Source organism: Adiantum capillus-veneris, chromosome 6, assembly GCF_014529385.1.
Source record: "Adiantum capillus-veneris isolate H3 chromosome 6, ASM1452938v2, whole genome shotgun sequence".
Taxonomy (NCBI): Eukaryota; Viridiplantae; Streptophyta; class Polypodiopsida; order Polypodiales; family Pteridaceae; genus Adiantum; species Adiantum capillus-veneris.
In genome coordinates this window covers 62,851,977-62,912,924 of record NC_140936.1, presented here as the reverse complement: position 1 = coordinate 62,912,924, position 60,948 = coordinate 62,851,977, and the positions used below count along the sequence as shown (strand labels likewise).

The window sequence follows — 60,948 nt, the reverse complement described above, 5'->3', positions numbered from 1 at the left end:
CAATAATTACTGGCACACTTCCCATACAAAGTCCATTTTTTTTTCATGTGAGAAGTGTAAATTTCAGCCAAATGCTTGAATATATCCTCTCTCAGGCCTGTTCAATAAGAAAGAGATTTTCGAGTAGCCCACATGGTGGTTGAAAAATTTGGAACTTCAAGATTCAAGGAAAGAAAATTATGCAACCGAGTACCTCCCCAAATCTTTATAGCCTCAAAGAGATTCTTTGTTGTTTCTGAGTACCGCTTTCTTGCATTTTCTCTTGCCATGTTTTGAGAAATATCCACAAGAAAGTTCCATAAGGCCTCTTTCCCTTCAAAAAGGCCATACTTATGAGCATTGACTATGTCATGGCAAAACTTCTTCACATCTCCTCTTTTCATTGCTTCAAATGTGCTTTCTTGAAGACTTCGAACCTTGACACTTAAGGCTGAAACTCTTGTTTTGGTGAACCAAACCTTCCTTTTAAGTTTCCTAACCATATTTCCCTTAGCTCTTGCAATCTGTAAAATTTTTGAGTGGGTCATGAAATCCAATCTTCTTCCATCGCCAGTCCCACGAGAGCCTCTATTTTGCATTGATTTGTCTTCTCGGTACAAACGCATGCGAAAGTCTTCTTTTGGGGATTGTAGTGCACTTTGTACATTGAAAATTTTCAAAGGGAAACCCATGAGGATTTACTCGTTTGCAATCTTTATGACGAAATGTCCCTCGGATACACACAAGCACCTCTTTAAACAAAAATGTGGCCATCGTAGTTGGCTCACAATCCCAACAACCACCTCCTTTGTAGTCATCCAAGAAAGGTTTCAAATCAAACATCTTGTCTTCAACCTTATAAGTGTCTTGCCAAAATCCCCAACAAAGAGTGGGTAGCAAATAATTTTCTGCATATTGTGCATAGACACATTAAGTATACAATCTTCCTCCTTTATTCAAACATGAAAATGATTATATAAAGATAGATACCTATGCATTTTGTGACGCATTTGTGTTACTGTCATTGCAAGGCTCTACAATAAGATTAAAAAATACACTTGAAATGTTAAACATACTAATCATTTTTCATGTAAAAAGAAAAAAGATTTTCTACTCACCTAGATTAGTGTTGCATTTGAAGAAACCATGTAAGTTCCTTTGTCTCTTATCTTCAATCGGCACTTTCCTTGGACGGCCCACCTTTGCTATCTTTTCATCAATATCTCCAGTAGCCGCTTTGATATGAAGCTTGGACTTCACATGTTCAATCATGCATTGGCCAATCGATCCCGTTTTTGGAAGCAAAGGAATCCATTTCTTGTCCAAACTACATTCCACAAATATTATTGACAAATTCTCATACTCTCCAAGAGTGTCAAGAACAACACTAAAGATGGGAGGATTGTCCCTTTCAAAGGCGGAAACTTCAAGCAAGGCTTCATCCACCTTCTCCTTATTTTTGGACTTCATGTCCACTTTTGAGAGCTTTGCCATTTCATTGTCGTGCTTCTGCTTTCTTCTTTTGCCCACTCCAAGGTGGCGCCGATGAGCCATTGTGTTGATGTGTGAGTGTAGAAAGTTAGAAATTGTATCATGCCCTCCTTGCCCATATGGATTTTCACATTCAACACACCAAAGTTGGAACATAGCTTTCCCATCCTTATCTTTTGACATCAACTCAAACCTATCATGACGCTCCATGGCTTTAAGTTTCTCTTTAGCAACCTTGATATCTCCTTCCCACTTTCTAACATCCTTTGCAGAGGCTAAAGTGCTCTTTAGCATCTTGTGTGAGGTGATAGCCACATTTTCACACATAGGAATGTCATCATTACCAACACTAGGTATTTGGTAATGTATATGAGGATCATTGCTAGAGCTCAAGGTCGGTGGATCATTGCTTAAACCCATGGAATCCACTTGTGGACGCTTGCATGCATTACTTTTTGCTTTTTCCTGAATTGTCACCTCCTCCACTTCAACTTCCCACCTCTCCTCTTGTGATGGTGCTAAAGGAAGCATTTTGGACCCTCCCAAAAACACAAAGTCATCACAAAATATCTTGTCACAAGCAATTTCTTCTCTCAAGTCTTTGTAAGTACCTCCGAACTTTAGAAGAACAAAGCCTAAAGTTGTGTCTTGGTCTAAACTACCCTCATTCAATTTCACGACAATCTCCTTTCTTGCCATGGGTAGCTCAAAGTATCCTGGAGTATATATATCTAAATAAACAAAACAAAAAAAAATAATAAACAAGTTAATCATTTAAAAAAATTGTAGTACCTTTTTACAAAAGTTCAAGCGCACCCTAAAACCTAAACATTCACTATTGCATGATACTATCACACACACACACACACACACACACACCCTAAACGTGAGACAATGGAACTTCTCTTTCATGTTTATCCAAATCACATAGCATAGTGATATCGTATGATCTCATTTTCCACTGATACATTGTTAATCTGTTGAATAATGATATATATTGCATCCCTAGATCAATGTTTCCTACTCGATTTGTAACTTACCTGGAGATGATTTTGGATACTTAGCTGGTTTACCTTTGTGCAAGTTGTCTCCAACTTAATATATCTTTGATTATTTAAGGTAACCTAAAATGTTTTTTTGTCATACTTAAAATGGTATTCCCTATTGGCTTTGTAATTCACCTAAAGATAACCTTGGATATTTATATGTAGCTTGAGTACCTTTTCCTCAAAACTTAATATAGCTATTGGTATTGAGTGCCTACCTTACTCTTTCACTTGGATTTCCCATAGTGGATAGCTACTAGCTCTTATTGTCTACCTGGTTAATTTTCATAAGCACCATATAAAGCTACACTAGGACTCTACATGAAAAAATATACGGGTTCTTTGGCACTTATTTTCTACCTGGTTTTCATAAAAACATTCACACTATGCATAAAAGAGACATTTTTTAACTGAGTACAACAGGTAAGTTTTTAGTTTTTGTGGATCTCTAAATTTATGCTGGGTTGTCATAAGGAGGATTGTAGTTCTGGCTGCTTATGGGATCTAACTTACTGATCTTTTTCTGGCACATCACATAAATGGCATGCTTGTATATTTATATGCTTGTGTACCTTTATGTAGTACTTTTTTAACAAAATTTCAAGTGCTCTAAAACCTATGTATATAATTTTGATGTGGAAGAGAACTCTTTTATTTGCATTAGTGGATGTTGAAACTAAAAAGAAACTCAAAGATTTCATATCTTAAACCCTAAACCTCCATTCAATTTATACACATAGACATATCTTCAAAACCAAGCCCTCACTTCGTTTTGACGTGGAAGAGAACTCTTTTATTTGCATTAGTGGATGTTGAAACTAAAAAGAAACTCAAAGATTTCATATCTTAAACCCTAAACCTCCATTCAATTTATACACATAGACATATCTTCAAAACCAAGCCCTCACGAAGTCAAGAGTCGCTATGTACCTTAGTTCAAATCTACTAGGGCTCTTCATAAGTACAAAGCCATTTTTCTAGAACGAGATGGATTATCATACTCATTATGTAGCGCATCAATGATAAAGACATGTTTCCATCTCCATAAGCTATACATAAATATACTTTCAAAACAAAGCCCAAGTCCATGCGCTTGACCAAGCTAAGAGTCGCTACGTAACTTAGTTCAAATCTACCAAGGCTTTTCATAAGTACAAAGTTGTTTTGTTGGAATGAGATGGATTATCATACTCATTCTATAGCACATCAATGATAAAGGCATGTTTCCACCTCCATAGTGGGTCATTTTGTGATATTTGATTAGGCCCAACTTCTCTTTTGCCAACACTAATTTTAAATTTCCTTCCCAATCAACCAAATCTTCAAGAAAAATCTTTTGTATATTCCAAACTTTTTTCCCCTTAGAAAATAAGTTATATCTTATTTTTGGCCATAACACTTCTATCTGCGAGCGTTGTAGAAGATCTTGGGAGTATTGTGATGCTAGATCTTCTTGCAGTCCACGAGAAAATGTCCGTAAAAATAAAGCTCGTTCTTCATCTTTTTGAATCCCAGTGGACAAGTTATTTTGAAGTGACATTTTGTAAGTATTTCTTTCCTTAGGTACACTAGTCAAAATATTTTTAATCTGCTAAGCACATATAAAAAGAAATATATAAGTATAGGTATCCATTGATTTGAACTAGCAACCAAAGAACAATTAAAAAATAGTACGAAATTAGAATAGTAGCATCTTTAACAATAATCAAAATATTAGCATCTTCAACACAAAGCCATTAGCATCATTAGCATTCTTGTGCTGGCATCCTGTAGATCCTAGACAAATGAGTTCATTCCATGCCATCAATTTTTTGTCTGCTTAGGTTTTAACAGCTTGGTTATGATGTTTTCAACCTACCTATCAAGCCTCACTTGATTTAGATATGATTTGACCAACAAACAATCATTTTCTCTATTTCAGTGACAAACCTAGAAAAAATGTTAATTTCTATGAAATTTTTATCTTTCTTATACGAGGAATCATGGAAAATTACAAAAGAGGCCAAAAAAGTACCGAACGACTGTTTGTTGTGTTGAGGTGCGCGGTGCTCTCTCTCGTGTTGAGTAGTTTGCACCATTGCATGAGGTGCTTCTTGTGCCTATCGTCGGCATGCAGCCGAGGGACGTGTGCAAAGCATGAGCAGGAGCTGTATTAGCAGCAAATGGAGTTGTGCATGCAGGAGCACTAGGAAATGTGGTGGTAAATGGTTCGCGAGGGGGTCAGAGCAGGAATGATCCATAATTCCTGCTCTATAGCTGAAGGCGTACTATAATGACTGTTAAGTTTATTAGCAAGACACAAGCCCAATTACTTGCTATCGATACTAGGTGTAGCTGTAGTAGCCGTTGTAGTAGTACCCTGCATTTCTAGCGAGTTGGACTGAATGTTGTGGGATCTCTGCTTTCATGCGAGTGACCCAGAACCTCCCACAATTCCCCATTGTCGTATGGGTGCGGAGACGAGCGCATGTGCGCACGCACTGCTTTGATACATTGGTACATTTTCTTGTTATAACTTCATGTCCAAAGCCTAAGCCCAGATTGAGCACTCTGCTTGTCCATGAGTGTGTAGACTCATGACAAAGAGGATCAGAGAGGATCTGAGCTCAAATGACTGACATGCCACCCACCAACTACCAACTCATGCCCGTACCCAACCAACCCCGACTGCACTCACACACCATAGAATATGTAATCACGGCTCCCACACTCGACCATCTTTAGCCAAAGATAAGAACTTCCATATGAGCCAATACCCTTGAACACTTATTAAGTTAATGGCATGCTCAAGCTCCCATGCAAACTAACCCTGCTTGTCTTACATCGCTTCTCCACAGTAAAGACTCACACACCTGGCACATGCAAGAAGCACGTATGTACACTCGACTCCACTAAACAAATAGCAAGAGAGAAATCTTAAGAATATTTAAAGCAAACATTTAGATTATAAAGATAGTGAATATGCCGATCAAAATGGCCATAATCGAAGGATGGACAATGAAAAATATTCTGCAAAAAAACATCGTCATTGCTTCCTTGCAGGCCTTGCAAGGGTTACCCGTCCTTGGTGCTCACGTAACCTTCCTCCTTGCATTATCCAGCCCCTCAGGTGGCCCTTTGCTTTCCCTACCCTTGGCGGCTCCTCTGGCGGCCCTGCATAGAGCCCATAACCCTCCAACTCCCTGGTTCGATGAGCTACAGCCCTTGCGGCTTCGTTCAGCTAGTGAAGGCCACCCCTTTATCTTGCTCAGGGCCATGCCAACTCTGGCGCCCGCTTCCTCCTTCCTCCCTTCTCTGGTCTGGCCCCCTCCTGTATAACGGGCTGCCAGCCTTTCAACCAGTTGGCCTTCTCCTTCTCCTCATGCATGGCCCAAGTGGCGCCTTCCTCATGCATAACCTCCAGATGGCGCCCCCTTATATGCTCGCGTTGCTCGTCGACTACTGACAGACCCCTTTTTTCCCTGTTAATAGCTCAAATCTATTTTTTTTAGGCCCTGTTTGGCGACCGGTCCCACCCCACTTCTAAGTTTACTCTTTTTATAAATTAGGGTAGTATTACGGAGTAATGGGCTTGCTATACCTGGGCGATCAATTTTTTGATTGCCTTTCTTTTCCTCTGCTTAAAAGTCCCCTTCACCCTTATCTTTTTTGCGGTTTCTTCTTACAGGCCAAGGGCAGCGGCAATAAGAAGAGATATGCACTCACTCTTTATAGAATTGTCGTCTGTCTCTGTGTGTGTGTGTGTGTGTGTGTGTGTGTGTATCTCTCGAGTCTCACATGAACACATGTGTCAATTTATAAAAGACACATCAGAATCTCCGCATTCTATGCACTCTTCACCTAAAAGCTAAACAAAATGCTATGGACATTGCTACGCTCTTCACTCTGATCTCGCTTGACCCTCACCTTGTGTAACACGGGTCTTCAACAGCTCTCTCTCTCTCTCTCTCTCTCTCTCTCTCTCTCTCTCTCTCTCTCTCTCTCTCTCTCTCTCTCTCTCTCTCTCTCTCTCTCTCTCTCTCTCTCTCCGTGTCTGTGCTTTAATCCGGCAATCTATCTCGGTTTTGATTTTAATCTGCGTAGCCTAGAAGTTGGAATCTACACAGGAATTGTTCCATGATTTAATTAAATGGCTAGTCTCATTGATATGACCATACTCAAGGAGACTGAATCTAGGATACATCACACCCAGCTAAACCAACGCTCTAATGCCGTTCTTGTTTGCCTCTTGTAGGCTTGGGATGGATGGGCTATTTTGAGGGGGATAGCAATACAAGCTCTATAGGCCTTCACATCGTGCTGCTTCCGTGGAAGGTAAGAGCCAAGCAGCATTGAAGCCTATGATGCTGGCAATGTCAAGGAAAAGAGTCCTACTAGTTTTGAAAGAATCTTTAAAGTGAGCACAACACATAGCAAACAATCAACGCAACATAATGCGCATCAAAGGAGGCCTCTCCCACTTTCAAGATCATAAGGCAGCAACTACAGAAGGATAAGGAAGAGCTAGTGAGCCTAGAGACGATGTGGAGAAGGGGGAGCTATTTTCTCTCTATATGCAAGCTATTTTTCTCTCTTACGTGTTCTAAAAGCTTATTTTCTCTCTGTCATGTGTCCACACATGACAAAGGGATCTTAGGCCGCTTGCAAGCTACTAAATGTATGAGATTCCTCCTTCTCATCCACTGAAAACAGCCCAGAGCTTCTAGGCCCTGCCCCTGTCTGCTGCATATGGGAGTACTCGGCAAGCCTACAAGGTTTTCTGCACAGCCTTTTCTACACGCCATCATCTGTCAGAACTATGGAGGTGCTGTTGGGAAGGACGAGTGTGAACATTTTCCTTAACCCAGACTTGCCAAAAACATTTTCCTTAACCAAAAAAGTTTTACGATCAGAATTTAAGGCATTTACCGTATTAAACCTAAAACCCGGGCTTGCCAAAAATATTTTTACTGACCAAAATAAATGAGGGCACCCATCAATTTTTTTGGTTTCAAGATCAAAAGTTGGGCTTAAATTTGAAGCATTTGCCCATATTTATACTAAAACTTGTAAAATTTACACTAAATGGAGGCGGACTATTTACAGAGACGGACATTGACAAAGCTCTTCAGTACGGATGCAATACTTTCCTGGACAATGCCCAATGCTGGGCATTCTCAGACATGGATGATGATGATGATTTTAGTCTTTCACTTTACTTCATTGTTTTTGGATTGGATCCACCAAGATCGTATCAGTTTGGTCTCATAAGTCATTTTGGCTTTTTGAAGGCGTTTAATACAACATTTCATTTCATTTCATTTATCTCTCTCTCTCTCTCTCTCTCTCTCTCTCTCTCTCTCTCTCTCTCTCTCTCTCTCTCTCTCTCTCTCTCTCTCTCTCTCTCTCTCTCTCTCTCTCTCTCTCTCTCTCTCTTTGAAAACAGAAACATTTCACTTTTGAAAGCTTTGCATGCTCTAGACACCATCGACAAAGGCATACATGAGCCAGTTGCAAGAGGTTTGGATACTATAAAACCTACATAAGGCAAACCCGATAGGTTGCAAGAAAGAGCTGCCCCATTCATACTACCACAGCCTCCACAAAGAAGAAAAGGGTTCGAAAAAATCCATCTATGCATGCAGAGCTATTCAGTGGTACAAAGCTGGTAACATCTCTTTAATAGTGTGCAAAAAAGCGCAATTCTAATCCCTGGATATATCATACCTGCGAATGCGTGCAACAAGGATAATCCATCCAGGCATTCAAGTCTCCTTGTTGATTCGACGTGCTTGCATCCAGTGATGGTATCGAGCCCAAGTCATCATCGGCGGGAGCAGACTCAGAGGAATCCAAGGCGAAGCTAGATCCAAACCCACTACCACTACCAAAGTCTGACAAAGGACGCGTAGGGCGAGTAGATGCCCGATCTACGTGGATAGCTCGACCATCAAGATTGTGACCATTAAGTTTCGACAAAGTTGTATCTGCGTCTTCCTCCTTGTAATAAGTGACAAAACCAAAGCCACGAGAGCGCCCTGTCTCTCTGTCCATGATAATCTTTGCGTCTACCACCTCGCCATGTGCACCAAAGGCCTCCCGTAAGCCATCTTCCGTGGTGCGGAAGGAAATGCCTCCAATGAACGGCTTGCTGCCCTCGACTGTGTATGTGTGCACGAACATCAGTGAGGAGGGAGCTTGACAGAGCTTGCCACGTAGACTCTGAGCCAATCCACCCAATAGAAGGCGCTTACTTGCCTGTGCCATCTATGCCTTCTCTACGACTTCTGCTAGGCGTCTACCTTCTGCTGGCCTTCTACAACCCTCTCTCTCTCTCTCTCTCTCTCTCTCTCTCTCTCTCTCTCTCTCTCTCTCTCTCTCTCTCTCTCTCTCTCTCTCTCTCTCTTGTCGGGTGTGTACGTGTGAGCCTGCAATCTAAAAATGAGCCTTTCAAAACCCCAACTCTCTGTGTTTGACGACATGGTACAAAGCTCAAAATCATGCAGCCAAGTAGCTTAAACCCACACACACACACACACACACACACACAGAGCCTATTATATTGCTTAATATCGGTGTACCTTATTGGATGCCTGATAAAGCTGCTTTCCTCTCAGGCCAAACGCAGAACAACAAATCAGCTCGAAGGTGCACGTACCTGAAATCCAGTAGTGTTGCAGTCGAGCGTCGATTGTTGTGATTCCTTGGAAGCCTCTGCCTCTGTCTCTCTCTCTCTCTCTCTCTCTCTCTCTCTCTCTCTCTCTCTCTCTCTCTCTCTCTCTCTCTCTCTCTCTCTCTCTCTCTCTCTCTCTCTCTCTCTCTCTCTCTCTCTCTCTCTCTCTCTCTCTCTCTCGCTTCACAACTCAAAAAAGAGCATGTTCAACTCACGCGCCATTTTTTTGGGGGCAGCTACTATTGAATTTTCATGCAACTTTGGAACTTGAGCTCTTAGACCTACATCACACACGGACACTGACACGGACACAAACTTGAGCCACTTTTTTTTAAATGGAGAGAGAAAGAGAGAGAGAGAGATAGATAGATATTTTTTGTCTTCCTTCACCATGCATTGAGGGTACTGTCGAGGGTAAGCGCGTGAAAAATTGGACCCAAACTACGTAGGGCTCTGGTTAAATATCGGCTTGCTAGGGCGCGTGTAGATGGGCGTGATTGGCCCAGCCGGTCATGTCGCTTTTTGGGGGGGCAGTAGACATTTTAAACATATGTACAGCATACGCCACGGCCTGTGCAGATGCACGCACGTAGTGCAGTGGTTAGGGTAGTGCTTCTAGGACGCGAGGTCGGGGGTTCGAGACTGCGTGTGAGCTCCGTGTGTTGACTTTTTGGTCAACGATCACTTAACAGCTACATTCGACCGGCAACAATCGGCATGCCTTGCTTTGCCACGAGGCCTAGCATGCCGAAATATAACCAAAACTAACTACATCGTGTCATGCGCTCTATAGCCCCGCCATACAATCTCATGCACAAGTAAAACCCTAGCTGGGTTCACTTCACACTCAAATGAGCACTAATGCCCGTATCACACTATCACACTAGGGTGCTCATCCCCTATTTCAGTGTCCCGTAGCCAAGAGCTACCACCATTTGAAGCCTATCAAAATGCTTCCCGCATTTTACTTTTTGAAGGTTGGCCAGGTCATGAAAAGATCGTTGGGCTTGCTGGGGTGCCCCTCCAAGCAACAAATTTTCACTAGTACCTCGTCAAATTACCACACGCCATCTCAACACAGTCGTGGTATGCCTGCCCCAGTGTGACGGGGGCTAAGACTAAAGTCAATAATTTAAAAATACCTCTATCTCGCCAACAGACTTTGAAAGTTATCTCTAACATTGAAATTTCAAATTTGGCTCTAAAATTTAAATTTGTAGTTGGGAATTTGGAAAAGAGAGCAACTCTCATCGAGGAGAACGGTACTCATATGTGAAGCAAAAATTGCATCTTTGCATTTGTATGTAACAATAAATGCGAGCCTTGAGGAAGCTAGCATAGGGAATGTTTAGAGCAATCCACGATAACAGGGATGAAGCCCTAGTCTAGTCCAATGAAGATGTGATGCATCAACGGTTTTTTGGCCACTACACTAACACCATTATCTTCATATGGGAGGAGCAACATCTCTTTTATTGCCGAAAAGACTGGCTCAACATCGGAGCTCCTTACTGGCTCCTTTACCTTACTTGTGCCTTATTTCTAAAAGAGGTCATGCAGTTTGCCACGTCACTTGCAAAAAAATTAACATTTCACAAAGGCCTCCCCATGGCAGGCCAAAAATGTTGGAAACGCCATCGATGAGGGCGCACATCATGGAACAAAGCTGAGGGCAACATGCCATATTTTCCTTAAAAAAAGCAACAACCTCTTTGAGCCCACACAAGGTGGAGGGAAACTTATCTGTTGTTTCGATAGGAACCATGCCACATAAGAAAGACCCAACTCGGGCAAACCACCACCACCACCACCACAAATGGCAGCCAACTAGCTCGCTTCACAAGTTCCTCGTTCATCAGTGATTCATTGTCGTCAGCACCCATTAGTAGTGACATATTGCTGAAAGAAGTATGTTGTTCCGTCTTTTGCTACTACAAAGCCCAAAAATGCATGAACTACATGACAATACTCCATATTGGACATAGATTCAAGCATACCCATGTCCCTCTCCATACCTACCCACGTTTAAAGAAAACAATTATGGGCATGACCAATACATATATATCAATGTCGTTGACATTACAATTGAACATGCTCATTATCAACACCTTACGTACACATGAAGATAGTGATTCACTAATAATTAGGGAAACTCACACTCATGACCATCAGGTATGTGTGTTCTACAACCACGTGGTCTATATATGAAGAAGAAAATATAGTTTGAGGGAGCAGCGATGGGCCTTCTCTTGATTGCTTTCATAAATGAGCTGAATTAGATTGCAAGACATATCCTTCCCTTACGCTTGATGTTACTATGGCACAAAGTGCTCAAGAGGCACACATGCTGCTGTATGATGATGCCATAATGGTGAACATTGTGACCATTAGCTTCATCATGCATATTATTGACTACACACTACGGCATACCTACTACATCATCAATACCCAATAGAGGGTGTAGAAACATTGGAATAAAACTTACTACAATGTGCAACATGGTTATGGCAAGGAAACCCTGGGTGGTTTTAATTGAAGGTGAAAGGATGACCTTTTTCCATATCCAATCAGTTATGCTTGCATCTTGAAGACATGTGGCCTTATGCAAGACCTTCACAAGATGACAGAATTCGCAATGAGGGATACGGTCTTAATCATAGGAGAGATACAATCTCTTAGTCCTTATCACAAATCAACAAACTTGGCATTGGCCCAGCACTGGGTGTTTAGTTAAGGATTGTGCATGCCATCAAATATTTCTTCATATGTATAGTAGGTAAAGCAATGCAGCTCTATTAGATGGGTGAGCATAAACAAATATATTCATACTTCTTGATATTTTGGATTTAAAAAACCCCTTCAATAAATTTACATCTATTGATTATTTATGTCCCTAATGTAAAATAAATTATGTAATACTTTAGCAAATTCAATATCCTTCCATTGAACGCATGTACTATCTTACATATTCCATAGTGGACACCCCGGGTTGGGAAGCCATGATTTTGAAACACAAAAACTTCCTCTCATTTTTCCCTTCTCTCTCTCTCTCCCCCCCCCCCCAAATAAATATGATACCCCCTCCCTTATTTTTAAGCTTGGGAGATAAATTAATGGGGGCCTACCCCTAACTTATACGCTTATGTAACTTGTAAAAAAACCCCCCTCCCCTGCACTTATGTGGTGCGGTAAGTTTTCCATGGTGAATCCCCCGGGTGGAGAAGATGGCAAGCTTAAGCATTGAAGCATTGATCTTGGTTGGATTTGCACTCGGCATAGCCAAGAGTGTTGGTGTAAGCTCTCAACCTCTACTTGCTTGGAGAAGGAGAGGGAGCTCTTGCACTTTGCACAATGCACAATGAGAGTGTGTGCAAGTGTGTGTGGGAGAGTATACCCCCTAAGCAACCCCCTAGCTTGCTTTGGTTGACCCCCACTCCCCCCCCCCCCCCCCCCCCCTTGTAGCTCATGCTTGAAGCTCATTGGACCCCTCCAAGCCTAGCCAATCACAAGTAGGAGGCATTACAAGCAACAAGGGTAGCCTTGGGACAAGTGTCCCGCTTTCCCCTTTGAGAGAGAGGACTTGATAAACGCAATGACAATTAGTTAAATCTCCTAAATTATCATTAGATCCCTAGGGTGGCCAACCAATAGGCTTCAGGCATACCATGAGGACAACATGAGGAGGAGCTTGACAAGTGTCCCCTTTGCTTTCTTTGTACTAGGCATGCCTTGTGTGAGTGTGTGTGTGTTCTCTCTCATCCCTTGTGTGTGTGTGGTCACCTATCCTAGGTGTAAAGTATCACATGAAATCACATGGGTAGACATGGTTCTTACCACACAGTCACCCAACAACATTAGACTAGAGGTAAGATCCATGGGTGGCTCTAGAACAAAGACCAACCCAGCAATCCTTCCCTTGGGGTTAGAACTAGAATAGTACACTGAAGACTTAATATCCACAAAGGAAGACAATCAGTAAGATATCCACTAAGGATGAAAAAAAATCTCATAAATTGAAGAAGGTGTAAATATTCAGATTAGGTTACCTTCTTTGTCATCTTCCGCTGCTACATGGTTGATATCTTACCCTTCTTCCTCTTCTTCTTCATGATATTTTTCTTTACTTGAACTTTCCACCTTAGGACATTGTTGTGCAAATCACATCATGGGACAATCCTAATATCAAACTATGGCAGTGTCTAGAACCCCTTACATTCTTGGAAGATATTTGACATACATAATATAAAGCAAGTCTTCGTAATCATGCCTTGAAAGAAAATAAAAATGAAATTCATAATGAAGCTAAAAACTGTTGGGATTAAAGCCCAAGTGGCCTTTTATATGGATATGCCCGCCCGCCCGCCTAACTCGCTTATCACTAACTCTTTGTATATACTCACTAATACTTGTGTGAATAATGAGATTTTTGGGTGATAACCCTTCAACGAATTCTCTGCATACTGTGTAAGCTCTTTGTCTGTGTATCTCTCTCTCTCTATGTGTGTGTGTGTGTGTGTGTGTGTGTGTGTGTGTGTGTGTGTGTGTGTGTGTGTGTGTGTGTGTGTGTGTGTGTGTGTGTGAGTCGATCTAAGCTCCGCTCTATGAATTCAATTGGTATAAGAGCAAGGTTCAGTGCGTTTTCGCGTAATCACGCGCGCACGCACTTTTCAGGCAGATTCTGGATCCGGAGCTTGGAAATTCACACTTGGTGTTCCGGGAGTATTTTAATCAGGTGACGTGACCTGTAGTTTTATCCGCCTTTCAAAGTTGTTTATGCCCTCAGAATTTCGTTGTGAGCACTACATCAAAAGATAGGTTTCAGCCGCAAAGAAACCCGTCTTGTGTAGATTGGCAAGCAGGAGGTGGTCGGCATCAATATCGGCATTGACATACATCACTCATTAGTCTTCAAAGCATCTTATATAGAGCAAGTACACATATATATCATCAGATATATATATTGCAGTCTGCATTGCTACTTCTTGTGCTTGCCAGGTTCCAAGGGAGGTGTGGCCATACGACGGCTTGACACCACTAGCATGTATTGCAGATTGATGTACTGTGATTGTGGGTCTTCTAGTTGTGAGTCACTCTAGCAGATAGACCACCGCAGCGGTCATAGGACAGTGATTGGTCTATTGCAGGATGTATGCTAGTTTTGGGTAGTTTGGTGAGCCATCTGAGAGGGCCGTGTGTGAGGTTTTTTGAAGACAAGCATTGGGGTCTGGGTAACCCAGTGTGAGGTGGATTTGGTTGCTGGAGTTCCCCTCTACATGCATCCTCTTTGACGACTTTTATCCCATAGGATGGTATGACTTTGTGTAGACACTGGACTGCATCTTATGCATCAGGCCGTTGAGGCATTGTTCAGGGTTTAATCTTGAGACAGATACATGTTTTTCATATGTGGCTACTAAGGATTATGTCAGACTTGGCAATGAGCAGGTTTGCGACATACTTGGAGTGGGAGATGTGCAGTTAAAAATTTAGAATGGTTCTTCTTTATTGCTCAAGAATGTCAGACATATTCCAACAATTCGAAAGAGCTTGATCAATACAAGGAAGTTGGATGATGCGGGTTATGTGACAGTCTTTGGAAAGAGCGCTTGGAAGATCTCCAAAGGTTCAATGATTGTAGCACATGGCAGCAAGTCAGGAACTCTGCACACTTTACATGTTTCAGAGGTCAAAAACCATGTAATTAATGTGATTGACCATCCAAGTGTATCACTCTGGCATCGTAGGCTGGGACATATGTCAAAGAAGGGAATGGACATATTGTCTAGTTCTGGTTATTTGCCTGGTTTCTCATTTCATAATTTTGAGTTTTGTGAGCATCGTGTTTATGGTAAGCAAATACAGGAACTGCATAGATCAAAGGGAAATCATAAGGATGAACGGTTAGCTCTTGTACACAGTGACTTATGCGGACCAATGCCTAGTTTGTCACTAGCGGGAGCAACGTACTTTTGTACCTTTATAGATGACTATTCTTGCAGAGTATGGGTTTACTTCTTGAAGCACAAGGATGAGGTGCTCAAGGTATTTAAGACATTCTTGCAACTTGTGGAGAATCAGAGTGGTCAGAAGCTGAGATGATTAAGGACAGACAATGGTGGAGAGTACGTTTCCAAGGCTTTCCAAGACTTTTGTGAAGCAAAAGGGATAAAGAGGGAACTTACTGCACCATACAATCCTTCACAAAATGGAGTTGCAGAATGTATGAATAGGACCATACAAGAGAATGTCAGAAGCATGTTGTCAAATGCTGAGTTGCCTGATGGATTTTGGGCGGAAGTAGTGGCTACAATAGTCCATTTGATCAACAGGTCTCCTAGTAGGTTTTGGATAAGAGTGAAGTGGCCGAGATGCTATGGACATGCAAGGCACCTTCATATAAGCATCTCAGAGTCTTTGGTTGTGAATCTTATAGCCATATTTCTAAGGATTTGAGGAATAAGTTAGAACCGAAGAGCATGAAGTGTATATTTCTTGGCTACGGAGAATCGAGCGAGATGGGTTACCGGCTTTGGGATCCCGAGTCCAGAAAAGTCATTTGTAGCAATGATGTGCATTTCAATGAAGCCAAGTTTCACGCTAAGCCAGAGAAAACAAAGGATATCAGAAGAGTTGTCTTTAGGGAAGATGGACCTAGTGCTAGCACATCAAGACAGCATAGTCAGGCTCAAGAATAGCCTATAGTGGCTAGAGAGGTAGAATCAGTTGTGGTGAGACGTTCTGAGCGTGTCTCCAAACCACCTGATCATTATGTGCCACCTCTAAATTATGTCATGCTCACGCATTGTGGAGAACCATCTTGTTACAAGGAGGCATTACAAGTGGTCGACTCGAAAAAATGACAGTTGGCCATGCAATCAGAGATGACGGCTCTGCATAAGAATCAAACGTGGGATTTGGTTCAACTGCTAGAGGGCGAGAAAGCTCTACCTTGTAAGTGGGTTTATAGGTATAATCTTACTCCTCATGGTGGACAACCAAAATACAAAGCACGGTTAGTTGCTAAGGGTTTTAAGCACGATCATGGAATAGATTTTGATGAAGTCTTTTCACCAGTTGTCAAGATGACAACATTGAAAAGTGTACTTGCTTTGGTTTCCAAACATGATCTTCATTTACATCAGATGGATGTGAAAACGGCATTTCTTCATGGAAATTTACATGAGGAGGTTTACATGCAGCAGCTAGAAGGGTATGTTGAGAAAGGCAAAGAGAAATTGGTATGTCATTTGAGAAAGAGTCTCTATGACTTGAAACAGGCACCAAGAGAATGGTACAAGAAGTTTCACCAATTTATGCTTTTCTCAAGGATACAAGAGAAGTGAGACATATCATTGCCTGTATACTCGACAGGCTAAGGATGGTAGCTTGATATTCTTCATCTTGAATGTGGATGACATGTTACTTCTTGGTAGACAAATGGCATAAATTTCAGCTCTTAAGTCAAAAATGGGAAAGGTTTTTGACATGAAAGACATGGGTGAGGCAAGTCATATACTGGGTATGCATATCCAGCGAGATAGGTCAAAGAAGATGCTTTACTTATCTCAGGAAGAGTATATTGACAAGGTGTTGCAACATTTCCATATGGACAGGGGAAAGGCATTGATGACACCATTGCCGTCATATGTGAAACTAAGCAACCAAGATTGCCCACAGTCTGAGGTGGAAAAGGTTGAAATGGATATGGTGCCATATGCGTCTGCCTGTGGGAGTTTGATGTATGCAATGATTGCTACAAGTCCGGATATTGCATTTGCAGTGGGAGTGGTTAGCGGATATATGTCAAATCCCGGAAAGAAACATTGGGAGGCAGTGAAAGGTATCATGAGATACTTAAAACATACAAAGAGTATGCGCATATGCTATGGTAGTCAAGATTTGAGTGTCAGAGGATACACTGACTCAGATTATGCAGGAGACTTGGATAAAAGGAGATCTACATCATGCTATGTCTTTACATTGGCTGGAGGTGGCATATCATGATGATCTCGATTACAAGATTGTATTACACAGTCTACTACAGAAGCTGAGTATGTTGCAGCAAATGAGGCATGCAAAGAAGCTATTTGGCTTGGTAGATTGGTAGCAGACTTGGGAATCAAAGTAGATATGCCAGAGTTATATTGTGATAGTTAAAGTGCTATACAATTGGCAAAGAATCCAGTGTTCCATTCGAAGACTAAGCATATTGATGTGAAATATCACTTCATTAGGGAAGTACTTGAAGGCAAGCAAATACAACTGATGAAGATCCACACCAAGTACAATCTTGCTGATCTACTCACAAAGGGACTTCCAGGAGAGGGCTTTGTGCATTGTCATGAGTTATTGGGCATTGGATAGATGGTAGCCATGTAAATCTTTGTACATTTATGTTCATAGATTTACAGTTACTTAAAGTGCCACATTGGACTTTAAGTGGGAGGTTTTTGGGATTAAAGCCCAAGTGGCCTCTTTTATGGATATGGCCGGCCGGCCGCCTAACTCGCTTATCACTAACTCTTTGTATATACTCACTTATACTTGTGTGAATAATGAGATTTTTGGGATAACCCTTCAACGAATTCTCTGCGTACAGTGTAATCTCTCTGTCTGTGTATGTGTGTGTGTGTGTGTGTGTGTGTGTGTGTGAGTCGATCTAAGCTCCGCTCCACGACTTCAGAAACATACAGTGCTTTTGTGCCATATTGAATGTAAAATAAGGTTTTGGAAGTTGTAGGTGCAAGTTTTGATAGCCTTTGAAATGCTTGAAGTTGAGATTTGATCCTTTTGTGAATCTCTTTAGCCTTATGGAGATTTGGACATGGGAAGAGGCATGATTTGAAAATTTTGATGAGTTGGAGCCCCCATGACTTGCCTTGGTGCCGATAAGGTAGCACATGGGAAAACGTTAGTGATGAGGAGTGGATACTTCTAGCAATCATAAGGAGCATGTGGCAGAGAAGCATTAGTTTCCAATCTAGAAGCAACGTGCAAACAAGACATGAAGATTGGGCGAGCGATGAAGATTGGGCAATCTGGGCTAGTGTGCCTCATCACGAGTTTCCAATCTAGAAGCAATGTGCAAATGAGTGATAAAGATTGGGCAAGCGATGAATATTGGGCAATTTGGGCTAGTGCACCTCATCACTAATTGACACCTCCATAGGGAGGTGGGATAAATGGCCCACATTAGGTGTCATGAGGCAGGGGCAGTCTGGGCTGTCCGATCAATTTTTGAACTATGTGTGAACTTGGGAGGTATATGCACCCCACCAAATAATTTGGTGTGAACTTGATGTGAACTTGGGAGGGTATGTGCACCACATCAAATGTGGTTGAGATTGATGTGAAACAGGTGTGAAACTATCTGCAATGACATGATTTATGAACTTAACACACACAAACACACACACATTTCAACGAGTACGTGATAGATTAGCAGTTATAGTCAATCTCAAGGGAGAGAGGGTCATGGGTTCAGACTATGGATCTAGAAACGTGGGAATCTTTTCCATTCTTGAGAAATTCCAATGGTCATGATCAACCCAACCAGAAATCATAAGTCGTTGAACCCAAGGTGTCAATTAGTGACGAGACAGTGCAAGGCAAATAAAGTTGATTTTGATGTTTCTCGAGAGCTGCAACCTATGCTTAATAACAAAAATCACCTAAGCTTCTCTCTTCTAAATCTTCCATTCCTCAAAGAGTATGTCCATTCCATACCACCTCATCCAAAGATTACACCCACATACGATTATACCCACATAATGTAAACCCTAGCCTAAGATTATACCCACATACGACTATACCCACATATTGGTAAGATTTGGTCTTTTACTTTTTGGGATATGCTCACAATTGTGAGTGGAAGAGATATTGTCTAAAAAATGAATGTGGAGAGAGAGAGAGAGAGAGAGAGAGAGAGAGAGAGAGAGAGAGAGAGAGAGAGAGAGAGAGAGAGAGAGAGAGAGAGAGAGAGAGAGAGAGAGAGGGGAACCTTACCTACAACAAATTTGGAAAGGGCCAAACTCTATTTCTTGTTGCAAACAACTCAAAATGGGTTTGCAACTTAGTTTGAAAAGGAATGGCTATCCAAATCATCAATATCTGTGCCAATTTGACAATCAATATTTACGAACATATATTGATGCAAATATCGACGCCATGAAAATGGCTAAAAAGCATCAATAGCTTGAAGAACCTCTAGTATTGTGTCCTTTTTGTACATTTATTTATGGATGAAAACATATTAAAGTGGCACAAAAGAATATGGAAGTTAAGCCATCTTCTACTTTTATAAGACTCTTGTCGACTGTGTAAACAATTCTAAGACATGAATTCAGACTCACGCAATTGATTTGGTAATTATCGAGCCACTTACTATGGTAATTGCATAGTGGATAGTAAGTCAAAGACCCAGCTCGACACCTTTAAATAGGGGCCATTACTTCATTTGATGGGCTAGGATTTGGGGATTGACACACTATTGTATTATGCTCTTAAATATAGTGTCTTGGAGCTCACTATGCAATTGTATTCTTTTGTCAACAAGCTCAAAGCAACACTTTGGATCATACTGTACTTTGTTCTAGTTGTACTGATCTAAATATAATCTAATTCTTGTTCAATCTGAACTTGGATTTTCAACGACTGAGAAGAAAAACTTTTAATAATCTATGGGCTCCAAGCATCAACGATCAAAGAGGGAAGAGATATGCTCTCGATGCACTGAATCTCGAAAGAAGGCTAAGGGAAAAACCAAAAAGCACACTTGCGAGTGAAGGTAGAGGGATTCACAGCTCAAGACATAGGAAGACATAGCAAAAACCAAACCCAAATACTATAATTGAAACAAATATTGAACAATGGGAAGTAGACACTAATCACTACAATAAGAAGGAGTCTTTGGAGCACAAATCTGATTCAAAAGACAATACTAGGCACCATGGAATATCCATTGATTTAAAAATCACCTTCTAGTGTTCAAAGGAGGCAAGAATAATGACCCAGATGTTCACAATCAAGCCTTTGAGTAGTATGCTGAGCTCCAAAACATGGAGGGGTAGAGGCAGGTACCAAGGGAGTATTGGACGGGGTAGAGGTAGTGCTGACTTTGGCAAAAAGAGTTCAAGTTGCTATACTTGCAAAAAAATGTCCATTTTTCAGCCTAGTGCTTGAAGGCTGCCAAACCAGAAGGATCCAAACAAAAATCATATGAACTAGTGCCAGTAAGGCTAATAAACAAAAGAAGAGGTGTAGTCATTATTAAGGAGACTCCAGAAGGATCTGAGAGGAAGCACGCTGTTACAATCAAGAAATGGGAGCAATGGAGGGCCACATGGATGGCAAAAGGAAAAGGGAAAGAAGTTGATGAATGGCAGGAACAACAAGAGATGGCGACCAAGATTACATAGAACTTGGCAAAGAAGATGCCAAAATAGCCAAAATTTTCAAATGCTAGGACAATTCAAAAACTACAGTCTCAACCTTGAGGGACTCAGGAAGAGAAAGGCTGGAAAAAGGCTTTAAGACCAAAAGAGATCTGTAAGAAATATGACACCAAGAAAATTGAAAGGATGTTAGCCTCAATGAATATCTTTCCTCTTATAGAGATTCACTTGGCTGATGTGCTGACGGACAAGGAACATACTGAAGGTAGAAAAAGTAGTAAATTGAAATTCAGGGTTGGGTTTACCATTTAGGTTTATGTTGTAGGTTTGAATTTAGTGTTTCATGGTTCTAACATTTATTTTAGAAGGACTATTGTACGTTTAGAATCAGGTTGAAAATTTAAGTTTAAAGTTACGTTTACGTTGTAGGTTTATAGTTAGGTTTAGATGCAAATTTAATCCGAAGTTTAGGTTATAGATTTGCGTTTTCAATATAGATTAGAGTTATAGTTTAGGTTGAGATTTTTTAATTATGTTTAGGTTTTTAGTATTGATTTAAATTTATAATTTTTAGGTTTAGATTTATGATTTATGGCTATGTTTTTGGTATAGATTAAGGTTACAATTTAAGTTTAGATTTTTGATTTATGACTATTGTAAATTTAGTTTTACGGTTAGGTTGCATGTTAGGGTGCAACGTAAAAAACTTAGGTTTTAAATTTAAGGTTATGTTTAAATTGTAAGTTTAGGGTTGAATTATAAGTTTAAATTTAGAATTATAGTTTACATTTAGATCGTAGGTTTATATTTAAATTTATGTTTACGTTGCATTTTTTAGTTTCAGTTTGCATTTTTTAGTTAGGGTATACTTTATGGTTTATGATTTTGGTTTAAATATTGTAGATTTAGTTTTTATGTTTACTCTTTAGGTCATAAATTAGGTTTATAGTTTTGGTTAGATTAAGTTACAATTTGCAATTTTGAATTTAGATTTAGTTTAAATTTTTGGTTTGTATTTAAGTTTAGGCTACTTATTTAGATTTGAGTTTCAAGTTTATGGTTTAAAGTTTAAGTTGTAAGTTTAAACTTAGGATTATGGTAATTTGAAAGACCATATCAAGCGTCTTCAGATGGTTAGAAACCCTACACATCTACGAGGTTTGAGCATCTAAGTATTGCTAGGGTTTGAGAGCTGTTGAGTGTGGCGAGGGCTTCTCGGTTAGCCATGGTGGCATTCACAGCATGAGCTTAACCAAGTGATGAGGAGGGTGTGGGTAAAGTTTGTCTTGGAGCAGGTGTGGTGTGTGGGTATGGGCGAGTAGTGAACTTATCCAAGATCTACCTACTTGGGCTCGTGAAGAAGATTGGGAGAGCTGGCCATGATGCGAGAGCAAAGTTGACTATTAGTGCGCTTATTTTTTGTCCATGGCTCTATTTTCCTTCACATCAAGCTTTGGAAGTCTAGTTAGGTTTGAGCTTGCTTGATACAATGCAAATCGTGCTTGATTACCCTTTCCACGAGCTAGCTTCCATTGGCAATGTCATGCAAGGGCTCCCAAGCTAGAGGTGGTCGACATACACTTCTTGTGTATTCTCAGCTTTGTGCTAAAGCTTGACAAAATTGCGCTTATTTTCATAAAGCCCTTGTTGGCTTGAGGGTGCCAAAATCACACTTATCTTGGTGGGTGGGTTGGGGGGGGGGGGGGGGGCAATTAATTACAAGGAAGACTTTTGCTTTGCAAATATTTTAGATTCTTACTTTGCAAGTATTAAACTTTGATCTTTTGTGAGTTTTTATTTGAATAAACCCACAAAAAAAGGAAAAAAAGAAGAAAGAAAAGATAAAAAGATCTTAACCTCCTTTTTTTCAAAACATGGGACTTTTTGTCTCCAAAGAAAACCTATTGACTTTGAGAGTATCTATGGCAATGGGCCACTCTACCCCCATGATGGTGGAGCAAGAGGACGGAACAACAATGCATGAGAAAGGTGAGTCAAGCATAGATAAGGGTCATGTCAAATCCATTGCATTTGAAAATAACAAGGGTTCTTGCCCCGCGATTGACACCATGGTTCTAGATGGTGGGGTCAGCTACACGACGAGCCCAAGCACAAAGTCTATAGGAGATATAAGGGCGGCTTTGACCAACTTCGTAACCAAGACGGTGCCTGCTAAATCAAGGTTCCAATCATGCAAATAGTAGCAACTCAAAAATTTGGATGAGAGGGTCATTTGTGGAAGTTGTGAATGGTGTTATATAGTAGTTGGCGACCTGGATAGGGAGAAACAAGGTTCCTTTGACAACCCATCTCAGAATAACTTAACAAAGGATGCGGCATTAGAGACCCCGTTGGAATTTCCTAATTTAGAGATTCCATTAGGGAATTTGGGAGGTCATTTGGAGGGCCTTATTGAGGAGAGAGAAAAGGAGGCGCATCTAATGAACATCAAGCCAACGTAACGTAGAAATAGGAAGAAATAAATCAAAAAATACAAATAAAGAGAAGAAACATGGTATCTCTATGTGAGCCCAGGGTCTGAATGTAGTCAAGGTACTAAAAGACATCCACGATAATGTATCATATTCCCGCCACCAAAAGCTCTTGCTCCATTAACCAAGCATTCAAAACTGAATTTCCCTCCATTGGAAGAAAGTTCATGCTTTCTTCTATCACCCAGAAAGAGCCATGATTTCTTCTTCTTCTTCTTCCCGACCTAATAGCTCTAGGGATTGTTGTGCTCTCTCTCCAGCCAGCCTTGCCATTAGTCTCCCAAGGAGGCCAAGTAGCACCATAAGCTCTATCACTATCTCAAACTCCATCAATATAGATAGTCAATGGCAACAACAGAAAATATACAAAGGTTCTTAGGTTCTTATGAAACCAAGAAGGAGGAAAAGATCTTCAACAACAAATCTATTATGTTCAGCATGGAAAGCACGAGTGCTAGATTTCAAAGTGGAGGTGGGCAAGAAAATTGTTAAGGAGGTTTTGTTACAACATGTCTATAGTCACACTTACAGTTGCATCTCGCTAATGGCGGAGATGTCTCATTGGCTTATCATCCTCAATGCAACTGTAAGTGTGTTCATAGACTTCCATATCTATTCTTTCTTTCAAACCTTGCTGTTCTCTTAATTTATTTTTTCTTTTTAAAGATGTAGAACAATATTAACAGAGGTATATCAGGTTCTCATAAGTTCTAAATTCTATTCAGTAGTTAGACTAGGTGGTCTATTACATTTTGTTGTTGCAATTGCAAATGTCTATCCTTCATCATACAAGGAATGGGAGCCAGTGGAGTATATTATAGGTCTCATATCTATAATCCACACTGACATTGGTGTTTTACAGTATGATGGAAGAACTAGCAAAGTCTTGCAAATGAGGAAATTTTCTTCTACGAGCATTTCTACCAGCTCAACAAAAAAAATCAAAAAGGTACTCTAGTTAAACTCCCTCTCCCTAAAAATTGGAGCTGTATTGACTAGCCAATCCCAGACACCACAGTGTGTGAAGCTCTCATAAGCAAGCTATTTAGGGATGTACAAAGGTCCCTACAAAAGTCAATTCCCACTAAATTGGTAAAGATTGATAATTTTTGTCTTGTAAGTTTATTTGTGGAACTATTTCACACCTGCCACATACATGTTACAAAAACAATGCTGGTATGTAAATTTCTAGATGCTTGCTTTTGTGACAAGCTTCTTGCTAGAGGGTGGTATGTTAAAGAGGTGGACGCCATACATTGCAGGGTTGCACTGGACACTTTGGTGGCCAAGTACATGATTGGCACACAGTCCCTTCTCATCTCCTTCTGGTACCATCACTCTCAAATTATTGCAGGCTACTCTAAGTTTATTCCTATTGATCAAGAGTCGACATGCCTGGAGAAAAATAGTGTCATAGATGTGGAGGTATTTGACAAAGAGATCAACCTTGTGACAGTGGTCAAAATAAGAGAACAATGCAATCTTCTTCAACTTTAACACAACATCGTGGACGAGACTGCGGAGAGCGATCCCTCATAGTTCTATTTCTTAATTGATGGACACAAAGCAATGCAACAAGGGGAAAAAGAGATTGTCTGTAAAGAACTGACTGCCGAGTCCAAATCATGCTAATGTAACTTGAATGAATCTATATTCATGACTTCCATTCCAATGTTTCTTGCAATTTAAATATTTTGTTTCAATTGTGAGATGATTCCCACAATTTGGTTATATCTTTATCTCAATTGTAAGATGAAACTGTCTCACTCCTTCTGTCCCTTTGTTAGGTGGAAGTGTGATTACTGTATATTTTGAACAACATAAGCAGGGTTTGATGTTTAATATCTCTCTCTCTCTCTCTCTCTCTCTCTCTCTCTCTCTCTCTCACACACACACACACACACACACATTTCCATGGCACCACATTGATAAGTACAAAGAATCATATTAATGTAGATAGTTAGCATTTCAGAGAGTATTTGTAAGTACAAATTTTGAAACAGCCAATGGGTTAAAATACAAATTCTGGAGATAAGGGATTAAAATTTCCTCTAGATAAAAGTCATGCTTATGACCTTCAAATGACGGTGGGGAGAGAGTGGTGCCCGTTGGATTTAGCAAGCCTTAATGGGGTGTGTCATCTATCAACAAAGTGTTGATATCATCATATGGGACATGGATTTGAAAAAAGGTTTATAGTATAGGAATACATTTGATTTGGTAGGGTGGTAGTGGCCGCCAATGAAAACACACTCCTTTTGCAAATACAAAAAATCAAATTTTGAATGTTCGATTCTCGCTACATTGCAAACCATATTTACAAGGGTATTGAGGTTTCTTTGCAGCATAGAGGACCATATCGCAACCTGGAACCTTGGAAACCGTAAAAATTCCTTGGTTCTCGGATGCACAATGGCTCTGCAATCACCTATTCTAATGGTGTGCAGATGGACAAGTTGTGTGTGGGGATCATACGGCTCTCAAAACAACAACAATCCATTGACATCCAAAATAAATAGGCTCTGCAAACATTTTGTAAAACAAATAAGTAGTTAGTCAATAGGTTGACTTTCATATTCTTTTACATTGGTTTTTATCGAAACAATCATGTCAATGTCTAGCAAAGGTCCATACTGGGTTTTCTTGCCATGGAGGTTGTCTTGTCCAGTGTTGACATCCTCGAGATTCTTCTCTTTTTCTTCTGTTGTTCAAGACTCTTGTGTCTCTAGTGTTGAGGGCTCCATTGCACATGAATTAGCTTCTAATGTGCCATGATTTGTTTGTGTGTCAAGCATAAATGACTCTTGATTTTCAAGCTCAACAGGTGTAATTGTGGTAGAGGTGTGCTCTGCTTGAGGGTTAGAGTGTTCTTTCTCAGCCCCTCCCTCTGCATAAACTTCTTCCTTCTAAAACCCTCCAAGCTTAGAGGGAGTTTCAACATTTATTTCTTCGCCAGTCCCTCAATTTGTGTAATCTTTCTCCTGTGTGGGATTCCCCTCATTTGGAATCTTCTCCTTGTCAAACTCTCCTGCAAAATTTCTCTTCTTAGAAGTTACTCCCTCCTCTTGCTCCCAACCTTTCTCAGCTATCCTTATGAAATCTATTTGCTACAGCCCCTCATCAGTCATCATTAACTCTACAATGTAGTCATCCAGTAGGGTCTGTTTCTGCATCCATGCTCATGGGATGTGAAATTGCAAGTAGATGCTTGATTATGGTGGCATGATATCGATGCAAATACTGTACGGTGTACTTCTCTAATGCACTCTACAAAAGACAATGAAAACAAAAGGAACTGAGACACGTTTTGGTCCTCCAAACTGTCACAATGTTATAGTAATGCTCTGCAAAATGCATAGCTTTGACATGAATGGCTTTAGTGCAAAACATCTTTGCAGTATATACTCAGCATGGATGAGGCACCTCCATCTACACAAGTTGCCATCCATCTGTAAAGGTACCGTGACTTCCTTAATTTCTGACATGTATAGCTCTAGATTTTTGCATAGACTTCCATATACATGCAACAGTCTTTTTATGCATCTTCAAGCAGGAGGACTTGGTATAAACCCAACACAATAATTATCTCCATACTTTATCCAAAACAAAACCAATTTATAATTATCAATACTCACAGTATCAATTCTAGATGCGTTTCTCAAATTGAGTTTAGTGTCCAAACAGATGGCTTGTCAAGTTCAATGCAAACGAGGCTCCAATGGTGGTTGATCTCATATGGAAAGATTATCGTTGTTACTTGCAGCATTGGACAATGGGCAAGCCACTTCTCAAATGTGCTGATAGGGGTGTTTTTCATTTTGAGAAAGACAGAAATCTGGGATTCCAAGATATATATTTTTGCATGGCTTTGTGCAAGTAGCTGGGTCTTGATCAAACTACAAGACAATTACTACCTGTTAGTCTCTAGCCTCAAGTTTGATGAAGTTAGTGGTGAAAGCATCTTACTTCAGGAAGATATATACAATTGAATCTGTGATTTGAGCATCTGGATCCCACAATATATTGATATCCATAGAATCTAATGCAAGTCTTCTTATATCATCTTCTAGCTGTATATCTACTATTAATCCTTCCTCCATAGATGATAAATATTGTTGTTGCTGACATTGATTTTGTGTGTAATGTGGAAGCTGTTAATCTCTTCTTCTATAGCATTTGATGCCTTTTTCCTTTTCTCTCAATTTATTCATCTCCTCTACATGCCAATTTTCTAGCCCTCACCTTGGTATTCACATCGTGGTGACTTCTACAACCTTCACCGCTTCTGGCTTTGATGGAGGAATAAGCAAAATTTCCTTCATTTTATTGTATATAAATTCATTGGGCTGGAGCAGCTTATCATATCTCCACCTTACTCTTTTCAAAGTTTCATTGTCCTTGTCCATAATCGTTACCCTATGTGCATGTGCTACAACAATTTTTATGTCATTGAAATATTATAGCAAAAAGACTTCTTCTACCTCTTATACTGCTATAGCAACGCATCAGGTTTCCACCTCATGGTCCCAAAACATGCTTCCACACATATTGACCTGACTGTTCTTTGGAATGGAAGCTTTGATACTAGAAGCTCAACACATTTTTGAGCCTTCCCAATTTCCTTGAATAGCTTGATGTGTCTTTGTAACCTCTTTATCCTTGGAGCTTTCAAGATTTTCATGGGCTTTCCTGGTCTCTTCTTTTCACTGGCATATCTTCCTCCTGCTTTAACAGCCAAACATGGTCCTTTGCGTGCCTTTCTCGCAGTCACCTTTGTTCTTGCCATTTATCTATAAGTCAATCTCTCTCTCTCTCTCTCTCTCTCTCTCTCTCTCTCTCTCTCTCTCTCTCTCTCTGAAAGTGTTATTATGGTTTGCGGGTGCAGTTTAGCAGAAGATAGATCAATATCCACGCTCCATTTGCACACTAGTCCAAGTCATTGTGCTATAACATTAAAATTATTCTTTATTACACACAAGGACACCAACACACAACACTAGTCTCTGTCTCCCCTTTCCCTGTTGTTAATGTACTTCCCTCTCTATGTCTCTCTCTCTCTCTCTCTCTCTCTCTCTCTCTCTCTCTCTCTCTCATACGTGCATGTATATGTAGAATCTGGGTTTCTCTGATGGACATCAATATCCTCAGTGTTGTCATTTTGCACGATGCTTTTCTGAGCTATGCTTTCTTTCCCTCTCTCTCTCTCTCGTGATGGATACTGGCTCTATCTTCTTCTTCTCTCTATTTCTCTTTCTCTTGTGATGAAGTATGCGTGTTGTATCTTCTTCTTCTTCTTCCCCCTCTCTCTCTCTCTCTAGGGTGCTACAATAAGTATGTCAATGAATATTGTACGACCCATTAAGTGTGAAAGTGATCTCTCAATCAAAATTATACAGTGCAATAAATGCCCACTAGTTAATTTTAGCCATTTGACATGTGTAAAGCATATAGTTACTTTCTGTGCATGGCGGCAATGGTACTATGAACGATTAGATTATGAGAGAGAGAGAGAGAGAGAGAGAGAGATACTTTTACTTGTCTTATGACGCACAGATGGGGGCTGTTGGTCCGCCGATTGTCGTTCGTGCATCGTAGAGCACAAAATCAGTATGTAGGGGGGTAGGTACTCAAATAAGAGGAAGTGATCTACTAACCTCTTTAAAATGCCAACATGACCTATGAGACCAATCTGTCTCTCTCTCTCTCTCTCTCTCTCTCACACACACACACAGAGGAAAGAAACTTTATTTGTTGTCCTATGGTGCACATATATGTAGTATCGATCTGCCGATTGTTCTTCGTGCATGCTGTGGAGCATATAAGGGGTAGCAAAATAGGGAGATAGAGGAGTTGAAACTCAAATAAAATAAGTTTCTCTAGTAACCTCTGTAAAATTCCAACCTGACATATGAGACCAATCTGTCACACAAACACACACACACACACACACAAAAGCTGTCACGGGACAAAAAAAGCTTAGCTAATGAGCTTTGCAGCTACATCTCTATTATGCCGCCCATCACATGATCACACAAACAGCTATCACAGTAGAAGCAAGTATTTGGCCTCTCTGCCAAAGGCACGATACGAGTCGCCAAGGCTACCCCATACTCCCAAGTGTGGTGTGTACAGTTAAAATATCCTCGTAGCTGATGACCATAACTACGATATAGGAAAATCTTCTTAGGAGGTAGAAACTGGGCTAGCAGATATAGCCGATCTGAAAAACTAGGCTTTATGGAATGCTCGATATAATAATACTTAGGCCCTAGACACACTGCTTCACTAAGCATCGCCAATCGGATATTATTCTTGAAATGTTCACGACCCCAAAGTGTCACTCTGGTCACTCGGTCCTGATATGTCCACCACTTTGTTTGGGAAACAGAGGTTCCTAACTACGGGAATAGATGCTGTTCATAACGGAGGAGGAAGTTCACTTCCAACTTACATCAACACTCAAAAGAATTTTTTGGAAAAAGATCAGTCTTTTGCCACAAGTATGGCTAAGCACTGATACTACCTGGCTTACGCCAAAAATGAAGACCTCTATCTATGATATTAAAAAGAAATGGCTCATTATTGGCCTAGATAAAGTTTCAAACACTCCATCTGTTATATGTAAAAAATTGGCATTTGAGGCGGCTAGTTCAAGACTTAATAGTAATGACTTTAGTAAACTTGATAACTCTCCGCTTTGTGTAGCTACAACATTGAACAACGAATTATGAGGACTTGGTTATAGTCCTGAATCTCTAAAAATTCCTGTACTCTTCCCAACATATAAGAATCATAAGCATAAATTTAGATGGATTTCTGACACTTCAAATAGCTTGTTCTCTTGTGTTACGAATGATATCACCCACTGCTTAAATTTGGTCCTACTAGAAATCAAAAATATTATGCCATCAAACACAGAGATATAAAGAGATTCAGAAATATAGATTATTGCCCTTTTTGGGTCATAAAAAACGCAGCTGAGGTGTTTATCAACCTCCCAGAAAGCATTTACTCTATCTTCACGGCAGACATAACTCAATGCTATGAAAATATACCTTTAGATGGGCCATTGGGACTTATTTATACCTTATCGTGTCTTATAAAGATTGCCTTTGCCCACAGAAAGGAACTTGGGTATACATGCATCTCACAAAAAGCGAATAAAGGATGGGTAAAAAAATTGAATAAATCTGCACCGTTCAGCTTTAAAGAGGAAGATCTTTATAAGTATATCCTTTGGCTACTGAATAACAGCTGTATCCAATTAGGAAATACCTGCTACAAACAAACTCTAGGAATCCCAATGGGTTTTGTATGCTCTCCGGTTATGTGTAATCTTTATCTCTGTTACTTCGAATATCAATGGGTCCGAAAAATATTAAATAACCCCGCAAGTAATTCGTTACTCACACATTTTGCACATTCATTCCGATTTATGGATGACCTATGTAGCATCAACAACCCCATATTTGAGATTACTCTTAAAGATATTTATCCACCTTGCTTAAGTATTGAACCTACATTCTCTGAGAAAGTACTATGGCAGGATAAATGGATCGTTTCTAGAACACACTTCCTGAATATTGAGTTTACTTTAACTTCCCCATTTTTGGGAAATTTTTATACTTGTTTTTTTTGGAAAAGAGATAAACTTAAGCTTGTGTCCTCTGAATTTACGAAGAAAAAAAGCAATAGAACGTACAGAAATTCTCTACACACTTGTCTTGGAATGCTTTTTCTTATAATGTATGCATCTTCCGACTGTTTTAGAGCATATGAAGAGATCGAAACTTTGATTACCAAGCTCATTAAGAATGGGTTTACAAAAAAAGACCTTGTTGCATGCATCTGCAACTCCTTAGAAAAACACAACTGGACCTACCTTAAGTTTGACTTACAAAATCTAATAAGTCTGCTTAAATCAGAATAAATCTAACCTAACATAGCATGTTGCGAATTAATACAAACACTTCTTGAGGTGGTAGGCCCCTATTCTATGGGGTCTACTACTTCATAGGATAAGGTGCCTGGGAATGGGTGGGCACACACACACACACACACACACACACACACACACACACACACACACACACACACACACACACACACACACACACACACACACACACACACACACACAAAGCTGTCACGAGACAAAAAAAAGCTTAGCTAATGAGCTTCACAGCTACATCTCTATTATGCCGCTCATCACATGATCACACAAACAACTATCACAGTAGAAGCAAGTATTTGGCCTCTCTGCCAAAGGCACGATACGAGTCGCCAAGGCTACCCCATACTCCCGAGTGTGGTGTGTACAATTAAAATATCCTCGTAGCTGATGACCATAACTACGGTATAGGAAAATCTTCTGAGGAGGTAGAAACTCGGCTAGCAGATATAGCCGATCTGAAAAACCAGGCTTTATGGAATGCTCGATATAATAATACTTAGGCCCTAGACCCATTGCTTCAGTAAGCATCACCGGTCGTATAATATTTTTCAAATGTTCACGACCCCAAAGTGTCACTCTGGTCACTCGGTCCTGATATGTCCACCACTTTGTTTGGGAAACAGAGGTTCCTAACTGCGGGAATAGATGCTGTTCATAACGGAGTAATGTTGCTCGACGTATAGATTCATTTGACATAAAGAGATGTATAGTTGCTATGAAAAAAACCTGGTCATGACAGTAGGCCATAATACACCAAGGATGCAAAATAGATGAAGAATGCCAAACTCTGGAAATGATACTCTATACTTGGGGTTTTATGTTTGACCAACCATCTCTAATAAAACCATTTTTGAAATAGGAATGTGTGCCTAATATGGTGTTGTCTCTCACACTTTAAAAGGTGTTTTTTTCACACTATTGTGCGGGCGGAAGCTTTGCATAGGGCATGGATAGCAGGTATAAATACCTATTGTGTATATATACCCGAGACCTGATACAGCTTACTAGCTATGAGTCTAGAGACCTGGGTATGAATATGGGAATTATTGCTATTTAATTTTACCTTGGGGTGATGTAGTCTGTCTGACCGGGCTTTACATTTAAATTAAAACAAAATAGTTGAAAACCACTTACTCTGGAAATGATACTCGAGATTTGTTTTTTTATTTATTTAACCAACCATTTAAAAAAAACAGTTTATTAACTCCCAAGACTTATTATGATTTGGAAAGTTTCCCCAAAAAATATCATATACTCACAGTGTAGAAAGGTGTTTTACACTAAGGAAATGCTAAAACTTAAGGTCAGGCTAGGATAGCAGATAAAAATACCTACTGTGGTTTAAATACCCGACACCGAATATAATCGCTTCTAGTGGATAAAACCGGGCTTTGACTATGGGAATATATGCTATCTTATGTTACCATAGGTTGAGGTGGACTGTCGGACTTGGCTTCACATTGTTTTGGTCACAGTACAAATCTTTAATTTTTTGTAAGCATGGCTTGAGGTCCTTCTTGCATCTACCGCACGCCACCACTTAGGTTTTTGAGGAATGGTCTGCGATGACAGTCTTCCCCGCCATTTTTCCCTTGAGCAGTAGGTGCTGATATTGTGGAATCTTACCTGTTAACCTCCGGATTCTGCCTCCGGATCTTAGGCTATGGGGGATACTGGCATACGTGCCTGGACTAACTTCCTCGATTGTGGGCATAACCTGTCCAACTCAACTGTCCCGTCTACTACAGAGCAGCATCAACTATATAAATATAACTTCTAAGGTGAGTTATCATACTCACATAGCTGCGTGCTCTGTTATCATTTCTCTGCGTGTGTTAGTTCAAAACTGTGCGTACTCCATCTACTGGTTGTTGTGGCTCAAACATGCCGAAAAAATCGGAGAAAGCCATTGTGGAGGCGTCATCGTCTCCTAATCTTCAGGTTAACAGAAATTTTCTGTCTTGCTCTAGGGAATTTCTATAAACACTGTGTAGCTTTGCTGAGACTGTTTTGAGAAAGTTTAAAAAAAACTAGTTAATTCGTTTCCGGATACTGAGCTTTCGTGTGTAAAAGGTGTAAGAGGAGATATAAGATTGGCTTGCTTTGTCATTGATGCAAGTTATGGTTTTTCTTTGACTTATGTGGTATGGGTCCGTGAAATCAGTGGAAGGGGAAATAAAAAAACTGGTTTTGTATGCTATATCTTTTTTGGAGGGGATTAGTCTGACACTGTCGGCTATGGAATAATATGACTTGAGCATGTCTAATGGCATGATTATGGAGCGGACTGCATTGGAAAAGGTAAAGTTAGCTGGGATTATTCAATTGTTTGATGTATGTCTCACTGGTCTTTACACAGAGCCAGAAATTCACAAATATCTAAAAAACTAAGCTAAAAATAGCGTGCATGTAATGTTGGAAACCTATGTCTGTTGTAATACTAAGGAGTCGGAGTACAATTTTTACATGTGCTGACCTCAGACTGAATAAACTCAAAATATTGGTACCGAATTTTTGGAATGAAGAGACTTTGAATAAATGAAAGGCTGTTTTCAGATTTGCTGACCATATTGGATACTGACCTTTTTTGTGTCAAACTGAAAATATCTCTTACTCTAGAGACTGGCAAGTGTTATTTTGAAGCTATGAGAAAAGAAAGTTTTTGAAAGGCCTTGAAAAACCAGTAATATAGATTTTTTTAAAAATGGAAAATTGTTCCGGAAACTGTTCTTACAGGTTTATGGAGTAATTTTAGTGGGAGTACATGTCTGACCTGGGACAGATAGGAAATTGTAACCCTCTTTTGACTAATGGTATTTGTTTTCATTTTAAAAAAAAATTAGATATATAACCTGGTTCTGGAAACTGACTCTTACTGTTAAGGGAAGAAGTGTGAATGGCTCAGTTAAACTAAGAACTACCTGGTTTTTTTGTAATGATGATGGTAATATGTCTGGTTGCCGTAAAAAGTGTTGTAAAACTGGTTTTTCTGACGAATAATCTGTAAAATTTAAAAAAAAATGGGGAGAATGCCAGGTATAAGGGAGTTTGATTGCTGCGGTAAGAGGATTGTATGGTACTTAAACGAAAGGAATTGTATATATGGGTGATGATGTTATGTTCTGTTAAAAAACTACTCATTAGATGTAATGTACTCTTGAAAGGGATACTGCAGATGAAAAAAAATATACCAAAAACTCACAAAAAAATAAGCCGTAATGATCTTATAAAGTTGAAAAGATATTTTGGTTTATTGTAACACTAATTTGCTGAGGTCCTTTCAGTAAGAGGACAGTCCCTTGACTGATTCACTTTCTAGTTCTTGTACCTATTCTATTGAATCAGCTGTAGATTTTTGTGAGGGCACATAATACAGGTTTCGAAAATGGTGTCCTGTCGTCTGATATTTGGTTGGTAGTAAGTAGTATCTCATAACCACGTGTAGGAGAAAATTTTGGTTTTGCAAATTGACTTAACTGGTTCTACCATATTACATCACCTACTAGTAAGATCGAATTGTTTTTTAGAGCAGATTCCTATCTCACTGAATCGGCTAAAACTATTTTATATTTACTTAGTACTAGCTTCTGATAGGTTTCTCTTTCTCTAATTCTTTATAAAGTTGAGAGTGGCAACACATACTGGATTGATTAAGAGTGGCAACACATACCGGATTGTCTATAGAGCTAAAGTATGGCAACACATACCGGATTAAGCTGGTTGCAAAGCTACTTGGTCTTTTATACATCTCATACTATGAAGTTTAGTGATAGTGTTCGGTGACTTACCATTACTTCAACATAGTGACTGAGGTCTGAAGGTCTTGGTTGGTTTGAACCTCGGCTATTCAATAGAATTTGCTGGTCTTCATCTGTTGGCTTCCTAATTTCACTCAAGTATATATTAACTGATTCGTACCTAGCATCTTGCAGTATATACATAAAAGCTTCTAGCTGTTGGTTTTTAGGGCCTTGGTTTTTTTAGGAAATTCATATAATTCCCTTTAACTGATCTATGCTGGTGAATCTTTTGTCGTATCTTTCTCGGACAGGTCTGAGTCTGGTCTAAGGACTGACTGATCTAGGGCTTTATGATATATATATATATATATATATATATATATATATATATATATATATAAAACAGTTTATATCTGGCTTGGGCTACAGTATGTCAGACATGACATGATAAGCATAAATATTTCTTGAGAAATAATGTTTTTTTAATAAAAATAAAAAAATAAAAAAAGGGAGTGAGCTCAGGTTTATAAATTTGGAAATTCTGACATACATAGATGCTTTATGAGTGTTCACTTTCCTATATCAGATTGGCAAAAACGCCAAAGAAATGTTTTTTCAAATATAAACAATATACTAGTTAAGAACTATGTGTTTTTTTAAAGGTGACATGGATAACAACTGGGATGCCATGCATCACCTGCGTACAATCACGTGCTAACGAATAGTTTTCTTGTGGCTATGGGTGCAGGTGAGGGCTACCTTCCTTGATTAAAACGTCCAGTTCTTATTAAATGGTGGATCTCGTAGTGTGATACAAGATTTCCCAGACTTTGGGTTTAAGGATTCTTGAGCTGTATTTTGTTATCTTCATTACCTTGTACATAATTTATTTTCAACTGCAAATAAATTACTGTGCAAAGCCACTATACTTTTCTAGAATTGTTGTCTGTGAACAGTTGGTGTTCGTTTGCGTATATTTATATAGATTTAGAACTGCTACACACACACACACACACACACACAGACCAACAACTTGCAATTTAGGAGAAATGTGTTATAATATTTAATAAAAAAAGTCAAATGCTGGTGTTTCCCAATACTTACCTATTATTGCATGTATTATGTTTTACTTAGGATTAAGATCTCACAAAATGGAGAGGGGTGGATCCAATAATTGTCTTAGGTGAACAAGAAGCTGAAGGGAGACTACTTGAGTTGCTGAGAGGCTCCTTAAAGAGAGATGTGGACTTTGCTTAGGCCAAAGATATATTTCTTGGAGATGATGTTATGGGGATAGAGGGACCCCCCAATGACTCACAAGCATCATAACAGGAAGAAGTGCATGTAAGCCAGAAGCTTCAAGTGTCTATCACCAAAAAGAGAAACATTGATCTTTCTTCTACCTGTGAGCCAACTACAAAATGTAAGGAAGGGGTTGGAAATTGTGCATGTGTGGATGAAAGACTATTTAATTTTGTAGTATTTTGGAGGAGCTACTGAAATGTTTGACAAGGCCTCTTCTATCTTCAATGCCCCATTCATTGTGGATGACCTTATAGCTCAGCACAATGATTTCCTCAAGTTTGAAAGAGACAAGTTTGAGCTTGAGGTTTAAAGGGGTAGGGTCGTTCTTACTGACATAGTGGTGGTGCACTTAAAAGATTGTGATTCCACAAGATGGTCATACAAGAAGTACCATCAGCTGCCTATCATCTATAGACCCTCATGGTGTCCTATGCACGAACGAGATTGCAAGCTAATCAAAGAATCCTTTGGGTTCCTTCTATTCTTTAATTCTCTAGTTCCTAGTCTCTTGAAAGATCCTTCCGAGATAATGGATGAGGAGGATCTACCACCCGATGAACAAGATGATGAGGACATGGAGTCCAATGATGTTTTCAAGATTGAGGAGGATATTAATTCTAAGGTAGAGGCTAAAGAGGTGCAACGAAGCAAAATACTTACAGTTAAAACATCTGATATCATAACCTCAACCATCAACCAATACTAAGGAAGTAGAGGACTGGTTTACGCATCCTGCACAAGGGTCCACGAGGTCAGTGGACCTATGGAAGAATGACTTATATATGCAAGATGAGAGCTACATGGTAGGCCCTCCCCCCCCTACCCCCCCCCCCCCCCCAAAAAAAAAAAAAGTAAAATAAATAAAATAAAAAATTCTAGCTGTCACTGTCTTTCTCTAACTCATCCTTTTGTGTACAAGCATGTATTACTAAAAAGGATGACTTCCTTCACCATTGGACAAGAGAGTATAGTCGAAGGGATGCAGCACTAGGAAAACACCTTGCCAGACTTTGTGAAACACCAATACTAGTCTTTCACAATGGAATGTCCCAAGAGGGAAGTACTGCAACATCACCCTCAAGATGCTCTCACGCTTCTTAGGTGGACCAATGCTACCACAAAATTCTGACAAATGTATCATTGTCGACAAAGTTTTTGCTACAAAATGTTTTGGATATTGTCCGGGGTATGATGGTGGTCATGCAGCTTATTATTACACATACACAACAATGGCACTCACTTTTGGAAAACAAAACCCAAATGAACTCTTAAATTATGGAAAGCATTTAATGATATGATACGAGGGTAATATTCCAAAAGATATCCACTATCTGTCATCAAGTTGAGAGACTTGTGACTTGTACTGTATCTATTATATCATTAGGCATCTCTTGTACACGTTGGACCTTAAATCAAAATCTCTTGATCCACCTATGGTTAACATTTTTCTTTGTCTCTCTCCACTTTCTCTGGCCTTCACGAGCACTGGAGTTGTTGAATGCCTCTACTCGTTTCCTTTTCCGTTCTTGCAAATGCCTAATTGCTTGTGCTGTTGCCGAATAGTCCAATACATGTTTTTGTTGCAGCCAATGAAGGATTCTCCAATAAAACCACTGAAACAACTCTTTCAAACTATTTGCTTTATCTCGAGAGCTACCCTATTGTGTGTGTCTCAAAAATGCATTCTTGGCCATCTAATGAGACTTTTCCAAGCCTTGGGTGTTCCATATGCTGGGTTTCCATCCTTTTGAATGAAGTATGGTAAGTGATTGAAATTGATGTGTTGCAAATAAAACAAGTTGTCAAGAATTTTAAACAACGTTTTAGCCCTTATAATTTAAAAGGGTGCTTTAACACTAGAATGGTAACAGGTGGACTGTCGGACTTGGCTTCACATTGTTTTGGTCACAGTACAAATCTTTAATTTTTTGTAAGCGTGGCTTGAGGTCCTTCTTGCATCTACCGCACGCCACCACTTAGGTTTTTGAGGAATGGTCTACGATGACAGTCTTCCCCGCTATTTTTCCCTTGAGCAGTAGGTGCTGATATTGTGGAATCTTACCTGTTAACCTCCGGATTCTGCCTCCGGATCTTAGGCTATGGGGGATAGTCGCGTACGTGCCTGGACTAACTTCCTCGATTGTGGGCATAACCTGTCCAACTCAACTGTCCCGTCTGCTACAGAGGAGCATCAACTATATAAATATAACTTCTAAGGTGAGTTATCATACTCACATAGTTGCATGCTATGTTATCATTTCTCTGCGTGCGTTAGTTCAAAACTATGCGTACTCCATCTACTCGTTGCTTTGGCTCAAACATGCCGAAAAAATCGGAGAAAGCCATTGTGGAGGCGTCATCGTCTCCTAATCTTCAGGTTAACAGAAATTTTCTGTCTTGCTCTAGGGAATTTCTATAAACACTGTGTAGCTTTGCTGAGACTGTTTTGAGAAAGTTTAAAAAAAACCAGTAAATTCGTTTCCGGATACTGAGCTTTCGTGTGTAAAATGTGTAAGAGGAGATATAATATTGGCTTGCTTTGTCATCGATGCAAGTTATGGTTTTTCTTTGACTTATGTGGTATGGGTCCGTGAAATCAGTGGAAGGGGAAATAAAAAACTGGTTTTGTATGCTATATCTTTTTTGGAGGGGATTAGTCTGACACTGTCGGCTATGGAATAATATGACTTGAGCATGTCTAATGGCATGATTATGGAGCGGACTGCATTGGAAAAGGTAAAGTTAGCTGGGATTATTCAATTGTTTGATGTATGTCTCACTGGTCTTTACACAGAGCCAGAAATTCACAAATATCTAAAAAAATAAGCTAAAAATAGTGTGCATGTAATGTTGGAAACCTATGTGTGTTGTAATACTAAGGAGTCGGAGTACAATTTTTACATGTGCTGACCTCAGACTGAATAAACTCAAAATACTGGTACCGAATTTTTGGAATGAAGAGACTTTGAATAAATGAAAGGTTGTTTTTAGATTTGCTGACCATATTGGATACTGACCTTTTTTGTGTCAAACTGAAAATATCTCTTACTCTAGAGACTGGCAAGTGTTATTTTGAAGCTATGAGAAAAAAAAGTTTTTGAAAGGCCTTGAAAAACCAGTAATATAGATTTTTTAAAAAATGGAAAATTGTTCCGGAAACTGTTCTTACAGGTTTATGGGAGTAATTTTAGTGGGAGTACATGTCTGCTCTGGGACAGATAGGAAATTGTAACCCTCTTTTGACTAATGATGTTTGTTTTCGTAAAACAAACAAAAAAATAGATATATAACCTGGTTCTGGAAACTGACTCTTACTGTTAAGGGAAGAACTGTGAATGGCTCAGTTAAACTAAGAACTACTTGGTTTTTTTTGAATGATGATGGTAATATGTCTGGTTGCCGTAAAAAGTGCTGTAAAACTGATTTTATAAGGAATAATCTGTAAAATTTTTAAAAAAATGGGGAGATTGCCAAGTATAAGGGAGTTTGATTGCTGAGGTAAGAGGATTGTATGGTACTTAAACGAAAGGAATTGTATATATGGGTGATGATGTTATGTTCTGTTAAAAAACTACTCATTAGATGTAATGTACTCTTGAAAGGGATATTGCAGATGAAAAAAAATATACCCAAAATTCACAAAAAAATAAGCCGTAATGATCTTATAAAGTTGAAAAGATATTTTGGTTTATTGTAACACTAATTTGCTGAGGTCCTTTCAGTAAGAGGATAGTCGCTTGACTGATTCACTTTCTAGTTCTTGTACCTATTCTATTGAATCAGCTGTAGATTTTTGTGAGGGCACATAATACAGGTTTCGAAAATGGTGTCCTGTCGTCTGATATTTGGTTGGTAGTAAGTAGTATCTCATAACCACGTGTAGGAGAAAATTTTGGTTTTGCAAATTGACTTAACTGGTTCTACCATATTACATCACCTACTAGTAAGATCGAATTGTTTTTTTAGAGCAGATGCCTATCTCATTGAATCGGCTAAAAACTATTTTATATTTACTTAGTACTAGCTTCTGATAGGTTGCTCTTTCTCTAATTCTTTATAAAGCTGAGAGTGGCAACACATACTGAATTGATTAAGAGTGGCAACACATACCGGATTGTCTATAGAGCTAAAGTATGGCAACACATACCGGATTAAGCTGGTTGCAAAGTTACTTGGTCTTTTATACATCTCATACTATGAAGTTTAGTGATAGTGTTCGGTGACTTACCATTACTTCAACATAGTGACTGAGGTCTGAAGGTCTTGGTTGGTTTGAACCTCGGCTATTCAATAGAATTTGCTGGTCTTCATCTGTTGGCTTCCTAATTTCACTCAAGTATATATTAACTGATTCGTACCTAGCATCTTGCAGTATATACATAAAAGCTTCTAGCTGTTGGTTTTTAAGGCATTGGTATTATAAGGAAAGTCATATAATTCCCTTTAACTGATCTATGCTGGTGAATCTTTTGACGTATCTTTCTCGGACAGGTCTGAGTCTGGTCTAAGGACTGACTGATCTAGGGTTTTATGATATATATATATATATATATATATATATATATATATATATATATATATATAACAGTTTATATCTTGCTTGGGCTACAGTATGTCAGACATGACATGATAAGCATAAATATTTCTTGAGAAATAATGTTTTTTTTTAATAAAAATAAAAAAATAAAAAAAGGGAGTGAGCTCAGGTTTATAAATTTGGAAATTCTGACATACATAGATGCTTTATGAGTGTTCACTTTCCTGTATCAGATTGGCAAAAATGCCAAAGAAATGTTTTTTCAAATATAAACAATATACTAGTTAAGAACTATGTGTTTTTTTAAAGGTGACATGGATAACAACTGGGATGCCCTGCATCACCTGCGTACAGTCACGTGCTAACGAATAGTTTTCTTGTGGCTATGGGTGCAGGTGAGGGCTACCTTTCTTGATTAAAACGTCCAGTTCTTATTAAATGGTGGATCTCGTAGTGTGATACAAGATTTCCCAGACTTTGGGTTTAAGGCTTCTTGAGCTGTATTTTGTTATCTTCATTACCTTGTACATAATTTATTTTCAACTGCAAATAAATTACTGTGCAAAGCCACTATACTTTTCTAGAATTGTTGTCTGTGAACAGTTGGTGTTCGTTTGCGTATATTTATATAGATTTAGAACTGCTACACACACAATAAACGCAAAAGAGATATTGACATGACAGTTTTTCTCCCTCAGACAATAACTCTAGAAACTTTCGCCTGTGATAGTATAAAGTTTATATTCTAATAGGCAGGGCTGCTATCACAGAGTCTCTGTGGTTTTTTTAACCTGACTGGTGAAAAGGTTGCTAGCACTATTATTCCACTTTATATTCATGCTTCTTACTTTACTTTAAATACTATCATTTACATAATCTATTTCTTCTGTTAACCAGGTCGTGGGAAAGCTCACTGCAAGAATGAAAGTATGCTCTGACCCAGAAAAAAGAGCTCTGATTTCAGAGAAATTATGTCTAGCTAAATAAATAGAAAAGACCTTCCCTTGTATCTCACATAGGACTAGGCCTTATCTTCATAGGGCTGTAAAATTCAAAAAAATGTAACACTTTGTATTAGATCTTCAGGTCTATGCTCCTCTTCCTAGACTATGGAATTCTAACTAATGATAATTTTGCAGATTGTTCCCCTTTCCCAAGGACTGGCTCTTTATGTGGAACCCCTTTCCCTAGCCTCTCTTCTTGTACTAAAATGTATACAAGATAGAGACTCTTCTACCCTAATTTATGATGCTTCGAAGGAGTCTAGTCTATCTCTTGTCCAACTGATTTCATTTGACCTATGGGTTAAAGTACTAGCTCTTCTTGTAAAAAATAAATCTGATGGTATCAACCTTTTGATGGAATTTACTTCAAATCTGGCTGGACTTTCCAAAGCACATATTCAAGACTTAGCGTCTTTTTCTTCCAAAGGTTCTGAACTGTCCAATCTTCTTAGAAAATTTTGTGGGCGTATTCCTATCTTTGTTACTGCTCCCTCTACGCCTATTGTCCCTCTACCGAATAGCCTCTTCTGTAGAGATGCAGCTGCGTTAGAAGCAGTAAAGGAATTTCAAAAAGACCTTTGTTCACTCAGTGAAGCCTCGCTTTTGGACATGTTACCGAAAGTCTCTAGGGCCTTTGCTTTTTTACCGTCCCGACAAGTTGAGGTAGAATCCTTGGGAGTCGAGCAGAGGTTGTGGATGTTTCCAAATAAAGGATTTCTTGCACCCATATCCATGGAAACATGGGTCTTCCTTGCCAAATTGGCCCCCGCTACTATTGAGGAATGCAAACTTAAAGTTCTAAAAGGGATCCAGCTCTAGGACAAAGGGGATCTGATTAAAGCTCCTTTCAATATGAGTTTCCTTGATGATAAAAACTGGAGTTCGAATACAGGGTTATATGCAAGGACTAAAGGAGTGATGACCTTTAGTAAAAGCAATGCTGATTACTACACCGAGACAGTGTGGAATGTGTTCAGGCCTTACCTTAAGTGTGCTTGCAGATTCTTGGACCCCAAAGCTTCTTGCGAGTCAAGCGTAATTTGGTTTGACCATGCTATTTGGTATGCCCTCAACAATATGCCTAGTATCTTTCTTGATAAAGCAGAAGAATTTCACCTTTCCCTCTTTTGTTCTTGGCTTGGTGGTCAAGCGAAGGATCTGGTCTTAGCTCAAATAGTCTTTATTCAGTATAGATCAACTTTGCGTGACACCCTTGAAGAGCTTGGATTTGATGGATGTTGGACTTTGCTAACCACTTATGGCGGCTTTAAAGGTATCAAAAGTATAGTTAGCCAAATTAAAACGAATATTGAAGAAGATGAATCTCAAGTTTCCAAACGTCCTAATACTCTTGTCTCTCCGGCGGCGTCTTACACCTCTTTCCTAACCCCCTCCTCGAGTGAATCTGTGTTTGGAAGAGGGAGAGGTAGAAGTTATGTGAGAGGTAGGGGTAGAAACCTACCAGTCAGAAACCTTTTGGATATGTAATATGCAGGATCGATGGATTGCTTGCGGAAGACGTTACCTACCTCCAAAGGAAGAAGTGTGTAGTAAGATTTTCACACATTTCTTGTTTACAAGCAAAATTTTGGATTTCTTTACTCCCCAAGCTGTCTTTGCAGAATGTTTTGGACATATTTTTGGGTCAAATTTATTACTAAAGGATGTGATGATTGGTTGGAAATACTCGCCGCCTATTAAGAATCTTTTTTATTCCATTAAGTTTCTCCATAATATTGAGATACCTATCTGCTCTTGTCATCTATTTAAAAAATTATGTAAAAACTTCATTGACTTTGGTTTACATGTTTGTACATCTAACTTAGGAATCGTTTCGGATCCTCAATTAAAGAGTCTATTGAGTAATGGCTTGAATCATATTCCTCCTTTTCTGCTAAATCCTCAAAGTGCCTTATCAGCACTACTTGAATGCCTGGCCGACTTGGCCTTAAAACTCCAACTGGAGGAGGAAGTTCACTTCCAACTTACATCAACACTCAAAAGAATTTTTTGGAAAAAGATCAGTCTTTTGCCACAAGTATGGCTAAGCACTGATACTACCTGGCTTACGCCAAAAATGAAGACCTCTATCTATGATATTAAAAAGAAATGGCTCATTATTGGCCTAGATAAAGTTTCAAACACTCCATCCGTTATATGTAAAAAATTGGCATTTGAGGCGGCTAGTTCAAGACTTAATAGTAATGACTTTAGTAAACTTGATAACTCTCCGCTTTGTGTAGCTACAACATTGAACAAGGAATTATCAGGACTCGGTTATAGTCCTGAATCTCTAAAAATTCCAATACTCTTCCCAGCATATAAGAATCATAAGCATAAATTTAGATGGATTTCTGACACTTCAAATAGACTATTCTCTTGTGTTACGAATGATATCACCCACTGCTTAAATTTGGTCCTACTAGAAATAAAAAATATATGTGCCATCAAACACAGAGATATAAAGAGATTCATAAATATAGATTATTGCCCTTTTTGGGTCATAAAAAACGCAGCTGAGATGTTTATCAACCTCCCAGAAAGCATTTACTCTATCTTCACGGCAGACATAACTCAATGCTATGAAAATATACCTTTAGATGGGCCATTGGGACTTATTTATACCTTATCGTGTCTTATAAAGATTGCCTTTGCCCACAGAAAGGAACTTAGGTATACATGCATCTCACAAAAAGCAAATAAAGGATGGGTAAAAAAATCGAATAAATCTGCACCGTTCAGCTTTAAAGAGGAAGATCTTTATAAGTATATCCTTTGGCTACTGAATAACAGCTGTATCCAATTAGGAAATACCTACTACAAACAAACTCTAGGAATCCCAATGGGTTTTGCATGCTCTCCGGTTATGTGTAATCTTTATCTCTGTTACTTCGAATATCAATGGGTCCGAAAAATATTAAATAACCCCGCAAGTAATTCATTACTCACACATTTTGCACATTCATTCAGATTTATGGATGACCGATGTAGCATCAACAACCCCATATTTGAGATTACTCTTAAAGATATTTATCCACCTTGCTTAAGTATTGAACCTACATTCTCCGAGAAAGTACTATGGCAGGATAAATGGATCGTTTCTAGAACACACTTCCTAAATATTGAGTTTACTTTAACTTCCCCATTTTTGGGAAATTTTTATACTCGTTTTTTTTTGGAAAAGAGATAAACTTAAGCTTGTGTCCTCTAAATTTATGAAGGAAAAAAGCAATAGAACGTACAGAAATTCTCTACACACTTGTCTTGGAATGCTTTTTCTTATAATGTATGCATCTTCCGACTCTTTTAGAGCATATGAAGAGATCGAAACTTTGATTACCAAGTTCATTAAGAACGGGTTTACAAAAAAAGACCTTGTTGCATGCATCTGCAACTCCTTAGAAAAACACAACTGGACCTACCTTAAGTTTGATAAGTCTGCTTAAATCAGATTAAATCTAACCTCAGCATAGCTTGTTGCGAATTAATACAAACACTTCTTGAGGTGGTAGGCCCCTATTCTATGGGGTCTACTACCTCATAGGATAAGGTGCCTGGGAATGGGTGGGCACACACACACACACACACACACACACACACACACAAAGCTGTCACGGGACAAAAAAAAGCTTAGCTAATGAGCTTCGCAGCTACATCTCTATTATGCCGCCCATCACATGATCACACAAACAACTATCACAGTAGAAGAAAGTATTTAGCCTCTCTGCCAAAGGCACGATACGAGTCGCCAAGGCTACCCCATACTCCCGAGTGTGGTGTGTACAATTAAAATATCCTCGTAGCTGATGACCATAACTACGGTATAGGAAAATCTTCTGAGGAGGTAGAAACTGGGCTAGCAGATATAGCCGATCTGAAAAACCAGGCTTTATGGAATGCTCGATATAATAATACTTAGGCCCTAGACCCACTGCTTCAGTAAGCGTCACCGGTCGTATAATATTTTTGAAATGTTCACGACCCCAAAGTGTCACTCTGGTCACTCGGTCCTGATATGTCCACCACTTTGTTTGGGAAACAGAGGTTCCTAACTGCGGGAATAGATGCTGTTCATAACGGAGTAATGTTGCTCGACGTATAGATTCATTTGACATAAAGAGATGTGTAGTTGCTATGAAAAAAACCTGGTCATGACAGTAGGCCATAATACACCAAGGATGCAAAATAGATGAAGAATGCCAAACTCGGGAAATGATACTCTATACTTGGGGTTTTATGTTTGACCAACCATCTCTAATAAAACCATTTTTGAAATAGGAATGTGTGCCTAATATGGTGTTGTCTCTCACACTTTAAAAGGTGTTTTTTTCACACTATTGTGCGGGCGGAAGCTTTTCATAGGGCATGGATAGCAGGTATAAATACCTATTGTGTATATATACCGGAACCTGATACAGCTTACTAGCTATGAGTCTAGAGACCTAGGTATGAATACGGGAATTATTGCTATTTAATTTTACCTTGGGGTGATGTAGTCTGTCTGACCGGGCTTTACATTTAAATTAAAACCAAATAGTTGAAAACCACTTACTCTAGAAATGATACTCGAGATTTGTTTTTTTATTTATTTAACCAACCATTTTAAAAAAAACAGTTTATTAACTCCCAAGACTTATTATGATTTGGAAAGTTTCCCCAAAAAATATCATATACTCACAGTGTAGAAAGGTGTTTTACACTAAGGAAATGCTAAAACTTAAGGTCAGGCTAGGATAGCAGATAAAAATACCTACTGGGGTTTAAATACCCGACACCGAATATAATCGCTTCTAGTGGATAAAACCGGGCTTTGACTATGGGAATATATGCTATCTTATGTTACCATAGGTTGAGGTGGACTGTCGGACTTGGCTTCACATTGTTTTGGTCACAGTACAAATCTTTAATTTTTTGTAAGCGTGGCTTGAGGTCCTTCTTGCATCTACCGCACGCCACCACTTAGGGTTTTGAGGAATGGTCTGCGATGACAGTCTTCCCCGCCATTTTTCCCTTGAGCAGTAGGTGCTGATATTGTGGAATCTTACCTGTTAACCTCCGGATTCTGCCTCCGGATCTTAGGCTATGGGGGATACTGGCATACGTGCCTGGACTAACTTCCTCGATTGTGGGCATAACCTGTCCAACTCAACTGTCCCGTCTACTACAGAGCAGCATCAACTATATAAATATAACTTCTAAGGTGAGTTATCATACTCACATAGCTGCGTGCTCTGTTATCATTTCTCTGCGTGTGTTAGTTCAAAACTGTGCGTACTCCATCTACTGGTTGTTGTGGCTCAAACATGCCGAAAAAATCGGAGAAAGCCATTGTGGAGGCGTCATCGTCTCCTAATCTTCAGGTTAACAGAAATTTTCTGTCTTGCTCTAGGGAATTTTTATAAACACTGTGTAGCTTTGCTGAGACTGTTTTGAGAAAGTTTAAAAAAAACCAGTTAATTCGTTTCCGGATACTGAGCTTTCGTGTGTAAAAGGTGTAAGAGGAGATATAAGATTGGCTTGCTTTGTCATTGATGCAAGTTATGGTTTTTCTTTGACTTATGTGGTATGGGTCCGTGAAATCAGTGGAAGGGGAAATAAAAAAACTGGTTTTGTATGCTATATCTTTTTTGGAGGGGATTAGTCTGACACTGTCGGCTATGGAATAATATGACTTGAGCATGTCTAATGGCATGATTATGGAGCGGACTGCATTGGAAAAGGTAAAGTTAGCTGGGATTATTCAATTGTTTGATGTATGTCTCGCTGGTCTTTATACAGAGCCAGAAATTCACAAATATCTAAAAAACTAAGCTAAAAATAGGGTGCATGTAATGTTGGAAACCTATGTCTGTTGTAATACTAAGGAGTCGGAGTACAATTTTTACATGTGCTGACCTCAGACTGAATGAACTCAAAATACTGGTACCGAATTTTTGGAATGAAGAGACTTTGAATAAATGAAAGGCTGTTTTCAGATTTGCTGACCATATTGGATACTGACCTTTTTTCTGTCAAACTGAAAATATCTCTTACTCTAGAGACTGGCAAGTGTTATTTTGAAGCTATGAGAAAAGAAAGTGCCGTAAAACTGGTTTTTCTGCTGTAAAAAGTGCTGTAAAACTGGTTTTTCTGACGAATAATCTGTAAAATTTAAAAAAAAAATGGGGAGAATGCCAGGTATAAGGGAGTTTGATTGCTGAGGTAAGAGGATTGTATGGTACTTAAACGAAAGGAATTGTATATATGGGTGATGATGTTATGTTCTGTTAAAAAACTACTCATTAGATGTAATGTACTCTTGAAAGGGATACTGCAGATGAAAAAAAATATACCAAAAACTCACAAAAAAATGAGCCGTAATGATCCTATAAAGTTGAAAAGATATTTTGGTTTATTGTAACACTAATTTGCTAAGGTCCTTTCAGTAAGAGGACAGTCCCTTGACTGATTCACTTTCTAGTTCTTGTACCTATTCTATAGAATCAGCTGTAGATTTTTGTGAGGGCACATAATACAGGTTTTGGAAATGGTGTCCTGTCGTCTGATATTTGGTTGGTAGTAAGTAGTATCTCATAACCACGTGTAGGAGAAAATTTTGGTTTTGCAAATTGACTTAACTGGTTCTACCATATTACATCACCTACTAGTAAGATCGAATTGTTTTTTAGAGCAGATTCCTATCTCACTGAATCGGCTAAAAACTATTTTATATTTACTTAGTACTAGCTTCTGATAGGTTTCTCTTTCTCTAATTCTTTATAAAGTTGAGAGTGGCAACACATACTGGATTGATTAAGAGTGGCAACACATACCGGATTGTCTATAGAGCTAAAGTATGGCAACACATACCGGATTAAGCTGGTTGCAAAACTACTTGGTCTTTTATACATCTCATACTATGAAGTTTAGTGATAGTGTTCGGTGACTTACCATTACTTCAACATAGTGACTGAGGTCTGAAGGTCTTGGTTGGTTTGAACCTCGGCTATTCAATAGAATTTGCTGGTCTTTATCTGGTGGCTTCCTAATTTCACTCAAGTATATATTAACTGATTCGTACCTAGCATCTTGCAGTATATACATAAAAGCTTCTAGCTGTTGGTTTTTAGGGCCTTGGTTTTTTAAGGAAATTCATATAATTCCCTTTAACTGATCTATGCTGGTGAATCTTTTGTCGTATCTTTCTCGGACAGGTCTGAGTCTGGTCTAAGGACTGAGGGACTGATCTAGGGCTTTATGATATATATATATATATATATATATAAAACAGTTTATATCTGGCTTGGGCTACAGTATGTCAGACATGACATGATAAGCATAAATATTTCTTGAGAAATAATGTTTTTTTAATAAAAATAAAAAAATAAAAAAAGGGAGTGAGCTCAGGTTTATAAATTTGGAAATTCTGACATACATAGATGCTTTATGAGTGTTCACTTTCCTCTATCAGATTGGCAAAAATGCCAAAGAAATGTTTTTTCAAATATAAACAATATACTAGTTAAGAACTATGTGTTTTTTTAAAGGTGACATGGATAACAACTGGGATGACCTGCATCACCTGCGTACAATCACGTGCTAATGAATAGTTTTCTTGTGGCTATGGGTGCAGGTGAGGGCTACCTTCCTTGATTAAAACGTCCAGTTCTTATTAAATGGTGGATCTCGTAGTGTGATACAAGATTTCCAAGACTTTGGGTTTAAGGATTCTTGAGCTGTATTTTGTTATCTTCATTACCTTGTACATAATTTATTTTCAACTGCAAATAAATTACTGTGCAAAGCCACTATACTTTTCTAGAATTGTTGTCTGTGAACAGTTGGTGTTCGTTTGCGTATACTTATATAGATTTAGAACTGCTACACACACACACACACACACACACACACACAGACCAACAACTTGCAATTTAGGAGAAATGTGTTATAATATTTAATAAAAAAAGTCAAATGCTGGTGTTTCCCAATACTTACCTATTATTGCATGTATTATGTTTTACTTAGGATTAAGATCTCACAAAATGGAGAGGGGTGGATCCAATAATTGTCTTAGGTGAACAAGAAGCTGAAGGGAGACTACTTGAGTTGCTGAGAGGCTCCTTAAAGAGAGATGTGGACTTTGCTTAGGCCAAAGATATATTTCTTGGAGATGATGTTATGGGGATAGAGGGACCCCCCAATGACTCACAAGCATCATAACAGGAAGAAGTGCATGTAAGCCAGAAGCTTCAAGTGTCTATCACCAAAAAGAGAAACATTGATCTTTCTTCTACCTGTGAGCCAACTACAAAATGTAAGGAAGGGGTTGGAAATTGTGCATGTGTGGATGAAAGACTATTTAATTTTGTAGTATTTTGGAGGAGCTACTGAAATGTTTGACAAGGCCTCTTCTATCTTCAATGCCCCATTCATTGTGGATGACCTTATAGCTCAGCACAATGATTTCCTCAAGTTTGAAAGAGACAAGTTTGAGCTTGAGGTTTAAAGGGGTAGGGTCGTTCTTACTGACATAGTGGTGGTGCACTTAAAAGATTGTGATTCCACAAGATGGTCATACAAGAAGTACCATCAGCTGCCTATCATCTATAGACCCTCATGGTGTCCTATGCACGAACGAGATTGCAAGCTAATCAAAGAATCCTTTGGGTTCCTTCTATTCTTTAATTCTCTAGTTCCTAGTCTCTTGAAAGATCCTTCCGAGATAATGGATGAGGAGGATCTACCACCCGATGAACAAGATGATGAGGACATGGAGTCCAATGATGTTTTCAAGATTGAGGAGGATATTAATTCTAAGGTAGAGGCTAAAGAGGTGCAACGAAGCAAAATACTTACAGTTAAAACATCTGATATCATAACCTCAACCATCAACCAATACTAAGGAAGTAGAGGACTGGTTTACGCATCCTGCACAAGGGTCCACGAGGTCAGTGGACCTATGGAAGAATGACTTATATATGCAAGATGAGAGCTACATGGTAGGCCCTCCCCCCCCTACCCCCCCCCCCAAAAAAAAAAAAAGTAAAATAAATAAAATAAAAAATTCTAGCTGTCACTGTCTTTCTCTAACTCATCCTTTTGTGTACAAGCATGTATTACTAAAAAGGATGACTTCCTTCACCATTGGACAAGAGAGTATAGTCGAAGGGATGCAGCACTAGGAAAACACCTTGCCAGACTTTGTGAAACACCAATACTAGTCTTTCACAATGGAATGTCCCAAGAGGGAAGTACTGCAACATCACCCTCAAGATGCTCTCACGCTTCTTAGGTGGACCAATGCTACCACAAAATTCTGACAAATGTATCATTGTCGACAAAGTTTTTGCTACAAAATGTTTTGGATATTGTCCGGGGTACGATGGTGGTCATGCAGCTTATTATTACACATACACAACAATGGCACTCACTTTTGGAAAACAAAACCCAAATGAACTCTTAAATTATGGAAAGCATTTAATGATATGATACGAGGGTAATATTCCAAAAGATATCCACTATCTGTCATCAAGTTGAGAGACTTGTGACTTGTACTGTATCTATTATATCATTAGGCATCTCTTGTACACGTTGGACCTTAAATCAAAATCTCTTGATCCACCTATGGTTAACATTTTTCTTTGTCTCTCTCCACTTTCTCTGGCCTTCACGAGCACTGGAGTTGTTGAATGCCTCTACTCGTTTCCTTTTCCGTTGTTGCAAATGCATAATTGCTTGTGCTGTTGCCGAATAGTCAAATACATGTTTTTGTTGCAGCCAATGAAGGATTCTCCAATAAAACCACTGAAACAACTCTTTCAAACTATTTTCTTTATCTCGAGAGCTACCCTATTGTGTGTGTCTGAAATATGCATTCTTGGCCATCTAATGAGACTTTTCCAAGCCTTGGGTGTTCCATATGCTGGGTTTCCATCCTTTTGAATGAAGTATGGTAAGTGATTGAAACTGATGTGTTGCAAATAAAACAAGTTGTCAAGAATTTTAAACAACGTTTTAGCCCTTATAATTTAAAAGGGTGCTTTAACACTAGAATGGTAACAGGACACTTTTATGTCCTTGGACACTTTTGTGTCTTGTTAAGTGACCATTTTGCTTGAATTATTTGAAGAGTATGAAAATGAATTTCTAGGTTCTATATATCCACAAAGTTGCCTTATGAGCTGAAAAAAACTTAGCATTTTTTTGGAGTATCGATCTCACCATGAACCTTACTCTCGCACAACATTTTTGAACCTAAACTGTGTGAAAAAACGGGTGCTATTTTTGGCTTTTTTTTCAATTTTTGGCAACTATACCACTCTAAACTTCATGTTTGTGAGATTTAGATGGCTAGAGCTTAGGCCTTCATAGTTCTCAACATGTTTGATGCTTGTAGGGAGAGCTAAGTGTTAAAATTGAAAGTTATGACCAATTTACAAGAATTGCATAATCCTGTTTTTTGGCCAAAATTTGCACTTTTATGATTTTTTTGGTGGCTTTCTTGATATCCAAATTCAATTTTGATTGTGTAAGTGTAATGTATAACATAAAGCTAATCTTCCTTGAGTTTTGGGGGACCTAATATCCTGTATAGCATAGTATATGATGATGGTTGAGGTTTTTGATTGCTGAAGAATACGATACATTTTAGAGTAGCAAGTATAACTTTCTCAATATTGCTAGTTTCTTAGGCCAATTGTGTGTATTTTGTAGGTAGTAACCATATCTAATCATAGACTACAAACTTGGCTAGATATTGAGTAGTTTCTATGGGTTTCTAGAGGTCATAATGCTAAACCCAGTTTTTTCATGTTTGCTGTATTTAGCACTTTATCATTGCCCCCAAGGTTCCAATTGTAAGAGATCCATTATCCTTTTGACATGCTCCATGGCTCCTTTTGAATCCAAAGGCCCAAAGGGAACTAAGAAAACATGTATATAGTATCTGTATTGAGCGTGACTATGGAAACTTTGATGATAGGTCCGCAGAATGGCAAAAATGCAACTTTTTTGTACCTATTTTTTTTGCCCAAAAAAAAAATAGTGAGGTAAAAGAAACCATATGTTTTGGTCACCAACCCATTGAAGTTAGCAGGGCATTTTATCTCATGTCCTACAAAAATCCCCACTCTTATTTATATGCAATCAACCGTAAGAAATTGCTGTTTTGGGCAAAATGCATTGGTCCATCAACTTTGGAGGCTTGTAGTGACCGAGGGATGAGAAAAATTACAAGTTTCTCATTTTTTTCCATATGTAGTAGTTATTGAACTATAAGCTCATGAAAGGATTTTTCAAAATGAGTGGATCTACTATGGTTTTGGAATTTTTTCCCAAAACCTGAAAGGACACTTTTATATCCTGTTAGGTTACCATTCTAGTGTTAACAATACCAGGTAATGAGTAATTTGAGTTTCAGTCCATGCTTGATTTTCACATTGCCACCATGGAGACCCATCTCTGACAAAACCAGTTCAAGCGCCTCTACCGCAACCTTCTATTATTTTGAGTTCTTGATTTTTCAAGCAATCCCAATGTACAAATACACTAACTTCTCCACAATTTTGCAAAGAGCATGCATTGTACAAATGTGGACATTGACAAGTGGAATATCCAAAACTGGGTGGAAATTAGGATCCTCATTGTGGCGAGTAGGAGCCTTTCTCCACCATTTTGGGTCCATCGTCTTTGCAGGCTCCATGCAATACAAGAATGGAGCCTTCACCATAGCACCCATTCCACAATTATACATATCCTTCAGTGTTTTAAGGTCACCTACAAGATGATTCATTTGTTTATCAATGATATCAGGGATAGGGGTTTGATGGAACACCCAATATAAAATGTTTTGCTCTTCTTTCTTTACCTTCAAGATTAAATCCGCATGAGACGTGAAACTAAATCCAAAATTAAATCTCAAGAGGGCCCAGCAAAGCTAAAGAGAAGATGGAAATGGAATACCTAAAAAACACCAAGCCACCATGTTTGTTTCTGATTGAACACTGAAGTATGAAGGATCATCAGTGGGGCATTTTGAAAGAGCCCTATTCATCAATGTTATTATGACTCGTTCTAGCTTCTTGTCTTTGAGAATATAACACTCATCTAGCTTCAAAACCAAATGAGAACACCACCTGTCTCTTCAAATATTACACTGTAGAACTCAACCATTCTAGTTTGCAACAAAGTGAGGTCCATGAAGATATTGTTGTACTCATCATAGGTTACAATTGTTCCTTGAGACATATAAATACCATCAATATGAAATGGACATCCAATGAAGTCTATCTGTGCATGGTTGAATTGAAGTCTCTCTTTCCAAACACTTGCTACTGTTGGTAGAAGTTTAGACTTTATTCTATTCTTCACAAAAATGGAGGAAATAGATTGTTGAATAGCTGAGTACCCTCTCTAACTCACGCCAACCAAGGGAGCCAAGTGTGCTCTGTATTTCACTAGCAGGCACTACACTCTTTGTAATAAAATGGTTAACAAAATCCCATTGCAAAACCTTATACTTTTTGTCATGCATTATATCCTTTTTGAGACCACTTGTTATCAAAGGCTTCAATTGTCCTACATTGGCCTTTGGAGCTATGTTTTCTTTGTCTGGAAATATAGGATGTCTACATAGAAAATATAATAGACATAAGAAAAAACAATGTATAGGTGAAATAAACTAAACGGTTCACAATCCTGACCTCATTGCTTGAATTCTTTTCTTGAGACCTCCAGAGCCAACCTTCAAGGTTTCAAGATTCCGTAGTCTGTTCTTTCGCACACGAGCACCTAAGCTTGTATCTTTCCTTTGTAAGTTTTGCACTTCTTCTTGCAATCCTGCATTTCTTATGTGCATTGCAAAAGGGTTTTTTGGTCCTCACAATGCAAATTAGAAAGTTGTATAATCTCATTTTCTTGATGGTGAACCATGCTTTTTGAATTTTTGAATTCTCAGTTAGAGCTTTGCAGTAGCCAAGTAAACCATTCTGTCCATCGCCTGCAAAGGTCAATAAAGTAGTGGGATTTGCAAATGTAGAGGAGAAATTGGTCATAGGATTCAAAGGATAGAGTGAGCCATTTGTCCATAAATCTATGTGTTTTTCTCCCTCTACTCTGAGTCTTTCTTTGTCCGTGGTGGGTGTTACTATTGTGTTTGTTTTACTTTGCTTGCATAAAGGCTCATATTCATGATTCAAATCAATGTGTAGATGATATTTATGTTATTTAGTGAGAAGGTTTGAGGGGTGGATGAAGAAGCCATGAATACACAGTCAAGAAAATCAAGAAACAAAAGAGTATAGCACCATAACTCCCTAGACTCCCTACTGCATACCTCGTATGGAAAAGAAATTCCCTCGTATATGATGAGGTGCATTCAATATAATTGAAAAGGGACATTCCATCAATCTTTACAAATGTTATGACTGTATCAAAAGAATCCACTTTGAAGTACAATTTTTGAACGATTGATGAGGACAACTTTTCTTTTACCACACCAATTTTCTAGAGAAGAAGCAAAAAAATTTATTTTCTTAGAAGGCCCTCCAAATGACCTCCCAAAGAATTTTTGTATCATTTATTGAAGGGAAAAAAGTGTTTTTAAAAGAAAGATCATAGATTCTTAGGTGCATGTGTCTTTTATATGATATGGTTACCTCATTCTTCCCTTGTTGTAAAAGCTTTGTATCAATTATTGAAGGGGCAAAAGTGTGTTTAGAAAAAGGATCATAGAAAGGCTATTTAGAAGTTGGACAAGATGTAAGTTTTGATTGTAGGCCACTTATTAGCACATTTGATAGAAGATCAAGCCCTACATCCACCACCATGAACTAGAAAATTGCTTCTCTGCTATTTGTTGTAGTCGTGAACTGGCAATGGTGGAAGAGACTGACTCCTTGACTGAAGAGATGCAAGAGAATCCAAACTCACCTTTCAAACGCTCTATGGAGGCCCAAGTAGTCATTGAAACCTCCAAACCTGACTAAGAAATTGGGGACAATCAGGACCAGAAGCGCAACCTCATTAGCCTTTTTTTTTAATGTTCCTAGATCTACACGCAGTACTAGTTAGTTCAAAAAGAATAAGTTAAAGAAAAAAAAGTATGTGGAGAAGAAAAAAAGTAGGTAACCAGAATCTGGCTTCTCCACATCCTTGCAATCCTTTGTCTATCTAGGATGCTAGATTGAAGTCAGATTCTGATTACCTATACGTTTTCCTTTCAATGATATTTTTCTTGTAGTTTCTTGATTGGCAAAGGTTTTGATATGGCCAAGCTCTCTCTGTGGTGGAATCCACAAGTCATTTGAGCTTAGGTTCAGGGTGGTTTCCTTAATCAACTAATGTATCTAGTAATATGGGTTAGGGTTGGTGAAAGGCACCATGGCTCAATAAGATCATGGCTTTCTTTGTACATTTTGGTTTATTTTTAATATAATACTACACTCACTATTGTGAGTTTGGGGGGGGGAAGTTGATCAAGCCCTATAAAAGATGATTCTATTCATAAGATAAATGAGACATGCACTTTGGTTAAAGAAGTTTGAAGATTTTTTAGGTATATGTGTCCTTTATCTGATATGGTTACCTCATTTTGCCCATGTTGTGGAGGGTCAAAAGTGTGTTTAGAAGAAAGAGCATAGAAAGGCTATCTGGAAGTTGGACAAGACATTGTAAAGGGCTTCTACATTCAAGATAATAGTGCAAGTGTGGGAGACCAATCATTGTGAAACCGATACTAGTCCTATAATTATTGTTTAAGCTATTGGAAAAAATGGTGAGTATGGAAAGAGATATACAGTAAATTTTGGTGTAATTTAAGGTTCGAAGTTCTCAACAAAGAGCATATCCATGGTAAAAAGCTTTGGGGTGTTGCAATTGTGCTAGAGTGTGATAAAGATTACTTTATGTGTGCTTTTGTGATTGTAGATGCATATTTCTTATCTTTATTTGGGATGATAAGGAGTTTCTCTACTTGTGATAAATATTGATATGTTATGATGGATTGCTTACATAAAATCTTTGAATCCTAAATTTACTCCTAATGTAGAGAAAGAGAATCCAGTTTTTAACATGCTATCTAGGGATCCCTAGAGTTGACAATGAAGACTATATGGTTTCTAAAAGCAAGGATGTGGAGAAGCCTTTTACTTCTACAAAATTGCATATAGTTGGGTTTACACACTAAGATCATTTTTTTAAAGATATATGCAAAGGTGATTGGCTCTTAATTGCATGGTATTTGAGCACATCAAAGAAGCACAAAGGATGGAGTGAATAGGAATTCAAGTGGATTTGAAAGAGATCTTATGGATATTTCTTGTAGAATGGTTTTTTATGAAAGGTATATTATGGATATTTCTTGTGGATCCATTCAATATTAAGGATATTATGGTTTTTTTAATGAAAGAGATATTATGGATATTTCTTGTCCATCCATTACATATTATGGATGTTATGGTTTTTAATGAAAGAGATATTATGGATATTTCTTGTTGGTCCATTTGATGTTATAATTAAAAGGGAAGAAAACATGCAAGTTTTCTTACACAAGGGCCTCCCCCCAAAATTTTATAATATGTGACAATGTGCCATTCTCATGACAACATGCAAAATTTCAATGTGTTTGTTTCACTAAGTTGTTAGTTTTGAGCGAAGAAAAATGGTGGCTCTTATTTTTCCAACTCACTTACTAGGAGTTTTGCATTGATTTTTGTATGTCTTTCTATTATGTTGTATTTGTCACTTCTTTTTGTTAGATTATTAGTTAGATAATGAAGGAAAAAATCCAACTTTCAATATCCATCTTCATTGTTTGCATCCCTAGTTGTGTATGTGTGTGTGTGTGTGTGCCAGATATGAGTTAAAAGGGACACCTACCATGTTCACCACAAACCAATGTCAAAAAGATAGAGAAGAGGGTTAGTGAAATGTAGACATTTACTACAAAAACTTGCATCAAAGGGACAAGCAAAAGTTTTTGAAACAGATATTCTTTTTTAACCAATTGATACTACCAAAGAAATCCATGTAGTATACTAAGAGTTACATCAATCTCTTGTCACACAAACTTCCAAGAAAAAAGTAAACTTATAGACACAAGACCATTCAACATCACAAAGCCATAACAAAAGGTGACATGTGTAAATAAGGACCAAGAAAAATGTCAAGCAGTTTTGATAGATTCAATGATGATGATGGCATGGATGATGTTATTAATGATTGATATATGAAGAAAGTGGCATGTGTATTAAAAGGGTCTTTATAGAGCTGAAGTGCTTGATGAAGGTGCAAATTTTTCATGATTAAGTGTGAGTTTGCTTATTCTAAACCTCCAAACTTGTTATGCTTGGAGTAATGCACCCATTTTGTCACTATTAAAGTAAATGACTTTTTGATTGTCAATGTTAGTTTCACTATTTTTTATGTGTGACATTTTCTCAAAGTGTTGTAGGCTAGTATCTCGGAAAACATTACGTTTAAACAACTTCCTTCTTACATCAAGAGATGAGGTGAAAAACACGTTGAGTAAGCTTGGAATCAACTACCACAACATACACACATGTCCCAATGGTTGTATTTTGTATAGAGGCTGATACAATAATGAAGAGAGATTTAGCAAGACTTATGGACTGGGGAATAAGAATGCAAGTATCAATAGAATCATGAAAATTCCCTTGGATTGTCTCTCCTTTAAGTATATCAATGCAAAATGGCATAGTTGGAAGAAGAGCCATGACACATTAAGATGGGTGTTGGCTTGGATGGTGTGAACCCATTCTCCATGTGCTCAAGTACATGGTCTACTTGGCAAGTAGATCTAGTTAGCTACAATCTTCCACCCTTTATGTTTTTTAAGAAAGAGCACTCAATTTTGTATCTTTATAATCCCAAGAAAATTTCAAGTTAAACAACATATACTTGGCACCTCAAATTGACGATCTCCAAGAGTTTTGGAGAGTCATAGATGTGCTTGATATATCAAAACCAAAATATGAAAGAAGATTTAAAGTCTGTGAAATTTTAGCATGGACTATGAACGACTTCCTCGGCTACGAATTTTGTGCAAGTACTTACTTGTCTTTAAGTAATGCATATGGATGTTATTAAAATATAAATAGTTTTTTAATCGGTAGCTATGGGTGAAGGATTCTCAACCAATAGTTATAAAGCTTATCCTTTGCGCGGTGATTAATTGAAATCTACATATAGTAAGCATCTTAAGAAAAACACCTTTCCCATAAACAATGCTTGCCCGAAGATTACTTATTATAGAAAAGCACACAAGCTAAACATTTTGATGAAGAATTTGAGAATGGACATGTACCAAAAGTGGGCCGAAGGGCCCATCATTGATCCACATTCAAAGCTTCTAAGCGACCAAGATGATAAGTGATATCAAGAACAACACACTTTAGCTCCATCTATCTCTATATGGTTTTTTTTAGAGTATTGAAAGGACTTCAAGATCTCTTATCTTCTTGATTCTATGCATATATTCAAGAATATAGGCGTCTGTTTATGAAAAACTATTATTGGTTTGAAGGTCACAAGGCAGCTAGGAATGACTGAGGTAACCATATCATATAAAAGACACTTGAACCTAAAAATCTTCAAACTTCTATAACCAAATTTCATGTCTCCTTATAGAATCAACTTTTATAGGGCTTGATCTTATATCAAACGGTCTAATAAGTGGCCCACATGCAAAACTTCTTTTACTGTAAACATGAACTTTTGACCTTAAAGAGTAAGACTGGCATCTTCAAGCCTAAATTATTTTTTCTCATAATGAACAACATGATTAGAAAAAATCTCTTGCACTTGTTAGTTGATGTAGATTTATCTATGTGACCAAAATAGAAGTGTTTAAAGTGGACAAGCCAATTTTGAATGAACTTGGCAAGGGCATAAAGTGATGGAACCTTGGCTTAAAATCTTTCAAGTTTGATGATAAGAACCCCGTAGAAGGGTCAAGGCACCAAGGTCCTCTGTAGAGTAGTAAAAATTTTCATTGCATACGGTGGGATAGCCTTGATCACGTAAATACTAATTGTGAAGATTTTGGAGAGGAGGGTGAGTGCAAAAAAACGATTGAAGAAAGATAATGAAATTCACTTATTAAAGGAGATATGTTTACCTCTGGGAAATGTAGAATGAAGAAGGTTATGAAAGAGATGCAATATAATCATACTGTTAGTATTGGCGAAGCTCTAACTTATGGTTTATAGGCGAACAACAAATGTAACGTAAAACCTACTAAAGAATTTCAAGGGAATGAAGTGTTTTGGCTAAACCATCAACACATGTACTTAACTTGTCAATCCTCTTGGGCCTTTTAACAATCATATTGAATGTCTCAATCATCTCCTTCTAGTCTTAATTAGAAACTAATTCACATGTTGGATGATCAAGGAGATCCATCAAGATCTTTTTGCATATTTTGATCAATAGCTTGCACAAACAGCTCCACTTTCTCAAATTAAGTAGACTTGTCTTGAATTCCCCTAGCAATTTGAGTGAAAACACTTCTTTCGGTGCTAAATCCCCATTTCATGAAATTTTGGTTTGTTACCTGCTTATTTTTTATAAACTACTCCTCTTTTATAGATTTATCAATTTTTATCTATGTGTTTCCATATGTGGTTCATATTTCATCAATCCATGCCTACAATCTAGATAATCTGATCAAGAAAAGTTTTCCAAACATGGTTTTCTCATCTACCTCTTTATCCTTTGTGGCATGCTCATAAATTTTGTAAAATTTAAACACATCACACCCTTCAAATCGACCTAAGTTATGCTCATAAATTTTGTAATTGTTTTTCTTTCAAATTTAGGCCTCCATCTCTTGTACTATGCTCTGATTCATCATCTACTATTGATGTAGAAATTGTTGATTTGTAAAAGTGAAGATCTATTTGACCCAGCCTATGGCCTTAGGGTCATAGGGTGTTAATACAATAAAGTGCAAATTTTCCTATGGTTACAAATCAACTTTTGGCCTTATGACCATGTACATTGTTCTTAATACCTCAATGAACTCAAATTACAAAATAAAAGACTATAAATATTTCTAAATAAAAAAACTAAACATTTGGCACATCAAGCTCATGTGCTACTCATAACTCTGATAGAAAAATTTAGAACACTTTCACATCTTCATGTATGTTGAAAACATAAGCACTCTTACAAAGGTTTTTCTATACACAAAGATCATTTGTAAATGCCATAACATTACAAAACTTTGTTCCATCATCTCTACAAATGTGAACCTATTAAATACAATATTGACTTTTGAGTTGTTTGATATAATTATTGGCTTCATGTGCTTTGATCACAGGCTCTTTGTACCCCAATCTCTGAGCAAGCATAATTAA

The 60,948-nt window shown here is 38.4% G+C and overlaps 1 protein-coding gene and 1 pseudogene across 1 annotated transcript; one reads left to right on the top strand and one right to left on the bottom strand.

Moving 5' to 3' along the window:
- Positions 1 to 5,413: 5,413 nt before the first annotated feature.
- Positions 5,414 to 5,900, top strand: LOC147455609 (uncharacterized). The gene has a single exon (XM_086514347.1). The coding sequence runs from the start codon at positions 5,478 to 5,480 to the stop codon at positions 5,832 to 5,834; it is 357 nt and encodes a 118-aa protein (XP_086370473.1). The 5' UTR covers positions 5,414 to 5,477; the 3' UTR covers positions 5,835 to 5,900.
- A 2,105-nt stretch (positions 5,901 to 8,005) lies between these two features.
- LOC147455608 (glycine-rich RNA-binding protein 4, mitochondrial pseudogene) lies at positions 8,006 to 8,771 on the bottom strand (annotated as a pseudogene).
- Positions 8,772 to 60,948: the final 52,177 nt, after the last annotated feature.

Coding starts and splice junctions, on each gene's coding strand:
- LOC147455609 (XM_086514347.1), top strand. CDS start 5,478: ATGCCGATCAAAATGGCCATAATCGAAGGATGGACAATGAAAAATATT.